General features: G+C 45.2%; 2 protein-coding genes and 1 pseudogene across 2 annotated transcripts; 2 read left to right on the top strand and 1 right to left on the bottom strand.

Annotated features, from left to right (window-relative positions):
* Positions 1–42,504: 42,504 nt before the first annotated feature.
* LOC109762908 (uncharacterized) lies at positions 42,505–43,698 on the top strand. Its single transcript, XM_020321795.1, has one exon. The coding sequence runs from the start codon at positions 42,505–42,507 to the stop codon at positions 43,696–43,698; it is 1,194 nt and encodes a 397-aa protein (XP_020177384.1).
* A 15,152-nt stretch (positions 43,699–58,850) lies between these two features.
* On the top strand, positions 58,851–60,062 carry LOC109762906 (uncharacterized; annotated as a pseudogene).
* Positions 60,063–64,200: 4,138 nt separating this feature from the next.
* LOC109762912 (uncharacterized) lies at positions 64,201–65,487 on the bottom strand. Its single transcript, XM_020321798.4, has 2 exons — positions 65,323–65,487; positions 64,201–65,233 (listed from the first exon to the last, which is right to left on the bottom strand). The coding sequence occupies exon 2, from the start codon at positions 65,209–65,211 to the stop codon at positions 64,774–64,776; it is 438 nt and encodes a 145-aa protein (XP_020177387.1). The 5' UTR covers positions 65,212–65,233; positions 65,323–65,487; the 3' UTR covers positions 64,201–64,773.
* Positions 65,488–72,089: the final 6,602 nt, after the last annotated feature.

Here is a 72,089-nt window from a genome sequence, read left to right as displayed (position 1 = left end):
TTATGCAGTTGGATCAATTGTTACCTTGGTTGCGATTATAATCGCATTTGTTGTTGCATTGAAATGTTTTACATAATTTCAATGTATGGTTTAATTAGATGCTCTGGAGAGCTATATGTTGTTCAATGAGAACTATGTGTGTACTTTGGTTTTAATGTGATGATGAACTTCTATTAATTTGGTCACTTATCTATTCATGAGAGCTATATGTTGCCTTCAATTTCACGGTCTTACAGCTCAAAATAATCAGTAATGCATGAAAAATAACAAATGAAGTCAGAAAGGGTTGAAAATTGATGATGTGGCTTTGAATGGTGCATTTTGAACACAGAAAAACTCTGGAGTTCAAATAAGTTCAAAAAATAAAATCCCTTTGTAACAGACGAGTTTCCGTATGAAACCCTGATACTTCGAAAGAGATTGTCCGTTTTGTACACGAAGTGCATCCAGTTTTTGCCGTAACCCACTCTACTTTCTTGCACATGCTATGTGGGTCAAATGATGATACCATGCCAACTTTCAACCTTTTCAGAGTTCATTTGAAATGCTTTTCAATTTCAGGGTCTTATAGCTCAAAATAATCAGTAAATGCATGAAAAATAACAAATCAAGTCAGCAAGGGTTGAAAATTGATGATGTGGCTTTGAATGGTGCATTTTGAACACAGAAAAACTCTGAAGTTCAAATAAGTTCAAAAAAATGAAATCCCTTTTCTAACAAACGAGTTTCCGTATGAAACCCTGATACTTCGAAAGAGATTTTCCGTTTTGTACATGAAGTGCATCCAGTTTTTGTCGTAACCCTCTCTACTTTCTTGCACATGCTATGTGGGTGAAATGATGATACCATGCCAACTTTCAACCTTTTCAGAGTTTATTTAAATGTTTTTTGTTACAAACTGAATTTTCATAAACAACTTTTTTGTTACAAACTTTAATAGAAAAAAGAATTATCATAAAATAAAATAAATAACTTTCATAAAATCATTAAAAGCAAAATGAATTTTCATAAACAACTTTTTTGTTACAAACTTTAATAGCAAAAAGAATTATCATAAAATAAAATAAATAAGTAATTAGAAATAAAATAATATAAACTACAATAAAATATATAAGTAGAAACAAAATAAAATAAAATATAATATAATAAAATGAACTTTAATAACATAAATGAAATTTCTGAAACTAAAATTATCAAAGTATTTTCTGTTCAAAACATTATAAGCAACCTCTACTAAAATTATATAAGATTGATGCAACTAAAATTATCAAAGTATTTTCTTTTCAAAACATTATAAGCAACCTCTACTAAAATTATATAAAATTGATGCAACTAAAATTATCAAAGTATTTCTGTTCAAAATCATTAAAAGCAAATAGAATTTTCATAAAGAACTTTTTTGTTAGAAACTTTAATAGCAACAAGAATTATCATAAAATAAAATAAATAAGTAATTAGAAAAAAAATAAAATAAAATGAAATAAATAATTATTTTGTTGTAAGTAGAAACAAAACAAAAAAAAGCAAAAAAGAAAACAAAAAAATTGGAAAAAATAAAAAAATTGTCACCTACTGGGCCACCACGGCGTGAATACGACTAGAAACCCATCAATGGGCCAGGATTCAGGCCCGCAGAAGGCCTAGTAGGCCCATCTGGCATAGCAGTCACAATTAGGCCCGTAAGCCTGCAATGGAGATGAGCTCGAGAGGGGTGTGGCAGTGGGGCTTATAAACCACTGCGCGCCCCTCTCAACTAGCGAGGTGGGACTAAACTCCCACCACCACGCCGCTGTGCGCGGCCTTTGGTTCCGGTTGGTGGCACCAACCGATACTAAAGGGGTGCATTGGTACTGGTTCGTGCCACAAACCGGAACCAATGCACCCCCTTTAGTACCGGTTGGTGCCACCAACCGGGACCAAAGGGCGCCACTTCCTGCCCTTTGGGCTGCTGAAAAGAGACCTTTGGTCCCGGTTGGTAGATTGCATTGGTACCGGTTGGTGCCACGAACCGGTACTAATGCCCTTGGTATATAAGAAAACACTTTGCGTTTTTCACACTCATCTCTGCAGTTGCCCCGCCCCGACGACGCCGCCAGGCTGCCCGAGCTCGCCCCGTCGACGCCGTCGCCGCCCTCTGCCCCGTCGACACCGCCGCCCTGCCTCGACCACGCCGCCGTCGGCCCGCCCGACCACGCCGCCGTCGCCCCGCCCCGACCACGCCGCCGTCGCACCTGCCCCGGCCCGACCACGCCGCGCGCCCTCGCCCTGCCCCGATCGACCACGCCGCCGTCGCCCCTGCCCCGACCACGCCGCCGTCGCCGTCCTCTACCACGCCGTGCCTCTGCCCCTGCCCCGACCACGCTGGTTAGGCCGGTGCCGCCCCCTTTCCTCCCTGTTTTTTCCCCACATTTATATGATGTTTTTTCCAGATTATATGTATATGTGTGAGTATATGTATGTGTGTATATATGATTATATGTCCTGTTTTTTTTAGATTTTTTGTTCATATATATGATGATTTGTTTTTTGCTTTTTTATAAAAATGTATATATGTATGTATGTTCTCTGTGTCTATATGTTCATATATGCAATAGTTAGATTTTTAGAAAAGTTTTATCTATATATGTTCTCTGATTTAGTACATTTTAGGTTAGTTTCATTTTTAGAAAAGTTTTATATATTTAGGAAGAAGGAAGAGGAGAAATAAATAAGAAGAGGAAAAAATAAGAAAAAGAAGAAGAAATAGAATATTTTCTATTTTTTCTTCTTCTCCTCTTTTTTTTCTTCTTTTTTTTCTTCGATCTTCTCCTCTATTCCTTTCTTCTTCTCCTCTTTTTATTTCTTCTTCGTTTTCTTATTTTTTATCGGGTATGTCGTTGTCGATATACCCCCTCCCGATAACTTCAACACGAGGGGGGGGGGTCGATATACACCCTCCCCGATAACATTATTTTCCCATGTATGTATGTCGTCGTTGTCGATATAACCCCTTCCCCGATAACATTATTTCCCCGTGTATGTATGTCGTCGTTGTCGATATAACCCCCTCCCGGATAACTTCGACATGAGGGCGGTCGATATATATACCCCCTCTCGACCATGATAACTTATACCACGGGAGCACCCCCCCCCCCCCGGCCCTCTCGCTCGACCAAAACTCTCGAGGACACCCAAACCCTAGAAAAAAACGATGTCGGTCTCCTACCACCTCCCGTCGCGCCCCTACCCGACAAACTCTCTCGAGGCCACCCCAAACCCTTGAATCGTTGTCGAGGCCACTAATATGATTCCTTATTGTGATTAGCTAGCTAGTTCTACGTTTGCCACTAATATATCCATCTATCATGTTTGAATAATAATTGCCATGCTGTAAATATTTGCAGAAACTATGGAGCACACCCGAGACGAAGCAACAGAAGCGATGTTGGGGGACATAGTCGCAAAAGGAAGTGATGCCGTCTTGTCGTTTCTCAACGACACCGATGGTCTGGAAAGACAGGGTGAAGAAGCAGGCTATGATTATGATGGCTCCAGTGACCCAATGCCGGTGCAAGAAGGAGACCGTGATGACGGCTCCGGTGACCCAATGCCGGTGCAAGAAGGAGACCGTGTTGACGGCTCCGGTGACCGAACCGAGTCCGGCCAGGTATATATATTAGTTAAGCCTGTGCTGACTAGCTAATTGATGCATTCATTGTTTTGGTATATGTACACATATTAATTAACTCTCGTCTTTCTTCTTTTTCTAGCCCTCCGGATCGAGCATAACTTCGGTAAAGAGACGAGGCCCGAAGAAAAAGTTGCGCTCAGATGAAAGGTTTGAGATCATAGAAATCGCGTGCGATGGCCAACCAACTGAATCCATCCGGACAAAGGAAGCATTTGTTGCTCAGTGCGGGGTTCTTGTTAGGGACAAGATCCCGATCAACATCCACCAATGGTTAAAGCCGGCTAAAGAAGACCCTGAGGTGTCTTATGTCTCCGATATGTAGAAAGATGATCTTTGGACCGCGCTGAAGGAAAATTTCACCCTACCGCCAGAGGAGGATCCGGAGAAGCCAGTTAAAGAGCAATTGATCAAGTCTCATGCTCTTAAGAAGATGGCAGAACTATTCAGGAGGTGGAAGAATGAGCTGAAAAAATTTGTCGACAAAGAAGAGACACCAGAATTCATCGGCCGGTATGAGAAGATCAGAGATCACTGGCCCGCATTTGTGGCCCACAAGACATCGGACAAGAGTAAGAAGATGTCAGTGACAAATAAGAAAAATGCTGCGAAGAAGAAGCTTCACCATCGCACGGGGTCAGGTGGCTACCTCAAAGCCCGACCGTTGTGGGCCAAGGTTGAGAATGACCTGATTGATAAAGGGGTCGAACAAGAGACATTGAACTGGCCAGACCGTTGCCGGACTTGGTTCTTCGGGGTTGGCGGAACCTTGGACCCTGTATCAGGGAAGTGCGTTTGGACGGACAAGCAAATGAGAATACCAGTCACGAGGCTTCAGGAGTATATCGATGCAGCCCAGCAGGGGACGTTCGTTCCAGACACAGAGAACGACGAGCTCACAATGGCCCTCGGGAATCCTGAGCACCCTGGACGGACACGAGGCACGTCAGGCTCCGTTCCGTGGAAGGCTGGGTTTCCGGACGCAGGCGGTTACAAATGCCAGGAGAGGAAGAAGAAAGTGGAGCATACCCAACTGCAGGAGCTGCATGCAAGGGTACAAGCGATAGAGGAACGAGAAGCAAATCGCAGCAAGCGACCTGCCAAAGCTTCCCCTGAAGCTACCCCGCCATCTCAGCGGAGAAGCAGCGTGGCTTCCACCGAGCAACTTCAGCTGGAGCCTGTCTTCACGGCTCCTGCTAGCTACCCCGTGGATGCTATCACGGAGTCTCAACATTGCCACCTTATGACGCAATGGATGAAATTCAAAGTCAAGGCGGCTGTTGGCTCTGTTTTACCTACTAAACCTGGCGCAACCTACCACTGCCGGCCGATTCCAGAAGGATATGCTAGGGTGATGGTGGATGAAATAACGGACGGATTTGAGGACCTCGAGCTTGACCACCCTACCGGTGAAGGGGAGACTCGGCTGGGTTCTTCTCTGAAGACTCCATGCCTATGGTGGAAGGAGCTCATCAACCTTCCGAACTAGACGCCTCCGCCTCCTCCTCCTCCTCCGGCTAGTTAGGGCACTCTGCCTCCTTCTCCGGCGCGTGGCGGCACTCCGCCTCCTTCTCCGCCTTCGCCGGCGCGCCCGAGCAGCCAGCAGCCTCCTCCTCCTCCGCCTCGCCAGCAAGGGCGGAAGAGACCCGCCGCCGCTCCGGCTGCTCCGGCGCGTCGTAGTCCTTCTCCTCCGCCTCGTAAGCAAGCACGAAAGAAGACAGCCGCAACCGCTCCGTCTGCTCCGGCGTCTAGCAGTACAGCCAGAGGCGGGAGGCAATACAGATTCGGTCCTTCTCTGAAGACTCCAGAGAAGTTACCATATGAGAGGACCGAGGAGGAAACCACGAAGATCATGCGAGCCGAAGTGACGAACTTCTTTGAAGGGGTGAAAGCAAAGAAACATCCACCTCCGGAGGAGAAGATAGATCCGGTGAAAGCGAAGCGCTTTGGATGCCCTGAAGAAACCACCAAAGTCTCCGCCGAAAGGCAACTATGAACGCATTATTGAAAAGTCATTTCTCGAAGCGGGGCGGTTGGGAAGTACTGTCAGTGATCAAAGGCGAGCTGGGAAAAAAATTGCCCAGCTCGGCGAACAAGCGAACCAATCGAGCCCCCCGCTCCAGGTGTCTAGCGATATCGTCGCTAATGATCCGAGGATGGTGCCCGGTTATAGCAATCTTGGAGATTACCTGCCCGACGATGTACATTATGATTTCTTGGAGGTGGACGAACACAGATACGAGTACGGGAAGCCTCTCGTCAAAGATGAAAGATCTCTAACAACGATGATGTGAAGATTCCATGATTGGTACATGAAAACCTGCAGAGAGTCTGGGGGGACGAATATTTTGACGCTGAGAGTTAAAGAGGAGCATGACCTCGTTGGAATTGATCTATTGCATGTTCCATTTGAGGAGTTCTTCCAGTTTTTAATCAAAAGGCCCTCGATAAATTAACGGTCACTTGCTACTGTCTGTAAGTAGTACTACTTCTGTCATTAAGTCTCTATATATAGGCCAGCTCTTTCATTGCATGTCTTTTTAATTATCCTCACTATATTATGCAGATTGAAGATCACCGAAATGAAGAAAAGACAAATCGGTGATATTGGGTTCATTAACACAAATCTCATAGATGCATATATGGTTGAATTTCAGGCCAGAGATACCGAGGCCAAGTTGCTACAATCGTTTGTATTAAATCAAAACAAAGCTATAATACTCTTTCCTTACAACTTCAAGTGAGTGTTACTGTCTTGTGCATATTCGGTTTCCCTTATTAGTCGAGGTTATAGTAATGTAATTGATGAGTTATGCATGCGTGCGCAGCTTTCACTATATTCTCCTAGAGATTAAGCTTGACCAGGGACTAGTAACCGTCTTAGACTCGAGACGAAAAGGTCCCAAGGAGTATGCGGACATGGCTGAAATTCTAGAGAAGTAAGTTAAATCGATCATCATCGCACTATATCGGCAACTTTGTTCATTTCCTGATATCAAGTAATTGTTTTCTTTGTCTGGCAGGGTTTGGAAAAAATTCACCTCAAAAACTTCGGTACTGCCGAAGAAGCTGCAATTTAAACACCCGAAAGTAAGTACTATAGTAGCATGTTCCGCGCATCTCCTAGTGATTCAAGCGCTAGTTTAATCAATACCATTTAGCATGCATGCTTGCTTATCAGTTTGATTGACCTCTATTTCTTGTAAAGTGGTTGTGGCAGGAATAAGGGAATTATTACTGTGGATACTACGTTTGCGAGTCCATCCGCCACACAACCTGTGAGCGGGGCTACTCTGACAAACAATATGAAGTGCGTAAGCAATAATATTCACAATTTTATTTTATTACCATCATTTGTGTTGAGTTTCATTTATTCATATATATATATATATATGTATTGAACCCCTTCTTCAAATTAGATCTTTCGGATGCGGGATGAACTCCTACCACCAGATCGTATGCGAGCAATTCAAGAGGAATTGGCGGCATTCTTTCTTGACCACGTCATCGATAAAGACAGAGAATACCATGTGGACCTTGAGTTCATATATAATTAGGAGATTATATTGTAAGAGATAATTATATTGTATATATGTAGCCAGTAGTGTCGGATAGATATACGAGAACTTGTTGTTCGACCAATCTCTCGGAGAAGGAGAGGTGGTCGATATCACTTCTCTCTGTATGCATATGTTCATGACGATCTTCTGTTTCCTTCATTTGCTTACTAGCTAGCGTGTCGAGTCCTCTCTATACGTATAGTACATAGCGTATGTCGACCAAGCATGGAGATAAGAGAGGACAGTTCTCTCTATTAATTAGCTAGATAACACAATATATGAAACACCTAAATTAACCCCCCAAAACCCCTAAACCACCCACTTTAAAAAAAACCTCAGCTCCTGTCAGCTGCTGACGCGTGGACGCCTATTAGTCCCGGTTGGTGCCACCAACCGGGACCAAAGGGCCTCCTGCCTGGGCTCGCCACACGGGCCACGTGGAGGCCCATCTGTCCCGGTTCATGTAAGAACCGGGACTAAAGGCCTAGGGCATTAGTAACGACACTTTAGTCCCCGTTTAATGACCGGGACAAATGGCTCTTTTTCTACTAGTGCCCATCTAGGAATAATGTTCTCCCCACTATTTCTCCGTTTCATTGGTGTGTTTATCACCGACGGAGTGCATGTGGAGTCGTGTCTCTAACGGTTCTTCTAGGATCCGGTTGATTTAGGCTCCTGGTGGATCCATCTGGATTCGGCAGACGTTCGTGGTCTTTGCAGTTTCTATAGGGTTCAATCGGCGCTTTATTCTCGGAGGTGGCGATTTGCTTTGGAGTTCACAGCCGCCCAACGTTTTCTAGTCTGCATTGACGACTTCCTGATCTTTACTTCTATGGGCTTTTGAGTTTAACAAAGTTTGCTCTGCTGAGGCAAAGGTCCAGAGGCAGCTTGGAGTTATGCTCACGGCGCACCACCAATTGAGACAGGAGGAAGAAAATTCCGACTCCCCACAAATTTGAATGTAATTTTATCTTTCTGTATGGTTTTGTTTGTAATGAATGTGTAATATTTAATATATGACCTTGATATTTTTCTCTTAAGACTTTTCAAACTTGGTGCATCAGTTGGGCGCACGACATTCATCAATTCGACGGGGCGGGGTGTGCTCTTGCTGATCGGCTTCTCCCCACGTCCCCCTCTCTCTCTCTCTCGTCCACCTTCATTGCCGCTCTGGTCGAGTTCCTCTCTAGGGCCCAGTTCTTTTGGCTCAATTCTGGACAATCATGGTGTGAAAAATCAAAAGCTCAAAAGAACTTGATCATTGTCCAAAATTATCTGAGATTCGTTAGAATCGGTAGTCCAATGTAAAATCATCTGGAACTTCGCTTCTGGCAATTATGGGTGCTCCCACAAAACAAGCCGTTTTGATTTAAGGGGTACTACGTCAGTCTTGGTTTATTGGTCTTTTTTGTAATTTGTCTTAAATTTTGACCAAAGGTTTAACTAACAAATTATTAATGCATGTCAAGAAAAATTATACCGTTGGATTCATATTTAAGCGTAGTTTTTAATGATATAATTTTTGGTGACATGAATAGCTTGTTATTTAAATTTATGGTCAAAATTTGACACAGAATATAACAGGGACACAAAATTTGACACTGCTATAAGTGTTATAGATTATAGTCCACATGAAGTGGTATAAACACTACTAGAAAAAGGCTTACTAGTGGCGCACCAGTTTTGCCTACTAATGGCGCACTACTGGTGCGCCACTAGCACCACGCCACTAGTATTTTTTACTAATGACGCATCACTGGTGCGCCATTAGTATCTGGTATACTAATGGCGCACCAGGCAGTGCGCCATTAGTATAGGCCACGGTGCGCCATTAGTATGCCTTTCAGGGGGCCATATTTACCCATGTGCTTTGCCATACTAATGGCGCACTGCGGGGTGATGCGCCATTAGTATCCTTTGGCATACTAATGGCGCACGTTGGGGTGATGCGCCATTAGTATCCTTTGGCATACTAATGGTGCACGTTTGTGTGATGCGCCATTAGTATCCTTTGACATACTAATGGCGCACGTTGGAGTGATGCGTCATTACTATGTATATTAGGGATTTTTTTTCTGATATTTGCACAGATTACAAAATATATTATTGGACAGAATATAAATAGCACCACACAGCAACAGCAGATTCATCGAATACAATAGAAGATTAGTCTCCGAATACAATTCATCATATTAGTCTCCGAATTCAAAAGACCGAACAAAGATAGAACATTACAAGTCTCGAGACCGCGAGTAGCGAGTTTGTCTTCACATTACAAGTCGATATCGATCATCTAAACTACCATCACATAGAAGAGAGCTGCGGTCATCACGATGAGCATCATCGCGATGAAACTGGTCTTCATTCGGTTCCTCCAACGCTCCCTCCTCTCTCCCGCTAGATAGTGCGCGTATCTAGATTCCGCCTCCGCCCTAGTGGTGTACCCTTTGTAACTGTTACCGCTGAAACGGTGAACCTGTCTCCGACACTCCTCCCAGTCGTCGTAGACTCCGGGAACCTTACCCTTGTACACGACATACGACGGCATCTCTATGCACTAGCCAAACAACAGACAATACATAAGCAATATATAAGTATGTAACAAAAGGATCGGAAGAGAAAAGCAAGACATTAATAGCATGATTCATGGTCCTACTAATAAATAGCATCGATTACATCTAAGTTGAACGACTATCCAAACCAAAGAGACATACAAGTTCATTAAAGTTTAATTACAACATGAGCTAATCAATGTTTCAGAACTACACATAGCATCACTACTTTCAACTCGACTTATGGGACCGGAGCGTGGATGAAGCCGCCGTCTGTCGTGATGGTCATGAAGTCGCGGGCGTTGTCGGCCTGCATTTGTAGCGTTGTGTCTATCTCACTGTTGGACGGTTGAAATTTGAGGTAGAACTGCCCCGAGGTACGAAGGACATCTTGATGGATGATTTCTGCAAACTCCGACTGGATGCGAAAGAATTCTTGTCGGATGTCCGCGTCCTGGATTGCCGCCAAGCTTGCGGCCCAATCTTTGAGATTATTTGGTAGCAGAAGGTGATTATGGTCCCGTACGATCGCCCGCATGTGATGGAGGGCGTAGTAGGCATCCTTCTGACCGCCAGGCGGCTGCTTGACGCAGGGGAACGTCGTATTGTGGGTGAACACGTGCCTGCCGTACCTACGAGCTGGCCTCTTAAAGGTGCCTCCAGATGCGGCGTAGCCGGGGAGAGCATCATCAAGAACTTTCTTGATATTTGTGTAGTCTATCTTGGAGTCACGGTCCGGGTCGAAATACGTGGCCATGGAATATTTCGGGCTTAAGAGGATGAGTGTGCAATGTGTGTCACTGCACAGAACACGGAATGTTAGAAAAAAAAAGAACGATCGAAATCTAAGAAATCATATGTTACGGGGCGGTTAGGGGATGACTTACTCGGGAAAGTAAGGCACGAGGAAGTTATCCTTATCTGGGTTTGCCAGAATGACGCCTTCGAGGTGTGAACTCGCGACTTGCCAGTCCCCAGCGCTGCCCAAGATCTTGGCACGCATGTAGAAGGGGTCGACTATCACAATGTCCGGGGTCTTGTCTCTAATGATCCGCATCTCCATACTCAGCGAAAACAGCCGAACGAAGGTGTAGTGCAGCGGATGAAGGTTAAGCATAGCAAAGATGTCATCAAACCGCAGGACGATCGTACCCCCGATGGCGCTATCCACAAAGCCCTTGCCCTCTGGCACCTTGGCCACGAAAACCGGGTATGCCACATCATTCTCTCTGAGACGCCGCTTCTCCAAAGAAAGAACACTGTCATGCAGACTCCGCATAGCACCGGTTGCAGCATTGAGCATATTTATCGGTAGCATCGCCCTACCCGCCACATGCACCCTCCTCGAGATATCCTTAGGTGAAGGTGGCCCGTCCTGAGCACGGATCGTACTCGGTGCCGGCTGGCTCGCACTGGCGCCCTTGTTAGTCTTTTGTTTTCCGTCCCTTCTTCCTGATCTGCTGTAATGGAATCGAGTTATGCTCACAGACCGCCTTCTTGAGCGTGTTGGGGCTGATAATATTTCGCACCTCAGCTATCTGAGGCTCGGTGAAGGCGGCAGCTGGAGGCGTCTCCTGAGAACTGAACGCCAGACGACGCCTGTTGCAATTGGGTTTCTCCGCCGTACCAGCTAGATCACGGTCGTCTTTTTCAGGGTTGGGTTCTTGAGAAGGAGGCCCGCAGAAATCGTCATCGTACCCATGTTCGGCAAAGTACTTATCGACGTTGGAAAATGTACCGCCGTCGTTGTCGTCGTCGTCCGGATCCTGTGCCATATGCATGTCTGGATCCTGTGCCATAGGGATGTCCGGCATGTCCGGTAGCGTTGCAGCGTTCTTGCCATGGCTTGGCGCTGGCACGACTGGCGGTCTTGTCTGTGGGGTGGTGTTCCCCGCCCCCAAACGAATCTGGCTCTTCGGCCAAAGCAGGGGCCAGCTTACGCAAGCGCTGAGGGTCATCACATCATCTTCGTCGGCCCCAGCGGGTCGAATCGGAGGTAACAACTCGTCGCAGCCTGGCAGCACCCGAACCAGTTCAACCCTATACAAGCTGGGTGGCATCGGATTACCGTGGAACACGCGGTTGCCCGGTTGAACGATTCTGCCCTTGGCGACATCGACCAACTCGCCGCCCACGAAGTGCAGGAGAGTGCAAGGAACGTCGGCGGCGCCCTGCGAAAACATGTAGGGCGTCAGGGATGCCCAGTCAAAGGCAAGGAGATGAAGTCATCGGCCGAGGGGCTTAGTTACCGTGATGCCGTCGAGCTCGGCTAATGTCGAGGCACTGCCAACGGCGGGCGTGCAACTGACGGAGGGGCCGCTTGCTGGCGAGGTGCCGGCCGGCGTACACCCGGGTGCATTAAGCTCCAATGCCCGTGCCGGCGCCGGAGACACGAATACCGCCTCCGCCGGGGACACCAATGGCGCCGCCTGCGCGTTGTGTGAGTTGCTGGCCGTGAAGCTGGGAACCGGGGAGGCCCCTGTTGGCTGCCCACAATCCACGTCGTCAGCCCCTGAATCAAGGTAGGCACTATGGCGGTGAGCGTCGTTCCCAGTTGTTGTTGCACTTGCTCTTGGACAATCTCCAGAATCCGCGCCACTTGTGCCTTGAGTTCTTGAACCTCGCGCGACTGGCTTTCCGAGCTGGTCTTTTTCTCCTTTCGCCCACCAGCGGTATAGTATGACGACCATTTTGTGGACAAGCCTTTGCCGGCCACACGACTAGCTGACGACGGCTTACTGAGCTTATCCTTGTTTTTCATTACGTTCAACTCCCTATTTAAAGGGGTGCCAAAAGGGGAGCTCTGAGATGACCCCGCGCTACTGCTTTCAGCCTCCTGCGGAAGGAATGTGAAGCATTTAGAAATTTGGCTTCATTAATTAGAAAGCAACCATATGGAGCTAATTACGCGGGGGTGTATTCCTTACCAGAACAAGCTCAAGCGCCCTGGTCTTCGGATCCGTGGTAAGCTCCTTTTTACCGGGTCCTCCTTGTACCGGGCCCTGACAAAGTCCCTGGTCTGCTTGTCACGTAATTTCTCGAAGCGGGGCGGTAGGCCTTGCTCGGCACGCTCCGCGTCCTCCTTGTCCCATATAGGCTCCGCCACTCTGTAACCGCCGGGACCGAGTTGGTGGACCCCTAAGTTCAACTCCCGCATTTCTTTCCCCCACTGACTTGATTCGGAGGTTGCGTTGCTCTCGCACTTGATCTTGAACTCCTTGTAGTCATCTTCGCTCATAAAAGGATATTTCGCCTTGATCTTCTCATAACTATCACCTTTTTCAATCATTGCCTTCACCGTGCTTCTCCATGTAGACAGGGCCGTGCTCATCCTCGTGAGGGCGGCACTGTTCACTTTATTCCCTGAGAGGCGTGTGTTTGCAAACTCAGCGGGGAACTTGTATCGTTCGTGCAGCTTCGTGAAGAGGAGGCTGCGCAAATTCCCTCGGTCCTTATGCCTTAGGTTCTCGGTGTTGATCGAGACGGTGCTCCGGAGAATGCACCCAAACTGAACCGAGTACCCCTTGACTACTTGTTTGGGCGTCGTTGGATGCCCGTCGAAGTTCACTTCAGTAAATTCCTCCTTGACGGTGCCGAGCACGTTCGGGCGCCGGTCCTTCCGTTGCCTCTTCGGTTGGCTGCCATCTATGCGTGTGCCGCCATCATCAGTGGTGGCATCCTCGGCGGCATCATCAGTGGTGTCATCCCCGACCCCACTAGGGGTTGTGTAGTCAGGATCGGTGTCTTCCGCGGCATCGTCCCGATAGCGGTGAGGTTCTTCCTCCAGCTCCTGGGACAGCTCCCAGAATTGCTTGCCACCCGAACCGCCGGCCTCATCGTTGTGGGCCATGTTTCGCTCCAAATAGGAAAAAAGTTTGGTCAAAAAGTTGGTTATTGTCAAGGAACAAGATCATGTTCTCATCATTTAGGGTTTGTCGACACCGAGAGGCATCCTAAAAGCTAAGCTTTTATCATTTAGGGTTTGTCGACGCCAAGGCACCCTAAAAGCCTAAGCTTTCATCATTTGGGCCTAATCACTTGGCTCTATTGCCACCTATGGTTTAATGCAGCAAGAATAAAGGGGCAATTGATCCTACTTAATTAAGTACTAAGATACCCCGGCCCATGCATTAGTCGCAAGTACCCCATATGTCCTATTTTTAGCAAAGTCATGCTAAAATTCACGGAAAATTTCAGCATGACCTTTGCTGAAAATAGGACATATGGAGTACCCGAATTTGCCGGAACGGAAGTTAATCGACATTCCGGCAAACTCAAGGGCCTCTCGGGGTACCTGCAAAATCATCACGACACGATGGTCGGAGACAAAACCCAGCAAACTAGCACCACAATCTGCCTCTACTTTCATATGGATGAAAAGGCCACAATGTGCCTCTACTAGCACCACAATCTTAGTTAACTTCTAGGGACATCAGAAAGTTAACATCCGCTTGATTATTATGAGGACTTCACTGCCACTGTTTACTCAAACTTAAGTTAGTAATTAAAAATATAAAATAGGATAACCCAGTGACAGGACTGTTGGTTGATGTCACAAAAAAGTTGCTAGTCTCAACATGTTCTACAGTTGTTAAAATTATCTTACTGTATTTAGAACAAACTAACACCACAGAGTCTACTAATTCAGGTAGAAGCCATCATTCATTACAAATTTGAATATATGATATTCCAGAAAATAATCTGGCTACAAAATGAGATACATCCCGTTTGAACTACCAAAACTGTAACCAACGTTATTACCTAATTATGAAAAAAGTGTAGTACATATAAATTATTTCATCACTGAGAGGATATAACCAAAAGTTTCCAAGCAATATGATTAAGAAAATGGGATTTAGGCATCCAAATGCCACAAAAGACCAAATCACATTTTTAAACCAAGTTACACAAAGAAAATGCACCTAAGCACCAAGAGGAACTGTTACAACTCCATAAGGTATATCCAAGTCATATGCAAGATTACTTAAAAATTGGAGAGCCATGTCGTTTCTACTGGACCTAAATAGAGCTAGCTGCTGGTGTTGAACAATAAACAGCCACACCACACACTAAGACAAGTAACTGAAATGACTCTCTTTGTATTGTAGTAGAAGAAGAAACAAGAGAAAGATGCAAGATAGTAGTATATATAGGTGAGTCAACCTATTATTCTAGGCAGCTGCCTTGCTGGTGATTCGGTGTCGTCGCAACTGGATCCCTCCCACTTGACCTGCGATCTTCTACAAGGAAAAAGTAGCAGCTCAGTCAACCACCATATAATTATACAAGGAAAAAATGTTACTTGGCACAAGTGTAAACGAGAAGCTTGAGGTAGCAGCAGATTGAAGTGATAAAGTTCAAAGGAGAAGCTTGAGCTAGTAAACAATTTCTGAATGTTATAAAGTGGGGAAAGTAAAATAAAATTCATGACTAGTCATGGCAGTAGAAAAGAGATGAGATTTCACAAAACCAGAGCCAAGCATAGTCCAGAATGTCAAATTTTCAGTTAGTTAATTATTACAGTCCTTTGCTAAAAGAGATGATCCGTCCAAGAAATTTAATACTAGATGCATGCAGTCTGTTGAGGATCTTTTAGTGAATGACTAACAACAAGTAGCCGAGCTTGCCCAAGAAAGATTAGATTCAGAAGTGCTGGCTGCTGCTAGTGAATGGAGCTGACAGTTATACAGTGTCAATTGACAGTAAGTAGAGTGAGATGATCAAACGTTTGTGCTGAATAGCAGTGGCAGTGTAATGTTAACTAAATACAGTTGGCAGTGTATAGAGTGTTAATTGACAGTGGCTTGTCCTGGATATAACTCATTTTCTAGGTTTACCTTGGGTAGATAGCCCATGAATGCGGAACAGATACTTACATTCATGCCGTTAGATAAACTTATTTTCAGGTATAAACCATGGACAATTACCCGATGATACAGTGCATTTTTCTTCAGTGTATGTCCAGTGCATTTTTCTTCTTCTTTCGTTGAGTAGCATAAATTAGACCTATCATTGTGTAAGATGCAAGAGTACTTCTAGTACTCTGTGGCATTGCCATACTTAGCATAGGTTTAGAAATGGGGACTAAAAAACAGTGATTTAATTCTCCAATTCAATTTTCATTTTCAAGTTTAAATTTGAATTTCAACAGTAGTGATTTTACACCCAGTTCAACAGTGATTTTACCTCGATTTCAACGGTAATTTCAGCAGCAGAGTCGGGGGCGGGGACTAAAAAAATCTTAACCCTAACAGCATAGTGGAGCGCGTGGAAGACGGGGTGGGGCGGCGGGTAGACGGGCACCTTGGCGTGCAGGCGCTCGAGGGCGACGAACTAGCGCTCGAGGGCAGCGGGTAGACGGGCACCTCCCCGGAGAGCACCTCCAGCCACGTCTCCTCCACGAGCAGCTCCGGACTCGGCGAGGCGGAGGTTGCGGCGCGCGCGGGCGAGGGCGAGGTTGGTGTTGGTGTTGGCCCTGCGGCGCTGCTCCGGCGAGAGTGGGGTGGGGTCGGAGGGGAGGAAGGGGAGGATGGGGAGAGGGAGGCGACGGGGGCGCGGATTGGGAGAGGACGGAGAGGAACTGGCGCGAGGGAGAGGGACGAAGGGGAACTGGCGAGGGAGAGGGAGGAATTAGCTATAGGGGGAAACTTACTAATGGCGCACCCAGAAGCGGTGCGCCATTAGAATGTTTTTTTATATAGCAATGGCGCACCCACGATCGGTGCGCCATTAGTAAACTTTTTTTATATAGCAATGGCGCACCAGCCAGAGGTGCGCCATTAGTAATCTTTTATTATTATTATTTTTTGTTGCATCTAATAATTTTTTAGAAAATGAATATGAATATGAAACAGTAATAATTTTTTATAAAAACAGTAATGATTTTTTAAAAAATATAATCAAATTTGTTATTTGAAAATATTTATGAATACGAAAAAAATCATCAAATTTATTATTTGAAAATATAATCAAATTTGTTTTTTTTTGCAATTTTAGTTGCATTCATTTGTGACGGTGGAGCGGGCCGGGGAGGGTGCGGGGGGTGCTCGGCGGCGAGGGGACCGGATCTGGCGAGGTGGGATAGCGATCGAGATCGAGTGTCCATGAAATTTAAAAATATTCATGAGTTCAAAAAGTGCCCATGAAATACAATCGAGAAATGAAGGCTACAATTTAAATACAATCGATCTTAGCTAGCTATCTCGAAACTGGTCGGGCACTTGTTCCCCTTGGGAAGACGTTCGTGCCAGAATGACATGTTCTCGTCGAAGCATGCGTCGGTCATTTTGTGTTTTACCTTCATCTCCAGAGCCATGAGCGTTACTTTCAGGCGGGTATTGTTGGGTAACGTAGTAATTTCAAAAAAAATCCTACGCACACGCAAGATCATGGTGATGCATAGCAACGAGAGGAGAGAGTGTTGTCCACGTACCCTCTAGACCGAAAGCGGAAGCGTTAACACAACGCAGTTGATGTAGTCGTACGTCTTCATGATCCGACCGATCAAGTACCGAACGCACGGCACCTCCGAGTTCAGCACACGTTCAGCTCGATGACGTCCCTCGAACTCCGATCCAGCCGAGTGTTGAGGGAGAGTTTCGTCAGCACGATGGCGTGGTGACGATGATAATGTTCTACCGACGCAGGGCTTCGCCTAAGCACCGCTGCGATATTATCGAGGTGTAATATGGTGGAGGGGGGCACCGCACACGGCTAAGAGATCAATAGATCAATTGTTGTGTCTATGGCGTGCCCCCCTGCCCCCGTATATAAAGGAGCAAGGGGGGAGGCGGCCGGCCAAGGGGAGAGGCGCGCCAAGGGGGGAGTCCTACTCCCACCGGGAGTAGGACTCCTCCTTTCCTTGTTGGAGTAGGAAAAGGGAAGGGAGAAGGAGAAAGAATGAAGGGGGCGCCCCCTCTCCCTAGTCCAATTCGGACTAGTCCATAGGGAGGGGTGCGGCCACCCTTTGGGGCCTTTCTCTCCTTTCTCGTATGGCCCATTAAGGCCCAATACGAATTCTCGTAACTCTCCGGTACTCCGAAAAATACCCGAATCACTCGGAACCTTTCCGAAGTCCGAATATAGTCGTCCAATCTATCGATCTTTACGTCTTGGCCATTTCGAGACTCCTCGTCATATCCCCGATCTCATCCGGGACTCCGAACTCCTTCGGTACATCAACATACATAAACTCATAATAAAACTGTCATCGTAACGTTAAGCGTGCGGACCCTACGGGTTCGAGAACTATGTAGACATGACCGAGACACCTCTCCGGTCAATAACCAATAGCGGAACCTGGATGCTCATATTGGTTCCCACATATTCTACGAAGATCTTTATCGGTCAGACCGCATAACAACATACGTTGTTCCCTTTGTCATCGGTATGTTACTTGCCTGAGATTCGATCGTCGGTATCTCGATACCTAGTTCAATCTCGTTACCGGCAAGTCTCATTACTCGTTCCGTAATACATCATCCCGCAACTAACTCATTAGTCACAATGCTTGCAAGGCTTATAGTGATGTGCATTACCGAGTGGGCCCAGAGATACCTCTCCGACAATCGGAGTGACAAATCCTAATCTCGAAATACGCCAACCCAACAAGTATCTTTGGAGACACCTGTAGAGCACCTTTATAATCACCCAGTTACGTTGTGACGTTTGGTAGCACACAAAGTGTTCCTCCGGTAAACGGGAGTTGCATAATCTCATAGTCATAGGAACATGTATAAGTCATGAAGAAAGCAATAGCAACATACTAAACGATCGAGTGCTAAGCTAACGGAATGGGTCAAGTCAATCACGTCATTCTCCTAATGAGGTGATCCCGTTAATCAAATGACAACTCATGTCTATGCTAGGAAACATAACCATCTTTGATTAACGAGCTAGTCAAGTAGAGGCATACTAGTGACACTCTGTTTGTCTATGTATTCACACATGTATTATGTTTCCGGTTAATACAATTCTAGCATGAATAATAAACATTTTATCATGATATAAGGAAATAAATAATACTTTATTATTGCCTCTAGGACATATTTCCCTCAGGTATCCTCGGGCCTGCATCCTTCATACAATGGAGTAACCGCGTCTATCTCCAGTTGATCCAGCTTGGCTTTCTCTCGGGCTGCAGCTCTTGCGTTATCCGTCTGCTTGAGAAGAAGCTCTTGAATAAGAGGGTCCTGCACCCAGCCCATCGATGGTCCATCGTCGTCTACTCCGTCGGCATCTTCGTCTTCATGATCATGCCCTTCGTCTGCTCCCGCATCTTCCTCATCATCATGTCCGGCATCTTCTACATGATGAATGTGTACAGCATCACCATCGTGATCACGTCCTGGAGATTCTTCGTCTTCTCGCCCGCCCGAGACACGGTGGTTGTCTTGCTGCCCTTCCTCATTTCTTGCCCGGCCCTCATGGACGACTTCATAGTCATCTCACCTTGCCACCGATAACCATCCATGAAACCACGCAAGAGCAGGTGGTCCCGCACCTGCCCGGAATCCGGGTCCGCAATAAGGCTCTTCAGCTTGCATCTTCGACACGGACATCTTATCTCCGTCTCGTTCTTTTCAAGTATCTCGGCCTTCGCGGAGCTCAAAAACCTATTCACGATGCCTTCAGTCATCGTGCGGACCATGGTCGCCTGCGGGGTAGAGCAAAACGATATTTTAGAACCAAGAAAAAATTTGGCATGACTTTCCCTAAAAATAGGACCAAAAAGAATGCATAGTGCCAAAATTCTCGCCGAAACGGAAATGAATCAACATTCCGGCAAAATATTGGCAACTATCGCATTTCAAATACCGGTACCTGCAAACACAAACATGTATGCAACACCACAAACATACATAGATCTAGCTAGGCCATAAAAAGTGCATGTGCACGTTGTTGGAGGGAGAACAACATAAAGATAGCTTCCCCTTACTTACCTATCAAAAAAAGGTAATTTAACCACTTAATTTGGATGAATTTATGGTGCAAATGAGGTGAGGAGGAGGAGGCAGCCGAGACAAGCTTGGAGGAGGAGGTGGAGAGAATGAAGTGGGGAAAGTGAGTGGGTAGGTGTGGCTGTCCAAAATATCTAGCTCGTCCCAGGTTACTAATGGCGCACCACCAACAAATGCGCCATTAGTAACCCTGGTTACTAATGGCGCACCTGCTGGTGCTGCGCCATTAGTAGTTTTGCAAAAAAAATTAACACTAATGGCGCACCAGGGCACAGTGCGCCAAAACTAGTAATGGCGCACTGTTCCCTGGTGCGCCATTAGTAGTTTTGCAAAAAAATAAAAAATAAAAAAATATAGTAGTGGCGCACTGTGAGGCTAGTGCGCCATTACTAGTTAGTACTAGTAATGGCGCACTGTGCCCTGGTGCGCCATTAGTATGTTTGGAAAAAAAAATTGTTACTAATGGCGCACCTTGTGTCTGGTGCGCCATTAGTGTCTTTCACACTAATGGCGCACCAGACCGTGGTGCGCCACTGCTATATAGTAGTGGCCCACCACATGTCTGGTGCGTCATTAGTGGCCATTCCATCTATAGCCCTTTTCCTAGTAGTGAAAGAAGGATCTTGGTGATGGATCAACCAAAGTTGTTACCCTGTGATCAAGAGTGTTTGAAAACTTAGCTAACCTATTTGCATCAATGTTTGATGCGTGACCTTCAAAAATAAACGTGCAAATAACTAAACTAGCTCGCTGCTTTATCTCGCTAATGATACAACCATAAGTACTACTAGTTCCTCTATCAATGTCATTCACCATCTAGTTTGAGTCGGAGGCCATTATAATGTTTTGAATCATCAAGTCTTCTGCAAGAGGCAATACTTCTCTAAATGCTATCGCCTCAAGTGTAGCTGCATAAATGATCCCGGGACAAAAGGAGAGGAGCTGCCCAAATATCGTACAACACCATCTCGGCACACCGCGGATTGTTAGAATAAATCCGAGGCGCTCCGTCGATCTACCGAGAACCAAGCAATCATACGAGGCGCGACACCAAGATTTGTTAACGAGGTTCACCATCATGGCTACATCCCCGGGGCCTGACTACGGGCACTCCTCCCCACGACACTGCTATAATACCGCACCTTGGCCGCCCGGGCGCCGGCACCTTGGCCGCCCGGGCACCGGCACAACTCTTACCCTGTCTACACACAGTCCAAAACCAAGTCCAACTGTAACCTACCTTGTACAATAATATTCGACACAACTCTAACACGGATGCTGCTCCTCTCATCCCGGACTTTGCCATACTTCCATCAACATGGATTTTTGCAAAACCCTGAGGTGGCGCCCTAGGCCTTGCCACTATTCTTCTAATCTCAGGTGGCGCCTTTTGTCTCCTTTTGTGTTGTCATCTCCGGTTCTACTATAAACCTTTTTATAATGAACTCATGTTTTTTTTCATAATGAACTCATGTGTAGTTGAGTAGGAGGTCACCCCTCCATTGTTGGTGTTGTTTGATCCTTAGCATTCATGGGCCTGGGCCTCTGGCTGGACCAGTGGCGGAGCTTGACAGAGATTGTTGATGGGGCAAAGCAGAGTTATGGGGGGCCAAAAGGACATATTCTGTTTAAACTATGATAAATTTTTAAATTTTAGCTTACCAATTAATGGTATTTCATATACTTGCTCTAGGGTATTTGATTTCATTTGTAGCTTATGCAAGAAATCCGAGTACGTTGGTCAATAAAAGTATGTGAACACCATCAGAAATATTAGAGTACATGAACATTAATCCATGCATCCACTTCAAACCGTAACTATACATACATTTCAAATTGCATGATCCCAGATAAACTTTTAAATAGCGGCTGCTACCTCTGCAAGCTTTTGCGGCCGCTCCACCCTGCAGCTATTATTCTGTGACTGTATATTGTTCAGTTATAGTCTGTACTTACATAAACCACCATTTCTTAAATTATACCCCCTTCAGCCCATAGTATGGGAGCGTTTTTGACACTAGTATGGGACGGGGGGAGTACGTCATATTTGTTGCCAATGGTCTAGAAATATATGCAACTTATTTTGGATCGGCGGGAGTATATAATATCTCAAATTTACGAGGGTTTTTCCAAATTCCTTATGCGGGCATAGCACTTGTAAAATCGCCCGTAATCCACATTTTGCAATGCCGACCCCAATCTGCAATCGCTCCGCAATCCGCTATTTAAAAGCTTGATCCCAGACAAAAATATCAAGTGTTACATAGCATGAGAGGATCATTTTTGGTACATCACAGGCAAGACTAAATATGATGGACTGGAATAATGACCGTTCAACAAACATTGCCACTAGAAAATGCATCTACTTTTGGTACTTGATGGTACACAACCGAAAAGCTATAGCCTTTTTTTTTTGGCCAAATAGAAAAGCTATAGGCTTTGCCTCTATTACTAGTGCTTATTGTTCATCGAGCTTCTTGTGCTGGGAGAGATCAGACCTAATAACAAATAAGATTCAGTTAGCACACGTCCATGCAAGTGTCATGCATTCATACTTACTCTTATCACTCATGATCTAATCGAATGAATATGCATCAACAGGGGAGGTCCGCCGGTGACGAGATGGTCAGGAGCTGGATCTGGATCTCCACTGGACGCAATCGCCCAGCTAGGCACTGGATCTGGCCCACCTCCACCGTCGGCAAGCTGGAGAAAGTCGAGAGTGGTCCAAGAGGCGGCTGCTACACGATGGGGAGATTTGGCTCGTTGTTGTGTTCCTAGGAAGCAGAAGGTGATTCTAAAAGCAAAATGACTAGAACCAAGGGAGCTTTGTGCAAAGAACCAAGCACCTGTGCGCTCAGATCCATCCGATGGAATCTGGACCATTCACCCCGGATCTGATTGGCCAACTAGATTTTTTTCTATTTTTGCACCCATGGCTCTTCTTCTATTGTAGTTGCTCCCCCTGTGTTTCAACTCCCTGAATTGAGTTGTTGCTGATATTCATTGCAACTCATACAAGGACCTTTATCCCTTTGATACTGAAAGTAGCATAGCCCCTTTCTGTTTTCTGAGAAAAGATAACGTCAGTATATGCTGAGCTCTTATGAAGCTGTAGTTTCGCAGGAAGCAATGCAGTATTTTTTTAGTATAGCAACAGTGAGATTCGCGTGATGGATCTGCATTGACCATCCCCAGCTTACCTTTTAGTGTAGGTTGAATCCTTGCAGAAGTTTGCATCCAGCTATTGAGATCATCAATTCATTCAGTAGCATGTTATTTGAAAAAAATCAGATTGTCTGCTTGGTAGATGTCAGTGGTCAAGTCTACAATTTTCAGCACAAACTCAAAGTTTGATTACAAGCATTGAGGCACATGCTAGTCTTACCTCTGAAACCCTCTTTTTTTGTCTCAGATGGATACATTTGAAACTCTGAATGAATGCTTCTTCTCGCTCTGAATGATTGCTTCTTCTGCAACTTCTACCTCGGATAGTTTGCGGTATGCACGGCAACAAACAGGGGGTTACAATATCTCAGCTAAGCATTCGCTGGTCTTATTATCTCTTGGAGATCATTGTTATATCAGTGAACCAGGGCCCTACGTCTGTACTTGGTTTCTGCATTGCACTGGTCAGCATGTGAGATCAACCACACCCTCCTACTAGTTCACAGGCTAACACCAAGAAGGGTTAATAATGCAGAATAACTGCACTGGATGTTCTCAATAACCTATCTCGAAACACACTGTGAAAACTCCCTGTAGGCTAGGGGCAGGGTCCCAAGGCGGCAAACACTTTGGACGGTCCGATGAAGAGTATGCTTGGGATTCATCCTAACGGCTCTTCCGGCATGGCGCGGTGGGGTGCAACCCTCCCTCCATGCTCCAGTGGTGGCGCCCTTCGGCAGTGGCCGGAGCGTCAGGATACACAACAGTGGCAGTGCGGTTGTGGATGATCGCCAGATCTGGGCGGCCAGCTCCGAGGCTTTGAAGGTGGTCTTGCAGATGCACATATTGTCGGTTGGATATTTTTGGGATGGATCCGGATGAAAACTTGGTCTTCGGTCGGTGGCCGGGGCCGGTGATGGTGACGCTCTTGGCGGCGTTTCCTTGGATCGGTGAAAGACGGTGGCGATGACCTCTGAGAGTGCGTCAGACCGGTGTGTGCCACAGACCCGGCAAGAGGCTTGGTTTAGGCATCCAGTTTTACATGTTAGGCTTTGGTGCGAGGTCTGTTTAGTATTCGGCTTGGACAGTCGGTGCCCCTTCATCAAGTGACTAGGAATAGCGATACAAGTTGCCAAAATGATGGCTTCAGTCTTTTTTTGCGAGAAAACTTTCAATCTATTCATCTTTAATCATGGCAATACAACGAACATCAAAAATAATAAAAATATATCTTGATCCATAGACCACCTAGCGACGACTACAAGCACTGAAGTGAGCTGAAGGCGCGTCGCCATCATCACCCCTGCCTCGCCGGAGTCGGGCACAACTTGTTGTAGTAGACAGTCGAGAAGTCATCGTGCTAAGGCCCCATAAGACCAGCGCACCAAAATAGCAACCGCCAGCGATGAAGAATAACATAGATCGAAAGGATCCACCCTGAAGACACACGAACATAGACGAACAATAACCAGATCCGGGCAAATCCACCGAGAATAGATCCGTCAGAGACACACCTCCACACGCCCACCAACAATGCTAGACGCATCATCGGAACGGGGGCTAGGCAGGGAGACCTTTATTTAAACTTCATGGAGCCGCCGCCGTCTCGCCCTCCTGAGCAGAACACAAACCCTAACAGAAATCAAAAGAACGACACAACGGAGCCATCCTGCCGGCCCTAGCCAAGATCCACCACACCCCCATGGCCCTAGGGCCACCGGAGGCGAGGCAGACATATGGCGGCACCGGCGAGAGGCACGAGCCCTAGCTTTTTTTTAGGAGGAGGAGGCGGCGGCGGCGTTATGTGAAGGGCTTCTAGGGTTTTTATAAATAATTACTAAAATGGCTACATGCATGACCTAGATGCAGAGGCCAAGGTCATCCTCCTTTTAAAAAAATAGACAGGCATGTTCTTTTGTCTAGTAAGTAGTAGCTTTGTCATATGTTCAGACTTTAGAACCGTCTGAACTTCTCTCTATGTCTTACAATATAAGATGTTTTTGCTTGTAAAAGCGTCTTATATTATGTGCTAGAGGAAGTATTAATTATGACGATCATAGTCCTTTCAGTCTTGCACCCGGCAAGCTTGCGGATTTCGAACTCATATATAGGCGCAAGAGGAGATAAATACACTCATGGTCACTGTACTTGCGATGAAAGCACGATACGGTCACTGAACTTTGAAATACGCTCGTTACGGTCACTGAATACGATGGGATGTGAAAATATAGTCACTGTAGCGTGTATGGGGTGCGTATAGGCACTTTGACCACATGTTGACCGCTCACGGCTGTGGAAATATGCAAAGAGCCTCTCGGGCATCACGGAATCCCCATTCATCCCTCCTCCAGTCACGTCGCCTCTTCGTCTTCGGCCAGAGAAAGGGGAGTCGCTGCGTAGGCCACGCCGCCCCGGCGATCATCGGTGGTATAGTCGTGGCGAGGGGCTAATTTCATGCGTGGTTGATGAGGCGCCGCCGCCACGCGCGTTCTTCCCGTTGGAGGCGGCGGCGATGGCCCCTGTTCGTCATTCAGAAGGGGCGGCGGCCCCCGATTTTTTTTGGGCATGGAAGGAACCGTGCTTATATTAATGCTCGTGCCATTTGGTATGATCATGTGGAGAAAGTCACTTGGTCACCAATTCTCATTGAAAGCCTAGTTGAGGAAATTGGTTATGAGATGACAGTGAGCTCAAGGTATTCTACTGTGTACCCATCCTTCCACCCAGTACTAATGGTCTTAGGAAAATTAGTGATGATGAGCAGACAGATAGAATGATGGTCTTTGTTGATATTGGCAACCACTTCTTTAGTATCTACCTGGATCATGATCAAAGCTTCCAGGCAAATCCAAATGAAGATGATGTTGTGCACTATCCAAGAGAACATTTGCCTGCAGTCTTGAGCCCTGCAAAGAGAATTCCCAGCAGTAGTGTACACAATGAAGAATTTCAGCCAGAAACAGAGCAAGCAGAGGCAGGGGCAGAAACAGAGCAAGCAGAGGCAGGGGCAGATGCAGAGGCAGAGACAGGGGTACCAATTCCTCTGTAGGTTATATTCCCTGATGTTGATGCAGATGATGATGTGAATCAGTTTGAGTTTGTTAGGAGGCCATCAACACAGCAGCATGTGGGGTAATGATATGGAAGAGGAAGAGCCAGTTGTAGTGCAACAACCCAGTCATCACATTGATACTGAAATGCAAGCACATGATGTTGGAGGAAGCACATCAATGAAGAGGAGTGCTAGGCAGACCAAATGCACTTATGCAATGGAAGAAGAGGATGCAGGTAGTGACACAGATGATGAGGATTATGACCCTGGTCTACTTGTGGACAGTGACAATGGGATAGGCAATGATGATGATGACTTGTATGCAGATAATGTAGATGAGGATGAACCAGAACAGAAATAGCACAACAAATCTAATGAGAGAGCAAAGCAGAAAGGTAATCAAGTGCAACCTATAGCTCAAGACAAGGCAAAAAGAAGTATGATTCGGATGAAGATTTATCTGAAGGTGAAGATTTGTGGGCACCTCATTCAGATGATGAAGAGCTGCACTTGAAGTTCAAAACTTTCAGACCAGAGGATTTACATAGGACAACATTCCATGTAGGCTAGGTTTTTGAGAGTGTAGAACTACTGGGGACAACAATTAAAGAGTACTCATGTTAAAACAGAGTTGATAGCAAGCTACCTGTCAATGATAGGAAAAGAGTGAAAGCCAAGTGTGATGATGAATGCACATGGTACTTGTGGGCATCATATGATAACAGAACTAAGGCTTTCATGGTGAAGAGATGTGTCCATGAGCACACATGCATCAAGAAGTGGAAGATTAGGGCTTTCACATCTAAGTTCCTGAAGGAAATATGCCCTAGAGACAATAATAAAGTTATTATTTATTTCCTTATATCATGATAAATGTTTATTATTCATGCTAGAATTGTATTAACCGGAAACATAATACTTGTGTGAATTCATAGACAAACAGAGTGTCACTAGTATGCCTCTACTTGACTAGCTCGTTGATCAAAGGTTATCTTATGTTTCCTAGCCATTGACATGAGTTGTCATTTGATTAACGGGATCACATCATTAGGAGAATGATGTGATTGACTTGACCCATTCCGTTAGCTTAGCACACGATCGTTTAGTATTCTGCTATTGCTTTCTTCATGACTTATACATGTTCCATGACTATGAGATTATGCAACTCCCGTTTACCACAGGAACACTTTGTGTGCTACCAAACGTCACAACGTAACTGGGTGATTGTAAAGATGCTCTACAGGTGTCTCCAAAGGTACTTGTTGGGTTGGCGTATTTCGAGATTAGGATTTGTCACTCCGATTGTCGGAGAGGTATCTCTGGGCCCACTCGGTAATGCACATCACTATAAGCCTTGCAAGCATTGTAACTAATGAGTGAGTTGCGGGATGATGTATTACGGAACGAGTAAAGAGACTTGCCGGTAACGAGATTGAACTAGGTATTGAGATACCGACGATCGAATCTCGGGCAAGTAACATACCGAAGACAAAGGGAACAACGTATGTTGTTATGCGGTTTGACCGATAAAGATCTTTGTAGAATATGTGGGAGCCAATATGAGCATCCAGGTTCCGCTCTTGGTTATTGACCGGAGACGTGTCTCGGTCATGTCCACATAGTTCTCGAACCCGTAGGGTCCGCACGCTTAAAGTTTGATGACGGTTATATTATGAGTTTATGTGTTTTGATGTACCGAAGATAGTTCGGAGTCCCGGATGTGATCACGGACATGACGAGGAGTCTCGAAATGGTCGAGACATAAAGATTGATATACTGGAAGCTTATATTTGGATATCGGAAGTGTTCCGGGTGAAATCAGGATTTTACCGGAGTACCGGGGGTTACCGGAACCCCCCGGGGGTTTAATGGGCCAACATGGGCCTTAGTGGAGAAGAGGAGGGGCGGCTGGGGCAGGCCGCGCGCCCCCTCCCCCTCTAGTACGAATTGGATAAGGAGGGGGGCGGCGGCGCCCCCCTTTCCTTCCTCTCTCCCTCCTCCTTCCCCCTTCTCCTACTCCAACTAGGAAAGGAGGGAGTCCTACTCCCGGTGGGAGTAGGACTCCTCCTGGCGCGCCTCCTCCTGGCCGGCCGCCTCTCCCCCCTTGCTCCTTTATATACGGGGGCAGGGGGGCACCTCTAGACACAACAATTGATCTCTTGGATCTCTTAGCCGTGTGCGGTGCCCCCCTCCACCATAATCCACCTCGATAATATCGTAGCAGTGCTTAGGCGAAGCCCTGCGTCGGTACAACATCATCATCATCACCACGCCATCGTGCTGAAGGAACTCTCCCTCAAAGCTCGGCTGGATCGGAGTTCGAGGGACGTCATCGAGCTGAACGTGTGCTGAACTCGGAGGTGACGTACGTTCGGTACTTGATCGGTCGGATCGTGAAGACGTACGACTACATCAACCGCGTTGTGCTAACGCTTCTGCTTTCGGTCTACGAGGGTACGTGGACAGCACTCTCCCCTCTTGTTGCTATGCATCACCATGATCCTGTGTGTGCGTAGGAATTTTTTTGAAATTACTACGTTCCCCAACAGTGGCATCCGAGCCTGGTTTTATGCGTAGATGTTATATGCACGAGTAGAACACAAGTGAGTTGTGGGCGATATAAGTCATACTGCTTACCAGCATGTCATACTTTGGTTCAGCGGTATTGTTGGATGAAGCGGCCCGGACCGACATTACGCGTACGCTTACACGAGACTGGTTCTACCGACGTGCTTTGCACACAGGTGGCTGGCGGGTGTCAGTTTCTCCAACTTTAGTTGAACCAAGTGTGGCTACGCCCGGTCCTTGAGAAGGTTAAAACAACACTAACTTGACAAACTATCGTTGTGGTTTTGATGCGTAGGTAAGAACGGTTCTTGCTCAGCCCGTAGCAGCCACGTAAAACTTGCAACAACAAAGTAGAAGACGTCTAACTTGTTTTTGCAGGGCATGTTGTGATGTGATATGGTCAAGGCATGATGCTATATTTTATTGTATGAGATGATCATGTTCTGTAACCGAGTTATCGGCAACTGGCAGGAGCCATATGGTTGTCGCTTTATTGTATGCAATGCAATCGCCCTGTAATGCTTTACTTTATCAGTAAGCAGTAGCGATAGTCGTAGAAGCATAAGTTGGCGAGACGACAACGATGCTACGATGGAGATCAAGGTGTCGCGCCGGTGACGATGGTGATCATGACGGTGCTTCGAAGATGGAGATCACAAGCACAAGATGATGATGGCCATATCATATCACTTATATTGATTGCATGTGATGTTTATCTTTTATGCATCTTATCTTGCTTTGATTGACGGTAGCATTATAAGATGATCTCTCACTAAATTATCAAGGTATAAGTGTTCTCCCTGAGTATGCACCGTTGCGAAAGTTCTTCGTGCTGAGACACCACATGATGATCGGTTGTGATAGGCTCTACGTTCAAATACAACGGGTGCAAAACAGTTGCACACGCGGAATACTCAGGTTAAACTTGACGAGCCTAGCATATGCAGATATGGCCTCGGAACACTGAGACCGAAAGGTCGAGCGTGAATCATATAGTAGATATGATCAACATAGTGATGTTCACCATTGAAACTACTCCATCTCACGTGATGATCGGACATGGTTTAGTTGATTTGGCTCACGTGATCACTTAGAGGATTAGAGGGATGTCTGTCTAAGTGAGAGTTCTTAAGTAATATGATTAATTGAACTTAAATTTATCATGAACTTAGTACCTGATAGTATTTTGCTTGTCTATGTTGATTTTAGATAGATGGCCCATGCTGTTGTTCCGTTGAATTTTAATGCGTTCCTTGAGAAAGCAAAGTTGAAAGATGATGGTAGCAATTACACGGACTGGGTCTGTAACTTGAGGATTATCCTCATTGCTGCACAGAAGAATTACGTCCTGAAAGCACCGCTAGGTGCCAGACCTACTGCAGGAGCAACACCAGATGTTATGAACGTCTGGCAGAGCAAAGCTGATGACTACTCGATAGTTCAGTGTGCCATGCTTTACGGCTTAGAACCGGGACTTCAACGACGTTTTGAACGTCATGGAGCATATGAGATGTTCCAGGAGTTGAAGTTAATATTTCAAGCAAATGCCCGGATTGAGAGATATGAAGTCTCCAATAAGTTCTACAGCTGTAAGATGGAGGAGAATAGTTCTGTCAATGAGCATATACTCAGAATGTCTGGGTATAACAATCACTTTATTCAACTGGGAGTTAATCTTCCGGATGATAGCGTCATTGACATAATTCTTCAATCACTGCCACCAAGCTACAAGAGCTTCGTGATGAACTATAACATGCAAGGGATGGATAAGACGATTCCCGAGATCTTCACAATGCTAAAGGCTGCGGAGGTAGAAATCAAGAAGGAGCATCAAGTGTTGATGGTCAACAAGACCACCAGTTTCAAGAAAAAGGGCAAAGGGAAGAAGAAGGGGAACTTCAAGAAGAACAACAAACAAGTTGCTGCTCAGGAGAAGAAACCCAAGTCTGGACCTAAGCCTGAGACTGAGTGCTTCTACTACAAACAGACTGGTCATTGGAAGCGGAACTGCCCCAAGTATTTGGCGGATAAGAAGTATGGCAAGGTGAACAAAGGTATATGTGATATACATGTTATTGATGTGTACCTTACTAATGCTCGCAGTAGCACCTGGGTATTTGATACTGGTTCTGTTGCTAATATTTGCAACTAGAAACATGGACTACGGATTAAGCCAAGATTGGCTAAGGACAAGGTGACGATGCGCGTGGGAAATGGTTCCAAAGTCGATGTGATCGCGGTCGGCACGCTACCTCTACATCTACCTTCGGGATTAGTTTTAGACCTGAATAATTGTTATTTGGTGCCAGCGTTGAGCATGAACATTATATCTGGATCTTGTTTGATGCGAGACGGTTATTCATTTAAATCAGAGAATAATGGTTGTTCTATTTATATGAGTAATATCTTTTATGGTCATGCACCCTTGAAGAGTGGTCTATTTTTGTTGAATCTCGATAGTAGTGATACACATATTCATAATATTGAAGCCAAAAGATGCAGAGTTGATAATGATAGTGCAACTTATTTGTGGCACTGCCGTTTAGGTCATATTGGTGTAAAGCGCATGAAGAAACTCCATACTGATGGACTCTTGGAACCACTTGATTATGAATCACTTGGTACTTGCGAACCATGCCTCATGGGCAAGATGACTAAAACGTCGTTCTCTGGAACTATGGAGCGAGCAACAGATTTGTTGAAAATCATACATACAGATGTATGTGGTCCGATGAATATTGAGGCTCGCGGCGGGTATCGTTATTTTCTCACCATCACAGATGATTTAAGCAGATATGGGTATATCTACTTAATGAAACATAAGTCTGAAACATTTGAAAAGTTCAAAGAATTTCAGAGTGAAGTTGAAAATCATCGTAACAAGAAAATAAAGTTTCTACGATCTGATCGTGGAGGAGAATATTTGAGTTACGAGTTTGGTCTTCATTTGAAACAATGCGGAATAGTTTCGCAACTCACGCCACCCGGAACACCACAGCGTAATGGTGTGTCCGAACGTCGTAATCGTACTTTACTAGATACGGTGTGATCTATGATGTCTCTTACTGATTGACCGCTATCATTTTGGGGTTATGCTTTAGAGACGGCTGCATTCACGTTAAATAGGGCACCATCGAAATCCGTTGAGATGACGCCTTATGAACTGTGGTTTGGCAAGAAACCAAAGTTGTCGTTTCTTCAAGTTTGGGGCTGCGATGCTTATGTGAAAAAGCTTCAACCTGATAAGCTCGAACCCAAATCGGAGAAATGTGTCTTCATAGGATACCCAAAGGAAACTATTGGGTACACCTTCTATCACAGATCTGAAGGCAAGACTTTTGTTGCTAAATTTGGATCCTTTCTAGAGAAGGAGTTTCTCTTGAAAGAAGTGAGTGGGAGGAAAGTAGAACTTGATGAGGTAACTGTACCTGCTCCCTTATTGGAAAGTAGTTCATCACAGAAACCGGTTCCTGTGACACCTACACCAATTAGTGAGGAAGTTAATGATGATGATCATGAAACTTCAGATCAAGTTGTTACTGAACCTCATAGATCAACCAGAGTAAGATCCGCACCAGAGTGGTACGGTAATCATGTTCTGGAGGTTATGTTACTAGACCATGACGAACCTACGAACTATGAAGAAGCGATGGTGAGCCCAGATTCCGCAAAATGGCTTGAGGCCATGAAATCTGAGATGGGATCCATGTATGAGAACAAAGTGTGGACTTTGGTTGACTTGCCCGATGATCGGCAAGCCATTGAGAATAAATGGATCTTCAAGAAGAAGACTGACGTTGACGGTAATGTTACTGTCTATAAAGCTCGACTTGTTGCAAAAGGTTTTCGACAAGTTCAAGGGATTGACTATGATGAGACTTTCTCACCCGCAGCGATGCTTAAGTCTGTCCGAATCATGTTAGCAATTGCCGCATTTTATGATTATGAAATTTGGCAAATGGATGTAAAAACTGCATTCCTGAATGGATTTCTGGAAGAAGAGTTGTATATGATGCAACCGGAAGGTTTTGTCGATCCAAAGGGAGCTAAAAAAGTGTGCAAGCTCCAGCGATCCATTTATGGACTGGTGCAAGCCTCTCGGAGTTGGAATAAACGCTTTGATAGTGTGATCAAAGCATTTGGTTTTATACAGACTTTTGGAGAAGCCTGTATTTACAAGAAAGTGAGTGGGAGCTCTGTAGCATTTCTGGTATTATGTGTGGATGACATATTACTGATTGGAAATGATATAGAATTTCTAGATAGCATAAAGGGATACTTGAATAAGAGTTTTTCAATGAAGGACCTCGGTGAAGCTGCTTACATATTGGGCATCACGATCTATAGAGATAGATCAAGACGCTTAATTGGACTTTCACAAAGCACATACCTTGACAAAGTTTTGAAGAAGTTCAAAATGGATCAAGCAAAGAAAGGGTTCTTGCCTGTGTTACAAGGTGTGAAGTTAAGTAAGACTCAATGCCCGACCACTGCAGAAGATAGAGAGAAGATGAAAGATGTTCCCTATGCTTCAGCCATAGGCTCTATCATGTATGCAATGTTGTGTACCAGACCTGATGTGTGCCTTGCTATAAGTTTAGCAGGGTGGTACCAAAGTAATCCAGGAGTGGATCACTGGACAGTGGTCAAGAACATCCTGAAATACCTGAAAAGGACTAAGGATATGTTTCTCGTTTATGGAGGTGACAAAGAGCTAGTCGTAAATGGTTACGTCGATGCGAGCTTTGACACTGATCCGGACGATTCTAAATCGCAAACCGGATACGTGTTTACATTGAACGGTGGAGCTGTTTGTTGGTGCAGTTCTAAACAAAGCGTTGTGGCGGGATCTACGTGTGAAGCGGAGTACATAGCTGCTTCGGAAGCAGCAAATGAAGGAGTCTGGATGAAGGACTTCATATCCGATCTAGGTGTCATACCTAGTGCATCGGGTCCAATGAAAATCTTTTGTGACAATACTGGTGCAATTGCCTTGGCAAAGGAATCCAGATTTCACAAGAGAACCAAGCACATCAAGAGACGCTTCAACTCCATCCGGGATCTAGTCCAGGTGGGAGACATAGAAATTTGCAAGATACATACGGATCTGAATGTTGCAGACCCGTTGAATAAGCCTCTTCCACGAGCAAAACATGATCAGCACCAAGGCTCCATGGGTGTTAGAATCATTACTTTGTAATCTAGATTATTGACTCTAGTGCAAGTAGGAGACTGAAGGAAATATGCCCTAGAGGCAATAATAAAGTTATTATTTATTTCCTTATATCATGATAAATGTTTATTATTCATGCTAGAATTGTATTAACCGGAAACATAATACTTGTGTGAATACATAGACAAACAGAGTGTCACTAGTATGCCTCTACTTGACTAACTCGTTGATCAAAGATGGTTATGTTTCCTAGCCATTGACATGAGTTGTCATTTGATTAACGGGATCACATCATTAGGAGAATGACGTGATTGACTTGACCCATTCCGTTAGCTTAGCACACGATCGTTTAGTATTCTGCTATTGCTTTCTTCATGACTTATACATGTTCCTATGACTATGAGATTATGCAACTCCCGTTTACCGGAGGAACACTTTGTGTGCTACCAAACATCACAACGTAACTGGGTGATTATAAAGGTGCTCTACAGGTGTCTCCAAAGGTACTTGTTGGGTTGGCGTATTTCGAGATTAGGATTTGTCACTCCGATTGTCGGAGAGGTATCTCTGGGCCCACTCGGTAATACACATCACTATAAGCCTTACAAGCATTGTAACTAATGAGTGAGTTGCCGGATGATGTATTACGGAACGAGTAAAGAGACTTGCCGGTAACGAGATTGAACTAGGTATTGCGGACGATCGAATCTCGGGCAAGTAACATACCGATGACAAAGGGAACAACGTATGTTGTTATGCGGTTTGACTGATAAAGATCTTCGTAGAATATGTGGGAGCCAATATGAGCATCCAGGTTCCGCTATTGGTTATTGAATGGAGACGTGTCTCGGTCATGTCTACATAGTTCTCGAACCCGTAGGGTCCGCACGCTTAAAGTTTGATGACGGTTATATTATGAGTTTATGTGTTTTGATGTACCGAAGATAGTTCGGAGTCCCGGATGTGATCATGGACATGACGAGGAGTCTTGAAATGGTCGAGACATAAAGATTGAGATATTGGAAGCTTATATTTGGATATCAGAAGTGTTTCGGGTGAAATCGGGATTTTACCGGAGTACCAGGGGTTACCGGAACCCCCCGGGGGTTTAATGGGCCAACATGGGCCTTAGTGGAGAAGAGGAGGGGCGGCCAGGGCAGGCCGCGCCCCCTCCCCCTCTAGTCCGAATTGGATAAGGAGGGGGTGGCGCCCCCCTTTCCTTCCCCTCTCCCTCCTCCTTCCCCCTTCTCCTACTCCAACTAGGAAAGGAGGGAGTCCTACTCCCGGTGGGAGTAGGACTCCTCCTGGCGCGCCTCCTCCTGGCCGGCCGCCTCTCCCCCCTTGCTCCTTTATATACGGGGGCAGGGGGGCACCTCTAGACACAACAATTGATCTCTTGGATCTCTTAGCCGTGTGCGGTGCCCCCCTCCACCATAATCCACCTCGATAATATCGTAGCAGTGCTTAGGCGAAGCCCTGCGTCGGTAGAACATCATCATCGTCACCACGCCGTCGTGCTGAAGGAACTCTCCCTCAAAGCTCGGCTGGATCGGAGTTCGAGGGACGTCATCGAGCTGAACGTGTGCTGAACTCGGAGGTGACGTACGTTCGGTACTTGATCGGTCGGATCGTGAAGACGTACGACTACATCAACCGCGTTGTGCTAACGCTTCTGCTTTCGGTCTACGAGGGTACGTGGACAGCACTCTCCCCTCTCGTTGCTATGCATCACCATGATCCTGTGTGTGCGTAGGAATTTTTTTGAAATTACTACGTTCCCCAACAGTTCCTAGCAATGAAGTACTTAGAGAGCTTTAGAGCTGATCAAGATATGAACCTAATGAATTTCTCAAGGATCGTTCGGAAAGAATGGCACATGACACTTGGTAGGATGAAAATTCAGAGGGCAGGGAGAATGGCTATGAAAATAATTTATGGTGATGAAGAAGGGCAGTACAAGCTTCTCTGAAATTATGCACATGAGGTTAGAAGAAGAAACTCTGGCTCATCTTTCTATGTATCACTTGATGATAATGCAAGGTTCAGCAAGTTGTACATGTGCCTAGATGCCTGTAAGAGAGGATTTCTGCAAGGTTGTAGACATGTCGTCTTTCTTGATGGTTGTCACATTAAGACTAGATACAGAGGTCAACTGCTTGCAGCCGTTGGAGTAGATCTAAACAACTGCATTTTCCCAATAGCAATAGTTGTGGTTGAAGTTGAGGACACCCCTAACTGGGCATGGTTTCTTGACACACTGAAAAGAGATCTAGGCATCACAAACATTGAACCTTGGACTATAATGTCAGACAAACAAAAGGTAATTCTAGTTATATGTGAATGTTTCTGTTTCATTAGTTTGTGAATGCCTTGTATAGCTTTTAACTGTTTGTGTTCTTCTTGTATGCAATGTTAAGGGGCTCATCAATACAGTTGTAGAATTGTCCCCTCATTCAGAACACAGATTTTGTGTTAGGCACATGTGGCAGAACTTTCAACAATCTTTCAAGGGTGATATATTGAAGAATCAACTGTGGAAGATATCAAGGAGCAACACAGTTCAACTGTATGAAGAAGGCATGCAGGAAATGAAGCTACTCAATGTTGATGTCCACAAGTGGCTGCATGAGCTAGAGCCTGAAACTTGGGTTAAAGCTTTTCAAAGTGACTTGCCAAAATGTGATATTCTGCTAAACAACATATGTGAAGTTTTCAACAGGTCAGAGCATATGCTAGTGATGTACATTTACATAACTACATCTACTAGTGGTTGCTGCATCCTAATCTGATCAACATGTTAGTTGCAGGTACATTCTGGAGGCTAGGGAGCTGCCAATACTTAGCATGGTTGATAGGATTTATAGGCAGCTGATGACAAGGCATTACAACAAGCAGATGGAGTCAGATAAATGGCCTGGTGATATATTCCCAAAGATTAGGAAGAAGGTTGAGAAGGCAACAGAATTTGCAAACACATGCTATGTGGAGGTATCAGGAGATGACCTTTTTCTAGTTAGTGATAGAGGGATTGATTACATAGTAGACACGCACAACAAAACATGCACCCGCAGAAGGATACAGAAAGCAGGGGTTCCATGCTCTCATGTCACAGCATGCTGCAGGAATGACAGAATTGATCCTCTTATGATGGTTGACCCTTGCTACTCAAAGGAGATGTTCAAAAGGGCATATGGTAACATTATATATCCTTGCAAAGATAGGAGAGAGTGGGACGATCTACATGGCCCCAATTAAGCCACCATTGTACCAGAAGCATGTGGGTATAGGCCATGTATCACAAGAATACAAGCACCTGGAGAGGTTGATCATAGAAGGGGCGGGAAGAAAATAACAAGGCATGGTGTCATCATGCACTGTTCTTACTGTGGTGAGGCAGACCACAACAGGAAGGGTTGCAAGCACTTGAAGGCTGGACTGCCACCACTAAGTGCTGGCAATGTGCCAAATCCAGAAGCAGGTGCTAGCAATGTGCCAAATCCAGAAGCAGGTGCTGGCAATGTGCCATCTGCAGAACAAGGTGCTGCTGGTGCAGAACAAGGAGTTGTTGGTGCTACATCCACTGAAGCTGATCCAATTTTAACAGATGTAACACTTTTATGATAGCTAGGTAGGCACTTCCATGCTCTCATGTTTGGCATTTATCTAACACAAACTATTGCATATGAGCAGGACCATCAAGAACCTTCAGCAAAATATGATGATCTCATGGTGGACAACATGATTACCCTGGTAACATAACTACTCCATACCCAATAACACAACTACTATTGTTGTATTAATTATATTGATCTCACAGTGGACACTTGTGAATATTTTTTATAGATGAACACCTAGAGTTGTGGAACAAAGGCCACTACTAGCTTCTAGTTTCCTCAGTGCTGCCCAAGTGTTGCTCAACCAGTCTCATGGGAGCCAAGGCAGCCAAGCAAGTTCAAGTACCATCAGGCCTCGTGAGTTGGCACAGAAATTGGAAGCCATGAAGATACAGAGAGATAGGGACCTAGAGGAGAGGAAGCAGGCCATCCTAGCATCTAGAAGAGAAGAGGAATTGAGGAGAGCCGAAGAGGTAGCAAGAAATAAACATGAGGTTGCATAGAAGAAAGATGAACTAGCAGAGAGAAGAAGATTGGCTGCTGCACAGGCAGCTGCCAAAAAGAAAGAAGCAACAGAAATCAACAAGAAAGCTCAAGCTGAGACCAGACAGATTATTCAAGACACAATGAAAACAATAGCTACTGAGAAGAAGGCAAGGCAAGAAGCAGAGAGGAGAGCTGCTACTGAGAAGAAGGATGAAGAAAAGAGAGTATAGAGGGAAACAACTGTTGCAAAAAGAGAAGAAGAGAAGAGAATTGCTGCCGCAAAAAGAGAAGAAGAGAAGAAGCTAGCTGCTGCAAAGAGAGAAGAAGAGAAGAAGCTAGCCACTGCAAGAAAAAAAAGAGGAGAAGATGGTTGCTGCTGCAAAAAGAGAAGCTGACAAGAGGATTGCTGCAACACAGAAGAAGATGAAGGCTGCTGCACAAAAAGCAAGGGAACAAAGCATGGCTGCTGCAAAAAGGAAAGCAAGCTGGGTTGACAATCAAGCTGGCTATCCAAAGAAGGCTCCAAGATCTTCAATGTTTGATGTCTTTAGGTAGGTTGTAAGACATGCAGTGTTTGGTACCTTCCTGATCATTTAACCTGTGTTGGCATGATAATGTATGGTACCAATTTGCTAATTTTGCTTATGCTGATGCATATTGATTGCAACAATCTCCTGCAAGAAACAAGGCTATTTTGTTTTGTATGTGGATGATGGGCAAGACTTATTTGGTTATCACTACAAGTTATCTCGTCTCTAGTTTTCACAAATATTTGTCAAGTTTTAATGCAAGATATTTGGTTAGTTTGGCATGTCCGTCAAGCTTGGCATGATATTTGTCAAGTTTTGATGCAAGAAATTTGGTCAGCTTGGCATGTCTCTCAAGTTTGGCATGATATTTGTCAAGTTTTGATGCAATTCTAATGTTGGATGCAAATTTGGTTAGTTTGGCCTTTTATTGCTGAATACAATTTTGGCCGACTATTTTGTAGACAAACAAGAGACAAGTAGATTCAAAAGGGAAGATATAAGGACTGCATATTGATCAAACATAACACAGGGTTGAACATAGCATTGCCACTTCAACTTTCAAACCATTACATCAGACTAAACCAAACTAAACAGGGTTCAACATAGCATTTCCAGATCAACATTGACACCATTACATGACTCTGAACCAAAATAAACTAGGACTGCCCCCACATGAACTAGGACAGTACTAACATCACTTGTTCAACATCTTCACTTCTTCACCATGAATACCACCAATGCAGCAACACCTAACATCAACACAACAGCAAGCAGCATCTTCATGAGCATCACCAATTCCCTCCCAAGCTTCATCAATGCAGCAGCTTGCTGCCTGGTGATGACATTGTCACTCTCACTCTTCACAAACTTCGTAGACCAGCTGGTTGATCCATTCATGTAGGTAAGCTCTTGTGCTTTCAGCGGCATCACCGACCAGATAGTGCTTGTCAACGAGGTACTCGACGTACTCCAATTCCCAACACCAGAAATCACAACTCACCTATCCCAAAAAGACATGCCAAGGTCAAAAACTTCAATCTTTGGATCCAAAACGTAAGAGAATCCATGCAAAGGAGATAAATCGAACAACTAACCCCATGATTATGGCACTTGTAGAAGACCCACCCGTCGTGCTTCTCAGTGGTGGAGACAAACATACGCCATTGGAAGCTTGAGGAGGGGAGTCGTATACGTGTGCTCCTGGACCGTCGCCCGCCTCGTCCCCGCGCGCGTGTCATGTTTTCTAAATGAGCCGGGCTGAGCCCAGATCTATGCTTGTGTAACGAGTCACTAATAGATGTTCCATTGTCCGAGACATTAGACTGTGGGCCGTTTACCGACTTGGTTGTCGGCCTAACCCAGGCCCATGACGCTACATCCCCTACATACTCTTTTACGCGCTAGTCGTATATGCTATCTTCATAGATGTTTCGATTCTGTGTTGTACATGCTCACATGTTTTAGACACCTTTCAATTCAAGGCATTGGCATTGGCAGACTAAGACCACCTTGTGCCTCACAATAATGAACGTGTTCTGGGTCGGTGGTATTACTCCCGTGGGAGCGATTGCTTTTGATTAGGAGAAGATGTTCAGGGAGGCAACCACCATCTTTGTTCGAACCATTCTGAGTGTGATTAGAGACAAGTTGGTTGACGCATATCTCTATATGCAGGTTACAAAACAACTTGTGGGATGCGCTCGAAGCTAAGTTCAGCGCAACCGATGCTGGAAGCGAGTTGTATGCTATGGAGTAGTACCATGATTACAGGATGGTTGATGACTGTTATGTATTGGACCAGGTTCATAAGATACAGTGCATCGCTAAGGAGCTGGAGCTCCTAAAGTGTGAGTTACCGGACAAGTTTGTTGTGGGATGCATTATTGCTAAACTCCCTCCTTCTTGGAGAAACTTTGTTACGTCTCTCAAGCACTTAGACGTGAATTCTCTGTTGAGGATGTCATCGGTCATCTAAGTTTTGAGAAAAACTCGAGAGCAAAAGACTCACACGTGAAAGGGGCAGAAGGATCTTCTAGCGTCAATGTGGTTCGGAGAAATTTCCACAAGTTCAAGGGAAAGGAAACTATCCAGCAGATTAGTACCTTCAAGAAGAAGAATAAGCAGAAAGACAAGAAGAAATATGGATGCTTTACTTGTGGTTTAGAGAAACATTGAGCAAACAAGTGCCCGAACAAGTACAAGAAGTCAGGACATGACTCAAGTCTTCCAATGTGACTATGAGGAACAATGATAATGGGGCATCTGGGTATGGTAGATTGTTTACTGTACTTTCAGTTTTTCAATCCACCGATTGACGGGTTGATACAAGTGTTAATATTCATGTGTGTCATCACATGTCTTTATTCTCTTCTTACCTGGTTGCATGGTTGTTCCGTCCTAATGGGGAATGGCTCGCATGCTTCTGTTCATGGTGTTGGCATGACAGATCTGAAGTTTATTTCAACAAGGATCATGCAACTTCGAGAAAGTTCATGAGCCAAGTCGAGCTCTGTCAACCTATGCTTGCGCTTTGCCTATCAGGAACGGTTAATTGACCTTGGATTAATTAACGAAGAGGCGTTGTCCAGTGCAGCTAACACACTCACTCCCACCTCGCGTAACCATATCCGTCATCAACTGTTCCTCTCGCTATGTTGCCTCCGGCGATCCCATCCCGTCGACCGCATGCATGACCATTGGGAGAGCAGGCCTTCGAAACCCCGTACTTCGAGATCCTGCATAGGGAGAAGGGTGCTAAGGTTTTTGGCAGGCGTCTCGGCGTGACTGCACCTAGTTCTTCATCATCTCCATCCTCTGCTTTGACTACTTCCCCAGCACCGACCGCATGGCTGAAGAGGACACCACCAAAAAGAAGGCCGCGAAGGAAGCTAAAGCAGTTGTCACCGCTGTGGCCCTAGCCTGGCCTACCGAAGAGTATGATTTATTCATCCCCTACATACTCGTTCATGTGCTAGCCGTATATGCTCTGGTAATAGATGTTTCAATTCTATGCTTTGTATGTTCTCACATTATTAGTTATTGGCATGAGTTACATACTGTGGATGCCATGTTTATGATTTACTCGTGGATTGGATTGATAAAAATGTGTTAATTTTGTCTTGGAGGGAGGACATGGATAAAAAATAACCATGTGTGTCACGTGATTAATTTGATTGCGGATGGAGTGGGGAAAGTATCTGATTTCCATTGATTAATCAATCGTGAAAATTGATTACCTAACTCGTGAAGATTGGTTACCCATTATGATTTTATTGGGTTACCAAAATATTGATTGCCAAGATATTCGGAAAGAAAGTAGAGATTGATTCGTGAAGATTGATTACCGATCGTGATTTTAATGGGCTCCCAAATATTGATTGGTGAGATATTCAGAAAGAAAGGAGAGATTGATTTGTAAAGATTGATTATCGATCATGATTTTAATGGGCTCCCAAAAATTGATTGCAGAGAATGAGGGTTGCCAGATATTGGGCCATCAGATGAAAACCTTGTTAAATAGAAAACGAGAGAGTGAAAGAAAACCAGAGCAGGACGAACGAAGAGTTGGGACGACGTCAGTCAGACCAAGGGTTTGATGTAAGAGGGAACAATACTTTATTTTTAAGTAAGAATAAGAAGAGATAGATATTTTCGCTTCAGCTTTTTCAAACCGGACCAATAATTGGTGGACTGGTTTGTACTAGTACTACTATACTAGTTTGGGCGCACAGTTTGGTTGACTTCCACAAAAGCTGTCTGACTCAGGCACCATTCTCAGGCATTGGATTTTGTGGCATGAGGTCAAGATTGCTGCCTGACTGAGGAGCTGCTTGTCAAGACTTCATCCACACAACCCCTGAATTTAACTGAACTGGCCGTGCTGTAGCTTCTCGTCTTCCAGAAGGCAGGCAGGCACCATAGCTTCTCGGCTTCTCCCTCCTCCCCCTATCCATTCGGTTGCTATCCTCCTCCGTTTGTATCTCATCTACTGTATGTAGATTTGGTAACTTAATCCTGGTCTGGTTCTTCCTTTATTGTGCGATTCTGTGATAATTTTCAGTTTTATTTACAAATTTGCGCCTTTTGTTCACAGGGAGGATTAGAGGCAGGCATTGGGGTTTTGTAACTAGACTAGAAGAGGCACATTAATGTCGCACGAACTGGTGCCCGCGGCAATGGCGGCCGCGCCCGGTGACATTCTGCCGCCATTGGGCAACCCTGCTCTTCTTCCGCCGGCCAAAAAGGTGAATGAAGACCCGAGTTTCCCCCAAGCCACGCCGGTGGTTCCGTCCATGATAGCGGAAGACTGGTCCAAATGGTCCACGCTTCCGCCTGACCTTGTTCGCCGCGTCGCCGACTCCCTACTGTCCACCAATGACCTCGACTGCTATATTCACTTCCGTGCCGTGAGCCCCAGCTGGCGCGCCGCCACCGATGACCCCATGAGCAACACCTCCGACCCTCGCTTCCGCCCGCGCCGGTGGATCATCCTCGACGAGCACTTCCAGAGCGAAGGGAAGTTTCTCCTTCTGAACACTCACAGCGGACGCTTCCTCCATAGGAATATCCCGCTGCTTAGCGACCACTATGTCGTAGCTACCACTCGCAATGGCTACTTGGTTCTGGCGGACAAAAGCCCTCCTCACGCGGCCAGCATCCTCAACCCTCTCACGGGTGTCGTCATCCGTTTCGTGGCGCCTGTGCCCCCCGAGGTGGGATCCGCTGCTGTCGTCGCCCTTGCCTGCTCTGCGCTGGGGCTCACCTTTTTCAGTGACTCATCTCACAAGACGTACACTGCTTACCCCGACAGTGAGAGTTTCGTAGTCCACGAGGTTCCGCAAGTAGCTTATGGCAGCCTCCGTAAGGCGGTCGTAGGCGGTGTCTACTCAGACACTATAGGTCACGCCATGATTGCTCGGTTATGCTGTTCGCTCATGTCTCCACATCCAAACGATCTTTGTTTTCCAGTGGGTTTGGCTACCGAAACGCTGCTCGTCGGGAGTGTAGAGGGATTTATCTTGGTTTTTAAAACAGACATCGAGTTAGGTAAGCTTGTGGCTTTGGACAACATCAACAACTATGCCATCTTCATGGGTCATCAGAGGTGCCTGGCTGTCGATGCTGATAAGTTCCCAGGCATTGAGGCAAACTGCATCTACTTCACTGAACAATTGGGTTCGTCCGCTCATATCTTCAAGTGCAACAACAAGGACAGGAAAGTAGAGAGGATCTCTGAAGCTGCCGATTTCGTGAAGCAGGACAAGAAATTTGTCCTCGTTGCTGACCGTCCTTTGACGATCATCCACCTACTCTCCAGCTACACCATCAACATCCCGGACTCTCAGCTGGCCTTGCAACAGATCCCATAAGGCGCCATCAGATCTTCGTTCAACTCTGGGGATGTCGATGACCGACCAACAAGGTTATGCTTTCGCTAAGTAATTGCTTCTAATTACACTCTAGTCATCTGCTTTGTCATATTGGATATGCCTTGCCTTGTAATAGTTAAGAAACAGCTTGTTCCTAGGTTAGATCACCTTCAGTCGAACTACCGCTTGCTGTCTTACTACTTAGCCATGCAATCTGGTCCTTAATTTCAAGTGGTGCTAAATGTTGGCCCAATTTTTGCAAAATTTTGAATCCAGCTCCGGCAATTAGACCATTGAACTTACTACTGCCCATTGTTGTCTCTTTAAGCTTTAGTTAATTTGCATTGTCATGCACTGGGCAGAAAAATGGTTTTCGATTTGCTTAATGACGGCAAGTCGAGCTTGGTTCTTCTTAGTATCTTGAACTGGGTCCAGGGTCAGAACAGGGTATGAAAGTGAGCTCCCTGGGTTCTATTCTTGAAGCCCTTGAGCTAACTGCATTTCTAATTTGTTCCTTGTATTTCTTGGGATTACTGCGGAAACACATTCTGCAGCTCCATCACTCGCCAATCCTCAGGTTACTTTTAGTGTAGGTTGAATCCTTAGCTAAGTGATGGAAAACTTGAGATCATCAAATGATTTCCAACTAATCTGCATCATGTGTCCGTTCTATTGGGCTGAGGAATTGGACTTTGCTTTATTTTATTCATCTCTTGGTTCTTTTTTTTTTTAGAAAAGGAGGAGGACCCCCGGCCTCTGCATCTGGGCAATGCATGCGGCCACTTTATTAATTATTCTCACAAGACCTTACAAAGTCATACAATAGTAAGACTAAAGCCACCGTCTAAGTAACAACTGTCGCTACACCTATCCAAATGATGAAGGGGCGCTGATAGCCTGGGCCTAATACCAAACAGACATCGCGGCCAGACCTAACATCTAAGACCTGAGGTCCCAATCAGGACGTCTGCCGGGTATGGGCACCCACCAGTCCGGCGTGCTCCTCAACCAGGACGCATGCCGGGTATGAGGCCGCCGCAGCCACTTGCCGCCAATCCATCTTCAGAGCTGTACTGCTGTATCAACCTTGCCCGGTTTAGCTGCCGCCGACGCCACCACGACGCCAGACAGCGTCGACCTCCTGCGCGTGTCCATCACCACACATCTGACTCTAAGCCTCAGCTGCTCCATGCCGCCAAGAGCCGCCGCCATGAATATGTAGAGAGAAACACCGCTCCACCGAAGAAGCCATCCGTTGGTCCCTCGAGCCCGAGTGCATCTCCAAGAATGCCGCCCCCAAGGGGGTAACGACACATGAATGCCGCCGTCATCCGATCAACTGATCTAGGGTTTCCCTCGGAGGTATTGGGTGGGTTTGGGATTTGTATCTCGATGATGCCTTCATGAAGGAAACGATGATAAGGGCATCGTCATCACCGGCTCCGTCCAACGGCCGAAGACCAAGTTTTCACTCAGATCCGTCCCAAGAAATCCACCCGACAACCTGTGCACTGTCTCGACCGCCTTCAAAGCTCCAGATCTAGCCGCCTAGATCCGGCGACCAACCGCAACAGCAGTGCCACCGTAGGAGCCCTGGCACACCGGCCACTGCCTGAATGTGCCACCACTGGAGCCTGGGAGGAGGACTCCCACCCCACCTCGCCAAACCGCGAGAGCCGCCGAGATGGATCCTGCACGCTTATCACCGTCTTTGATCGGAACCAATCCGTGACAAAACCACGAGATCGCCGATGCAGATCCGCTTTGAATCTCTTGATTCTTCTTAGTGCTCAATTTATATGCCTCATGTCCCTCTGTGGCTCTATTTTAACTGACAATCAATTCATGATGCAAGATGCAACAGACAGTACTTACGCGTGATTTAATAATAATTGATATAATGCGGCGAGTCATGCATCACCTGCGTCTGCGGCCGGCGGGTGTATCGAGTACGTTCGCGTGATGGGGAAGCCACTCAAGACACAACTCCTAGTTGGACTCAGGTGACGTACGTGGCCTGACCGGAGTCGGGTACGCGCTGGCCTCCGATACATAGGAGTGGCGCTAGAATTCTATTCCCTCCGTTCCCTACTACTCCCTTTGTCCTATAATATAAGAGCGTTTTTTACACTAGTGTAGTGTCAAAAACGCTCTTATATTATGGGACAGAGGGAGTATAATATAAGAGTGTTTTAGTTATGTGACGGAGGTAGTAGTAGATAACTACTCCCTCCGTTCAAAAAAACTTGTCCCTTAAATAGATGTATCTATCACTAACTTTGGTGTTAGATATATCCATTTGAGGGACAAACTTGGGACAAGCTTTTTCGAACGGAGAGAGTACGTCTTATATACATGGCCGGCTTGCTCGTTCGCTCGCTCGCATAACCACCGATTCATTACCACGCAAGAAGACTAAGAAGACGCCATGGGAGCAGTCTTGTCCTCCGCCGACGCCGACGCCGTCGTCGGCGCCCTAGTAAGCTTGTTGGCCATCAAGAACCACGCGCCCCAACGACATCGGTTATCGATCGCTCCACCGGATGCACCGGCGACGGCGAGGACCATTGGTCTGGCCTGCCAAGGACCTCCTGCGGTCTGCACGTCCTGGCGCGACGCCTACGCTAGCTTCAGCTCCGCGCCGTGCTAGAGCAGGCGCCCAACGACTACGCCCTGCTGCCCCTTCGTCGGCGGCACCTTCCGCTTTCCCTTCTCCGGCCCTCCGCACTATAAGCGGGGCTTCACACCTTCTCCTGCCACGGCGGGTGGGTGTTCACCAACGACGCGGCTGGCAACCCGTACCTCCTCAACCCCATCACCGGCGCCCAGGCCACGCTACCACCGGTCAAGACGACCTACCAGAGCTATACCTTTTTTTTGCGGGGTAAACTCCAACTTTATTCATGAAAGTCCATATGGAGTGGGATACATCTGACATCATGGGGAGCACCAAACCAAATATGGCGTCCCGGACCTCTAGAAAAAGAAAACTTGGCTAACCGATGTGCTTTGACATTGACAGCACGACTCTCAAAAACAAAAGTACAATGAAAAGAAGATGATCTGAGATTAATCTCACTAACAATTGCTTCATAAATTCCCCTAGCATTTTTGTTGATGTTAAAGACCACCTGTTGGCAATCCGAAGCCACCACTAGGTTTTGGATTCCAAGATCCTCTGCAAGGGCCAAGGCCTCCCGACAAGCCATCGCTTCAAGAGAGGCTGGGTCTGTGACCCTCTCAACAACAAGAGCTGAACTACCCAGATAATTTTCTTCTTCATCTCTGCAAACAGCCGCAGCAGCGGAGCCTCCTCTTCTACCCAGCACTCCCACGTCCACGTGTATCTTGAAGTGTCCTGTTGGTGGCTTCCTTGGCCGTGTATGCACCTGATCGTGTGGAGCGACTCTCCCAGCCCCCCTCTGGCTATTCTCCTTAACAATACCGAGGTCAGCTATAAACCTCGTAATGAAACCATGAGTCGTATGAGGGCTCTGGAATATGGCTTCATGGATAGCCTTGCTCCTTGCATGCCATATGGCCCATAAAGTTACCGCCACCAGCATAAATTCTTGATGAGATAGCAATACCAGAGCGATACCTTCTATGATGATGACGGAAGAAGCGTCAAAAAGCCTCGTAAAAAACGTGACATTTCTTGGGTCAGCTGGGCTCGGGTGGCCATGTCCACCGCGGCTGACGTGAGGGCGTGCACCATCGTTATCGTGCACATGCCAATGTTCAAGGTTTCTTTTGCCAGGCCAGGAGACAAGCGCTGGACATTGCTCTCAGAACTTGAAAATCATGTTTACGACATTCTTTATAATAACAAGGATGGTTTATTCTTTTTTTTAGAAATGGACCCCCGGCCTCTGCATCTGGACAATGCATGCAGCCACTTTATTAATTATTCACATAAGACCTTACAAAGTCATACACCAATAAGACTAAAGCCACCGTCTAGGCAACAACTATCGCTACTCCTATCCAGTTGATGAAGGGATGCTGATAGTCTGGGTCTAATACCAAACAGACCTCGCAGCTAAACCTAACATCTAAGATCTGAGATCCAACCAGGACGCCTGCCGGGTATAGGGCTCCCACCAGTCCGGCGCACTCCTCAACCAGGACACCTGTCGGGTATGAGGCCGCCGCAGCCACCTGCCACCAATCCATCTTCAGTACTGTACTGTTGCATCTACCTTGCCCGGTCTAGCTGCCGTCGATGCCACCACGGCGCCAGACAACACCATCATCCTACACGTATCCATCCACACGCGCCCGTCGCTGAAACTCCGCAGCGCCATGCCGCCGGGATCCGTCGTCGGCCTTACGGTAGATGAAACACCGCTCCTCCTTGTCCCCTCCAGCCAGCTCCTGCTCCAAAACGATGCCCTCAGGAGGGAGCACGACACCGGAGGCGCCGTCATCGTCCGATCCGGTAGACCCAGATCTAGGATTTCCCCCGGAACATCCCGATCATGTTGACGTGGTTTGCAACGACGATGCCTCAACAGGGAGCGTCGGAGATGCCGTCATCGTCCGCCATGACCGAAGTCGGCGCAATTTTCACCGAAAGTAGCACCACCACGTCTCGCCGCTGACTGGATCCGAGCACACCCACGCCATGTAGACGTATGGTGTCGTCGGAAAGCCGGTTGAGGACCACCGGCCGCCCACCCCGGCCCCATCACGCGCCGCCGGCCGGCCATAGCCGAACCACAACGGATCTGTCCGGGACGCCAGATCCACGGCCACCGCCGCCGCCCATTGCATCCCACCGGAGGGCCTCACCATCCCTGGGTTCGCCGTCTGCCGCCGCACAGCCAGGACGCCGCTGTGGCTGCCGCATGAAGACACCCCGCACGAGACGCCCCAGCCGCCTGATGGGAGATCCGTCGCTTCCCCTCCTGCCCTAGCCCTTTAGGCGTCGGGCGCCACCACCACCGCGGCTAGTGCCGGCGGCGGCGGCGGCAGAGACCTGCCTCGCGGGAGGGCTGGCACCGCGAGGAGTTGGTTCCCCTGGCGTCGCCCTGGGTGGCGGTGCGAGGGGTTCGGGAGGGAGGGAGGGGGTTGGAGGGAGGAAGGGATATCAGACGGTAGACAAGTAGACTCTTTAAAATTGGGGGAGAATTTCACTTCCCCGGCCTCTGCACCAACTAGGGATGCATGCGACCATTTTAGTATGAGCACCGATTTATTCTACCTTCTATATTTCGATGGTTCCGTATGTACTTTGGATCTTAGTGGGCCTTCACCAATGGTGACCACGATCATGCGCGGCGTGACAGATCGTTGGGAAGTTGTACCTAACATGCACCTCGTCCTCATGCCATCGGGTGAACTACTGCAGGTCTGGAGGAACTGGGAACACATGGATACTCCACTCAAGTATCACAAGACTTACCAAAAAATTGTGAACCATATATGCCATGATGGAGCAGATTTGGTTGGCGAAGATGACGACGACAAGCTAATTGATGAGCTAGAGACAAACGATGAAGAGGACGAGCTCCCTGAAGTTGGCACCGATGACCAAGATGAGCCCGCTGAGGCCGAAAATGATGAAAACGAAGATCTTTCTGAAGCCGACCGCAAAGACCACGACATTGCATGCACTATTGCAGCTGCTCCGCGAAGGTGTTGACATGCCTCATCGGCTTGTTGACGAGGTCAGCACGAATGAGGTCATGGTCTTCAAGGTTGACGTTGAGAGGCAGAAGTTGGTGGAGCTAAGGGACATTGGAGACCACGTGCTCTTCCTCGGTCTCAACGCTGCCGTATGTGTTCCGACAAATGAATTTCCAGTGTTCAAACCAAATTGCGCCTACCTCACAAACGAGGCTTCCTTGTACAACCCGATGTTACAGAAAGATCTTGGTATCTGGAACATCAAGAAGAGGAGTATGCAGAACCTTGTTGAAGCCTGGCCAAATCCGTCTTCTTGGCTACATTTACCGACTCCAATTTGGATCACTCCAAGGTTTTAGCTACTGGTTTAGTTGTTCAAAAGCTACTGCTTTTGGGTTTTTTTGGGGGGGGGGGGGGGGGGGGGGGGGGGTTGTCTTATACGTCAAGAACATTCTTGTAATACACGTTTAACATTTGTTAATACATGGTCAACATTTTCTCTTTACACATTTCGCACATTTTTATTTTAATGTTTGATTAACATTTTAAAATACTTGTTGAACATTTTTTTTCAAATGCTTGATTAACATTTGTTAAATAGATGGCACATTGTATATTTTTGGTAGACATGTGAACATTGCCATTACACACATTAACAAATGTTTGATTAACATTATATAAAAAATTTAAAAAATCTTGATTAACATTTTTAAATAAAATATTAATGCATATAAACATTTTTCTTACACATTCTAATATTTTCAAATGCTTGATTACAATTTTTCAAGTACAACTTTGATAATTTTTAATACTCCGTCAACATTTTTATATACATATTTTAACATTATTCATATTCTTGATTAAAAAATTAGAATGTTTTTTTAATTCTTGATTAACATTTTTTTAAATACATGATCAATTTGATTCGCACATATTGTATATTCTTTATATAAATTTTTGGTAATACATGAGAAACATTTTTAATACAATTTAACATATTTCAAACCCTTGATTAACTTTTTAAAATATTTTATTTTAAGTGTTTTTTCTAATCTATATTTGGAAGTATAAACGAAAGTAATAGAAAATGAGAACAAACAACATGAAAAAATAGCCCATGACTTCCCGTGCACCTGGGCCGGCCCATTTAGGGAGGTCAAGGACGTGACGGCATGGTAAGTCGGGAGCAACTAATCACCGGTCACTTTGGTGGGCTAAGAGCACGCCACTTGGTACACTCTCAACCCTTGCCACATGTCGTATGACAGGCGCTACCTCTGGTTTTGTATTTTTTGTACACATTTTCGGGTTTTAGCTTTTTGGGTTTTACTAGATTTTGGAGGGAAAAAAATTCCCCGTCAAAAAACATTTTTTTCTTCCAAGGAAGGAACAGATTTGTCCGCGAGAGGCACAACTGTGCCTCTCCAAAAAGGAAAAAAAATATGTTTTATGTTTTCTTGCTTCCACAGGAAGCACAGATTTGCCTCTCGTGGGTGCATAGATTTGCTTCTGCATTGTGCCTCTCGACAAAGGAAAAAATTGTGTTTTCCTTTTAACTTTTCCCGCGTGGAAATGGAAAGATGTGTTTTTTTTCTGTGCCACGAGAGGCATATATTTGCTTCTCGTGAAGGCACAAAAAAATGCATATTATTTTTTTTCTTTCGTGAGAAGTACAAATTTGCTTCTCGTGGAGACACATATTTCCTTCCATGAGAGGCACAAGGGACCAAAAAAATGGTGCTTCCGGCTTGTGTTTTTTTTTTTTCTTCCATTTTTTTTGGAAAAAAGGTTCGTCGAAACCTATTAACCTGGGCCTAGTTTCAAATAACTCGACACGAGTAATCTAATAGTGAAACGGTTCGGGATTTAGATGCACAGTTTATATAAGAGATAAAACGTTCTGAATAAATGAACTAAAAAAAACTCCTAGATTTAGATGAGAAGTTGAAAAGGAAACTCTCAGATTGATAGGGTGGGCGGCTCCTATTTGGCGCATAGAGCGCTGTCTAACACACTAGTGCGTAGCCCCACGTCAAATCATTCGAGTGGGCCGGCCTTGTTTCTCCAGCATTTTCAGGTGCATTCTCGCCCGTTTTTGGGAAGGTTCTACAACTTCCCTAAACTAGGATTTATATTTTCCTAGTGTTTTTGTTTCTGACTCTTGTTTTTCTTATTTTGTTTCTTTTCTGTTTTTCTTTTTGCTTTTTTCTTTATTCTCTTTTCTCCTTAAGTTTTTCACCTTGTTTGCTAATTTATATATTTTAAAATTCGCGAACACTATTGTATTCATCAGATTCAAAAAAGTTCAACAATGTAGAAAAAATTCATCGAATTTAAATTTTGTTCATCGAAATAAAAAATGTTCATCAAATTCAAAAAAGTTCGTCTTTTTTACACTAAATTTTCACCTAACTAAAAATGTATCATTTATTTTTCACAAAATTAACATTTAATTCCAAATTTATTCAGGCATTTTTCAAAAAAACGATGTTCTTCCATATAATTTTTGTTCATCAAATTGAATTAGCGACCATTTTTTAAAACTTATGAACATTCTTTGAATTCATGAAAAAAATTGATACACGAACATTTTTACAAAATAAGGACAATTGTTTTAAAACTACGACCACTTTATGATTTCTGGAACAACTTCCCAAAATTCATTTTTTGTTCATTAAATTTTGATTTTTTTTTCAATCTTCCGAATTTTTTAAGAAGAAAAAAACAGGAAAAAAGTACACAAAATATGGAATAAAAAAACTGGGACACCGAACCCCACTGATGGTCCGGCTCATGTGGGGCTCGCGGGAGGGCAGTGCGTGGGAAAACCCTGTTCACAGCTCGGTGCGTTGAACTGCTGATGCAACTCACAGGCGAAACACAGCATCGCTAGCAACGCATAGGTTTTCTTGGATTTTTTTCGTTTTCCATTTTTTCTCATTTTTTCTGTTTTTCTATTTCTTTGTTGGTCTTCTGTTTCTTTTTCAATTTCCCCCTTTTTTAATAGTTCATCTTTCAAAAATTTCAAATAATGTTCGGGTTTTTAATAAACGTTCACAATTTTTTTCAAAGTTCGTGTTTTAGAAAGTTGTTCATAAATACAAGAAATGTTCACATTTTCGAAAATTGTTCAGAAATTACAAAAAAGTTGTTCTCTAAAAATTGTTTGCAGTGTTTTTGTTCAAAATTCCCAAAAAATGTCCCCGTTTCCAAACGTTGTTCACGTTTTCATTTTTTCTGGAGTTTCAAAAAATGTTCTAGTTTCATAAATTGTTCAGAAGTTTCAAAAATGATCATGTTTTCAAATTTTGTTAATTATTTTCAAAATATGCTCGCATTTCCAAATTTTGTTTTGGAACGTGGAAAAATGTTCCCGCTAAATAAAAAAACTTCATGATTTACTATTTCGAAGATGTTACGCTTTTCTAAATTTTGATCTCAAATTTGGAAAGTGTTCCTTTTTCATAGAACATTCCATTTTTTGAAAAAAATTTGCTTTTTATATTCATAAAATAAGTTGGATCTGCGCAGTGTGTTGGTTCTTTAGGTGTGACGCTACTATGTTTTCAGATACTGCTAGGTGAGTAGGTAGTAGCACGTAGTGGAAAGCATTCGATCCTATGTTCGAATTCCTGTGACAGCGATTTTTTTTGCACTACAATGCGCGTTCGATGTCGGTCTACATCTTCATGGGCCGGCCCAGTCAACGAGTCGCCTGTGCCAAACGGCGACAATTTGCCACAGAGAGCGGCATATAGGAGGTCCCCAGTGGGTGTGCGCTTGCATTTTCGCCAGCGCCCCACTCGCGAAATAGGAGCTCCTGAGTGAGAGCGAGACATAGCGCTACCTCTCTGACCGTCACGTGGGACCCCCTATTGATTACCTCATTCGTGATTTTATTCGTGAAGATTGATCACCTGATTCATGAAGATTGATTGCCCATTGTGATTTTATTGGGTTCCTAAAATATTGATTGCCGAGATATTCAGAAAGAAAGTAGGGATTGATTCGTGAAGATGGATTACCGATCATGATTTTCATGGGCTTCGAAATTTTGATTGTTTAGATATTCAGAAAGAAAGTAGAGATTGATTCGTGAAGATTGATTATCGATCGTGATTTCAATGGGCTCCGAAATTTTGATTTATGAGATATTCAGAAATAAAGTAGAGATTGATTCGTTAAGATTGATTACCGATCATGATTTTAATGGGCTCCCAAATATTTATTGCCGACAATGAGTGTTACCAAATATTGGGCCATAGGATGAAAACTTTGTTAAATAGAAAACGAGAGGGTGAAACAAAAAAAAGAGGGTGTAAAATCATTGGAAGGGGTGGGGAAGGATGGAGAGGTCCTAGTCGGCGTCTTAAGCACCCCCGAAGCTAACCTTAGTGGGCCGGCATATGAACACGTATGCCATCAAGCTGCTAGTGATTGACTACGGCGCGCACATTTCAAGAACTATTCTAGCCGCCCTATTTGAAATAAAACCAATTCACTAATTTGAGGAAAAAAGTTTACTAATTGACCGGTCTGATCAGTTGACTGTTGACTGTTCAAAAAATATGTGTATGTTTTCTGAAAAATCAGGAATTAAAAGAATCATTCACAAAAAAAGTTCACGGGTTAAAAAAAAGGTTGAGGAATCTAAAAGAAAAACTCACAAAAATGGGAAAAGTTCATCGATCTTCAAAAATAGTTCATCGGTTTTGGAAAAAGTACATTCGGTTTGAAAAAAAAGTTCATTTATTTTGGAAAAAATTCATTCAATTTGAAAAAAGTTCATCCATTTTGGAAACAAGTTAATCGATTTTGGAAAAAAGTTCATCGGTTTTGAAAAAAGATAATCGATTTTGAAAAAAAAAATCATCGAATTTGAAAATAAATCATTGAATTTGAAAAAAGTTCATCAAATTTGGGAAAAAAAAGTTCATCAATTAAGAAAAAAGGTTCATGAATTTTATTAAAAAACTCGCATTATAATGAAACAAAAAAGATGAGAAAAGGAAAAGAAAAAATAAACCAACCCAAAGAAAGAAATAAAAGAGATAAAACGAAGTATTTATGCACCAGCGTCGTGATGGTTTGGTGGTAGAGCTGTGCTCTAGCGACAAAGAAGTCGCAGGTTCGAATCATTGTGCTTAGTTCGGACTGCTTCAGGCGCCCGTTTGCAAAATGCATTGTAGGATTCGCCGGAAGGATGGACGAATGAAGATTTTGGACAACATAAGTCAAACGAAGGTTTTGACGTAAGAGGGGACAATACTTTCTTTTTAAGTAAAACAAGTAGAGATAGAGATTTTTGCTTTAGCATTTTGAAATCAGACCAATAATTGATTGACTGGTACGTACAAGTGCTAGTTTGGGCGCATAGTTTGGTTGACTTCCACATAAGTTGTTTGACTCGGACACCACTCTCATATTTTGAGGTCTGAGGCCAGGATTGCTGCCTGGCCGTGGAGCTACTTGTCAAGACTTCATCCAACAAGCCCTGAATTCAACTGAACTGGGCGTGCTACAACTTCTCGACTTGGATAGTCGAGACAACTAGAAGGCAGGCACCCCCCACCTTCTCTCCATCAGTGGCGGAGCTGGTACCCGGCGACCCGGGGCAGCTGCCCGGGCTCCTCGCCCAGCAGCACTTGATAGTGACTAATAAACCACGTCCTAATTAGCAGAGTTTGGCGTTATTTGCCCGGGCAAAAAGTTTCTATGTTTTCCTAGGTGGCTGAGCCTTGCACCGTAGTCTAAATGTAGAGGCCTAGGTCCATTTAATTAATACATTTACGGAGTACGTTGTACCTAGCCTAGCCCAATGCTCGTGGCTCTACGCCTGCACGTCTGCGCGTAAAGGCTTAGAAAAATCGTCGGGGGCTAGTGAAACCCTTGACGCCTTCTCGCCTCCTGCTCCTCCCGCCGCGATCGACCGCGATGGTTCAGTTTGTTCGACAGCAGCGGCAGATCGCCGGGCAATCCACGACGCCTCCTCCTAGCAGTTTGTGGCTTTTCTTCCAAATTCTAATTAGGAGAGGAATTGAGGTGAATTTAGGGCTTAGTCTTGTGCAGCTGTAGGCACACGCATGAGTAATTTGGGGATTCTAATTTCGGCCTATAATTTGCAGTGACATGTGTAATTAAAGATTCTATCACCCCGAGCAGGTTGATTGAAGGAATATCGATCTCCACTTGGCATAGGTATTGTCACTTTTGTTGTCGACACATCTAACCTGACCATTGTTAGTTAGTTCATTCAATCATTCCGAATCATCCAACTTTAATCTTATGTTATTAATTTCAGATATGAGGGGTTTTTTGGTTCCTAGAGCAAGTATTGAGAATGCAAGTGCTGTGCAGCCGGAATCAGAACAAGACCCTCCTATTCATGTTGCTAACAATAGTGAGTTTAATCCGGACGAAATTCAATCTGATCCCGCACTGAGAAAACAAATTGCTGAATATGCACCACAAATTCAAGACCAAGTTAGGAGGGCATACATATTAAAGGGTCGAAGTAAACCAGTATTAGAATTTCGCCGGACGGATTCAAGAGCATTTTCTAAGTCATGGTATGAAAAGTATAACTGGATAGAATATAGCGAGTCCGAGGATGCAGCTTTTTGTTTCTATTGTTTCTTGTTCAAGCAACCTGGAAGGGCTGAACACTTTGGGTTTGAAGTCTTCACCAAAACAGGTTTTAGGGACTGGAAACATGCATGTAGAGCCTTACCTGAGCATGTAGGTGGTCTGAATAGTGGTCACAACAATTGTGTTAGGCATTATGATGATTTCAAAAATCAAAGACAAAGTGTGTCAACCAAGTTCGCTTGTGCAACTGAGGAATCTCACAGATTATATAAGATCCGCTTGACTTCTTCTCTAGAGTGTGTAAGGTATCTCATAGCACAAGGTTTGTCATTCGGTGGCCATGATGAATTTACTACTTCATTGAACAAGGGAAACTTTCTAGAGATGATAGATTGGTTAAAGGATAGCAATGAAGAAGTAAGAGATGCTTTTGATCATGGTGGAGAAAACTGCAAGATGACTTCCGGTGAAATACAAAAGGACCTTGCAAGGTGTTGTGCAGAAGAAGTCACCGAAGTGATTATGCGGGAGCTTGGTGATAAGAAGTTCTCTGTTCTTATTGATGAGTCACGCGATATATCGGTGAAAGAACAAATGGCAGTAATGTTGAGGTTAGTAACTATCTTTTATTTTTGGGGTTCTTTATTTACTTCAATTCTTCGTTCATCCATGATTTATCTTTTCATTCTAATTTTTTGTAGGTATGTGAATGAAGGGAAGGTTGTGGAACGATTTCTATGTCTGCACCACATCAAAGATACTACATCCGAGTCACTGAAGTTAGCTCTTGTAAAGCTTCTTGATCATTACAAATTACAATTTCAAGGCTACGAGGGCAAGGGTATGACGGTGCTTCAAACATGAGAGGTGAATTTAACGGTTTGCAAAGAAAAATTCTCGACGAAAACCCTCATGCTTTCTACGTCCATTGCTTTGCCCATAGATTACAGTTGGTTGTGGCCGCCGTTGCTAGTTCTTCTTGCTCATATATTCATGATTTTTTAGTACATATCATTGATTGTGACCACAACAACTTCATCTTGCAAGAAGATGGAAGTGTTGGTGGAAGAATCTCACAATGATATTTTGGAAAGGCTTGAGAGGGGTGAGATATCTACAGGAAGAGGCTTGAATCAACAGACTAGTCTTACTAGACCTGGAGATACTAGATGGGGTTCACATCATAAAACTTTGCTTCGCTTGGACCAAATGTGGGCCTATGTTGCGGGTTGACGCAAATGGGCGTAATCCGAGCCATGTTGCGGGTTGCATAGAAAAAATGGAGTGCTTAAAATTTGCTCTCGTTTTGAAGTTTATGATAAAGTTGTTTGGTATAACAAATGAGCTCTCACAACTTTTGCAAACAAGGGATACAAATATTGTGCTTGCCTTGGAATTAATTCATGATGTTAAACTCCGGTTGGCTACCATGAGATATAGTGGTTGGGAGAGTATTGTTGATGAGGTCCAACAATTCTGCAATTCCAAAGGTATTCCAGTGCCAAATATGGATGATGAAATACTAGTTCGAGGTCGCTCGAGGCTAGGGGGAAGGACTATCACTAATCTTCATTATTATCGGGCTGAGATTTTCTATGTCGTTATTGACAAAATATGTGTTGAGATGAATCATCGCTTCAGTGACTCAAACCAAGAAGTAATTGCATGTTTCTCGTGTCTTGATCCCAAGAATTCTTTCTCCAAGTTTGATGTACAGAAGCTTTCTCGGCTTGCCGAAATATATAGTGCCGATTTCTCAAATAGTGATCGTAGAATATTGAGGGACCAACTTGAGACTTTTGTTCTTCATTTGAGAAATCATGCTGCATTTTCTGCTTGCAAAGATGTTGAAAGTTTAGCTACAAAAATGGTTGAAACAGAGAAACATTTGGTCTTTCCATTGGTTTACAGGCTCATTGAGTTAGCTTTGCTACTGCCGGTGTCCACGGCATCTGTTGAGAGAGCTTTCTTGGCAATGAAAATTATCAAGTCTAAACAGCACAGCACGATCAATGATGATTGGTTTAATCACTTGATGATATGCTACACTGAACATGAAATATTTAAATCACTCGATGATGAAGTTATCACTCGAAGGTTTCAGGCCATGAAGGCTCGAAAAGGGATTTTACCGAGGCATCATTAGTTGGTATGTTTCATTTCCCATGTGAATACGTTTTTACAACTCCACTATAGACTACTAATTCTTACATTTTCCAATTGCAGGGTCTCTTTTTGGGTGCTTGATCAGACATTTGGATATCAAGTATTTTTTCGCGAGTACTATCATTTATTGAGATATTAGTTGTCGTATTTAATTTTAGTTTTTATTCAAATTATGTGTATGAACAATACAATATCGATTGTTTGACTTTCAAACTATTCCGAATTTATCAGTATCCAGTTTAGTGCCTTATAGTTGTATAATTTGTATCCAATTATTCGGTTGCACTTAGTTGGTTCTTTTAGACAGTTTGCAGTCCGCCCCGGCTGCTAATTTTTCCTGGCTCCGCCATTGCTCTCCATTCCATCACAGTGCGGAGAGATGCTAGACTCATGGGCCCTTTACGGAGGGTTAACAGGGTGGTTAGTGCCTGGTTGGCTGGAATTGAATTAAGTGAGGCGGGCCCCTGGTGAAAATGGGGGGGGGGGGGGGGGGGGGGGGTATTAGATGAGGGCATACACGAGGGGTCGGTAGAGTCCGTTGTTTCTTATCCGTGAGTGTAGTATTATCGATTCTCCTCCGTTTATATCTCATCTGCTCTTTTGCTTCTCTGGTCCGTAGATCTGGTAACTTAATCCTGCTCTGGTTCTTCCTCTATTCTGCGATTGGGTGCTAATTTTTAGTTTTATTTGCAAATTTGTGCCTTTTGTTCACATGAAGTATTAGTCAGAAATTGGGGTTTTGTAACTAGACTAGAAGAGGCACGTCAATGTCGCAAGAACTGGTGCTTGCGGCAATGGCGGCCACGCCCGGTGACATTCTACCTCCCTTGGCCACCCCTGCTCTTCTTCCACCAGCCAAAAGGGTGAATGAAAGACCCGAGTTTTCCCTAAGCCCCACCGGTGGTTCCGGCCATGACGGCGGAAGACTGGTCCAAATGGTCCACGCTTCCGCCGGACCTCATCCGCCGCATCGCCGAATCCCTGCTATCCACCAACGACCTCGACTGCTACATTCACTTCCGCACCGTGAGCCCTAGCTGGCGCGCCGCCACGGATGACCCCATGAGCTATACCTCCGACCCTCTCTTCCGCTCGCGCCGGTTGATCGTCCATGACGAGGACTTCCAGAGCAAAGGGAAGTTGCTCCTTTTAAACACTCACAGCGGCCGCTTCCTTCATAGGAATATTCCGCTGCTCAGCCACCACTCGCAATGTCTACTTGGTTCTAGAGAACAAAATGCCTCCTCACGCGGCCAACATCCTCAACCCTCTCACGGGCGTCGTCATCCGTTTCGTGGCACCTGTGCCCCCAGAGGAGGGATGCGCTGCTGTCGTCTCCCTTGCCAGCTCTGCGCTCGGGCTCACCTTGTTCAACGACTCATCTCACAAGATTTACACGGCCTACGCCCGACAGTGAGAGTTTCCTCATCCACGAGGTTCAGCAAGTAGCTTATGATAGCCTCCGTATGGCGGTCGTAGGCGGTGTCTACTCAGACACTATAGGTCACGCCATGATTGCTCGGTTATGCTGTTCGCTCATGTCTCCAGATGCAAACGACCTTTGTTTTCCAGTGGCTTTGGCTACCGAAATGCTGCTCGTCGGGAGTGCAGGGGGGTCGATCTTTTCTTTTAAAACAGACATCGAGTTAGGTATGCTCGTGGATTTGTACACCATCAACAACTATGCCATCTTCATGGGTCATCAGAGGTGCGTGGTTGTGGCTGTCGATGATGACAAGTTCCCAGGCATCGAGGTAAACTACGTCTACTTCACTAAACAATTGGGTTCGTCCGCTCATATCTTCAAGTGCAACATCAAAGATAGGAAAGTAGAGAGGATCTCCGAAGCTGCCGATTTCGTGAAGCATGACAAGAAGTTTGTCCTTGTTGCTGGCCGTTCTTTAAGGATCATCCACCTTCTCTCCAACTACACCATCAACATCCCGGACTCTCAGTTGGCCTTGCAACAGATTCCATAAGGCGTGGGAAGATCTTCGTTCAACTCTGGGGATCTCGATGACCTACCAACAAGGCTATGCGTTCGCTAAGTAATTGCTCCTAACTACTCTCTAGTCATCTACTTTGTCATATTGGATATGCGGATATGCCTTGCCTTGTAATTGATAAGAAACAACTTGATCCTAGGTTAGATCACCTTTTAGTCGAACTACCGTTTGTTGTCTTCCTACTTAGCAATGCAATATGGTGCTTAATTTCCAGCGGTGCAAAATGTTGGCCCAATTTTTTGCAAAATTTTAAATTCAGCTCCTGCAATTGGACCGTTGAACTTACTACTACCCATTGTTGTCTCTGTAATGAGATCTAAATTTTGTTTCCTAAAACCACATGTTAACTTCTTCTCCATCCATGTTGTTTCAACTGCCTGAATGATCTATTGTTGATACTTATTACAACTCGTATAATTCCATTCCTTTGATATTGATTATAATTGATAGTGTGGTGAACGGTCGTATTGCGATTGTCTCAATAGCGTGGGTCAATATAGCGCGCTACTAGTAAGCGGTTGTCTATAAGCTTTTCCGTAATAGTGTCTGTGGCGCCAACCGTGGCTGGATTTGTCCTTCAGGGTTCTCTGTTAGAGTCGGAGTTGTCCTGTCTTGCCACGGGTGGCTGAGATTAGGGGCAGATCTTCCTGCAGCTTCAAGCGTCCGCTACAGTGTGCGTTGAGTCGACGATCGCGTAAGGTGAAGTCGGAGCCGTTTGCTCAGAGTGTAGGGATGGGGATGACGCCTCTAGGGAAAGAGTGATGACGATGACACATGTGTGTTGTATAGCTGAGGCCCTCTTTGAAGTGGTGTGCCACTCAATGGTTGTGATGGTTTTTATCCGGTTTTCCATAATTAATTGGGCAATCTAGTTTTCGCTTGGTTTTCCCAAATTAACTGAGCAACTTGTTTGTCACTTTTGTGTGAGGGAGAGAGAGAAAAAATATTTCTCACTTTTTTTGGAATAAAACTTGCATAGTCCTCCGCTTTCTATGATTGGACGACCTAGGAATATATTGGGATGGCCCAACTGCAACTTAGGCCTATCCATTGCCGAGTCAGCTTTTACATTGTACAGAACATTCACTTTGTTTTTTCTACGCGAGAGCTATTTCTCACCCGTACCACACGTAACTCGTTCGCCCCTCTGGCGCTGGATGCACACTTGCCTTAATGCGCCGGCCCACCTAAGCGGTTTCAGAAAGGTTCTACAGACCGGTCTGGTCTGATTTTAGAAACTTCCATGCCGGTTATTTTTCTTTTCTATTTTCTGTGTTTCTTTCTCAGGTTTTTATTTTTTTCATACGTGTTTCTCTTATTGGTTTTCACTGTTCTCATCATTTTTCTTTTTCTTTTTTAGTTGTTTTTTCTTTCTTCAAGTTTTTTCAAACGCATGGCTACTTGTTTCAGTTCACATTGTAAATTTTATTATACATGGGTATCAATTCTTTTGATACATGTTGAACATTTTTAAAATAAATTTCTAACATTTTTCAAATAGACATTTAACACCTTTTTAATGGGAAGAAACTTTTTAATGTCACCAACATTTTTTTAAAACGCATGAACATTTTTTTGAATGTCAAATACATTTTTATGAATGGTACAAAATAATTTCTGTAATTACGAATTTTTTACATATTTTCAATATGTTATTAGTTTTTTTTGAATGGTACAACCTTTTTTTAGAAAACAGACTAAAAACGGAAGTAGAAAAAAAAAACAGCTCGCAGGCAAAGTATTGGTACATTTACCTTGGTTTCAGCAAAGATGTCTCACCCCGAAACGTTTTTCTAGGGTTTCGAGTAGCTAGTGGCGGCGCACGGGCGATCTTGCATCTCCGAGGCGTCTAGGCTGAGTTTCGACCCGCAAACTCTCCTTCGATAGCCTTGGAGCTGCTCTCAGGGCAATCAAGGGAGACCCTTTGCGGTCTCGCCTGCCCTTGGAGCGCTCGAGGGAGGGGGTGTTAGGGATTTGAGGAATATCCAAAATAGTTTTTTGCATTACACAATTTTTTTACATTATATAAACATTTTCCCAAATTTCATGAACATATTTTGAATGTTACAAAACCTTTTTTAGTTACACAAACATTTTTTTTACATTGTATAAACATATTTTTACATTGTGTAAATTTTCGCTGGCGTTTGCACCTCTTCCTCTCATTGAATTTTTCATTGCCTATAGCTTCGGGGAAATCAATGGGGGCTATCTCTTGGACTCTATGTTGTTCAGACGGGTCTGAAGTCTGATCATATAACGAGGTTACTACTTTACTTACTAGTTTCGCCTGCCTGTATTAAAACTGTCCAATGTGTTTGCTGCCCAGCCCTTACATTGAGTTTTCACAAATCACATGTGTTTCGAGATTAGTAGGTTTTTGAGAACATACATTGCAGTTTCCTGCATTATCAACCATGGTTGGTGTCAGCTTGCCAACACTAGGCACAGGCGTACAACGTAGGTACCCGTGATAACTGCATTCAGTCACTGATATAACAATGATCTCCAAGAGATAATAAGACCAGCGGCAGTAAAAAAATAGAGGCAGAAGCTGCAGAAGAAGCATTCATTCAGAGTTTCAAATGTATCCTCTGAAACAAAAGAGGGTTTCACAGGTACAAAACTCAACTTCACCAATCAGTGCTGAGAAGTTTACACTGGACCCCTAGACCATCAATCGTCCACCAAGTAAACAAACTGATGTGCCTTTTTTTATCAGGAAAAGCAATTGGTATGGGAATCGAATGAATAAAGAAATCATCGTCACAGAACTAGCTGGTCGTTAACACAAAGCAAAGGAAAATTCATGTGGAAATCTGACACGAATTGAGCGTATAACAGGCGTTCACAAAACATCAATTAATCAGTATGAAAGGAATGAAACTCGTTCTACGAGTTGCAATGAATGTCAGCAATAGCTCCATTCGGGCAGTTGAAACAATAGGGAGGGATAAGAAGTTTACCTGTGGTTCTAGGAAGCAAAACTTACACATAACAACAAACGACATACCCACTGGACTCAGAAAAAGGTTAGTGAGTACTGCTCCAACGAACACCCTAAATACTAAGATCACTAGATAAGAAGGTAAAGTCAATTCTTTAGTTCAAAGAAGAGAGACGCTAGCCACATAAATTGCAAACAGTTGAGTTCTAAGAGGAACCAAGAGATTTTTTTCCCGATAAAGGAGGCTAATATTATCTAAAAATGTAGGATCAAGCGGATACATAACATTATGAGTAATGCCCAGCCTCTGCATAACTAGGATGCAAATAGCCAAACACCAAAAGTCTGACAATTGAAAAAATAACAAAACCGACAAAATGACAACAGTAGAGTTCTATATAGATCGACACTATGCCTATGTCGAAAGTGATGGTTGATCAATCCAGAGGTTATGCTGCCACCGATGTTGAGAAAAGCCTCGTAGCCGTATGCTCCAACCGCGTACTAAGAGGAACCAAGAGATAAATAAATAAAATAGAGCAAAGTCAACTCCTCAGCCCAATAAGATGGACACATGATGCGGAATAGTTGGCAAACATTAGATGATCTCAAGTTTTCCTTGAGTTAGCTAACGATTCAACCTACACTAAAAGTAATCTGAGGATTGGCTAAGGATCCATCCAACCGCGCTCACTGCTGCTACACTAGGGACAAAAAAGCTAATGCATTGCTGACCGGTAAACTATAGCTTCAAAAGGGCTCAACATCCAATGGCATTATCTTTTCTCAGAGAACAAGAGGAGACTATGTTACTTTCAACCACTGTTCGCTGCATATTTTCAACTTGTTTTGTAGTATGATCCAATAAACAAGATAATATCTATGTAAAAATGTACAACATCCGCCTTGAAAAAATATGTAAAGAACATACATAAGCCATTTAGAGACAGCAGCAGCAAGCTGTGTCAGAAATATGTATATGCAGAGAACTTGTTTTTATTTTATTTTTGAACAAAACAGAGAACTTATCTGTGCACCTCTGTTCTTAACAGCAATGGTGCTGCAGATTGTGTCTCTGTAGTAATTCCCAAAAGTATAATAAACAAATAAAAATGTAATCCCCTTCAAATATTTTTTAGAATGCAATTAGTTCAAGGGGTTGAAGAATAGATTCATACACTGACCTTTTTTTTAGAAAAGGAGGATGACCCCCGGCCTCCGCATCTGGGCGATGCATACGGCCACTTTATTAATTATTCTCACAAGACCTTACAAAGTCATACAACAGTAAGACTAAAGCCGCCGTCTAAACAACAAACTGTCGCTACACCTATCCAGTTGATGAAGGGGCGCAGATAGCCTGGGCCTAATACCAAACAGATATCGCAGCCAAGCCTAACATCTAAGACCTGAGACCTCAATCTAGCCACTTGCCGGGTCTAGGGCACACACTGGTCCGGCGTGCTCTCAGAGGCCGCCGCCGCCAACTGCCACCGCTCCATCTTCAGAACTGTACTGATGCATCAACCTTGCTCGGTCCAGCTACCGTCGACGCCACCACGGCGCCCAACGGCACCTCCTCCCTGCGCGCAAACAGCTGAACACGTCGCGGTCGCCACTGATACACCTCAGCGCCATGCTGCCAAGTACCACCAGCCGACACAGCTTGAAGCCCTTGGAGGATCTGTCGTGCGTAGCACCTGCCGACCAGGCATGACCAAGCGTAGCACCTGTCGGTCAGGCATGACTTGACATCTTCACCGAACCTCCGTGCAAGACGAAGCCGCTCCACCTCCTGCCTCTGACTTCCAGCGCTGCTCCAGAACCATCCGCGTGTCGTCGCTCTGGAAGTCGTCGTCCAGGACCATCCAATGTAGCGGCTGGAAGCAACAGAAGCAGGGCTCCAGAGTCCAGAGCGTCTCTCTTGGGGTCGCCGGTGACGGCGCGCCAGCTGGGGCAGACGGCGCGGAAGCACATGTAGTAGTCGACGTCGTTGGTGTAGAGGAAGCACTTGGCGATGCGGCGGACGAGATCGTCCGGGAGCGTGGACCATTTGGACCAGTTTGCGGTCGCCGTGGCCGGGACCGCCGGTATGCTCTCCGGACACCTCGGATCTTGCTTCTCCACTTTGGCCGGGGTGTCCATGTCCAAGGGCGTCGGAAGTTCGCCCGCCATTGCTGCACGCTCCAATGCCTCTCTGCAGAAAACAAAGGGAGATGCAGCGTGAAGTGAAATGAAAAGCAAGAATCGCACAAAGAGATGAACCAGGTAGGATTCGGTGGCTACCAGATCAGATCTAGGGAAGAAGAACAAGAGCGGAGGAGGAGAATGGCCCACGCCCACCCAAATGCAAATGCAGAGAGTAATGAAGCCGAGAGCGAAGTGGGTGGGGAGGGGGGCAGCTGGTCTTGAAGAACTGACGCACGCCACCACCACCAGCTGCAGCTGCAGCACGGCACGCTCCGCTCCGTCCCGTCCCGTCCAATTCAATGCCTCGCCCAAACGGTGGGACGATGCACCGGGCCTCAAAAGGTGAAGCAAAAATATCAAGAACCAGTCAAGAGAACCGTTCGGGCTAAATCGCGTAAATAGACGCTTGCTTTCAAATATGGAAATATGATAATTTAAATGCTTCAGAGAACAGATATTAGAGCAACCCCAACACTGTTCATCAAATCGTCCAAATGATCGGACCGCGCTCTCCAAACACTTTCACCATTTTCACCCCGAAACATGATTTGTTCTAAAGTAACTTGTGTGCATTTTAATGAGAAGAAAAGCCAGACACTTTCACCATTTTCACCATGAAACATGATTTGTTCTAAAGCAACTATTATACCTTTTAAATGAGAATTGAAGATATTAAAGTTTGTTATTCATAATATTGTGGTAAAATTATCAAGATTTACATGGACGTCTTTCCAAAATGCATGAACTCAATATACAAAGTATAAGAAAATTTACAAGCTTTTTTCCAATGAGAATACTTTTTACCAAGGGTAGTGGCCTTCCCCCCACCACGAACAAGAAGAGACGATCTAGTAGAGCTAAACCCCGCGTGGTCCCGTGCAGGTCGAGCCTCCGTATCAAAAACCTGTCTTTCAAATGAGAGCTATTTTTTGGAATGTCCGTGTTTTGGTGCTACGTGGCGCCGGGACCAGATCCACGACTTGGTTCGTGATACTAATGCTGACTTGGTCTGTTTAATTGAAACTTTTAAAGCTGCCTTTTCTACCCCTGAGCTTTCCTCGATTACTGGTGCTGACCGCTTCGTCTGGCGCTGCCTACGGGCTTCTGGTCATTCGGGTGGCATTCATATTGGGGCTAGGGTTGATGTTTTTGATTTTGTTGCTTTTGATCATGGGATTTTTTGGGCTAGCATGGTGGTTTACCACAAGAGCCTCAATGTTCTTTGGGAAATTATGGTGGTGCATGGACCGGCTGATCAAACGCTTTCCTTACTTTTCTTGAATGAAATTGCTGTTGAGATTAGTCCTAGCCATGGGTAGCCCGGCCCGAATGGCCCGACCCGACCCGACGCTACACCCGGGCAGGGCCCGGGCCTAGATTTTGAGCCCGAAGGCCGGGCCGGGCCTAGGCCCGGGCCCACCATTTTCGCGATTTACTGAAGGGGCCCGACCCGAGGCCCGACGGGCTTTATCACTTTCGGGCCGGGCTTGGGCCCAAAAACCAGGCCTGACAGCCGGGACGGGCTCGGGCCTAGGTTTTCTGCCTCGGGCTTTGGTCGGCCCGGCCCGGCAGATGGCCAGGTATAGTTGAAATTGATTCTTGTAACATTTCTTTGGTCATTGGTGGTGACTTTAATCTTCTTAGGTTCCGTACTAAGAAGAGTAACTCGAACTTCTCGTGGCCTTTGGCTGATGCGTTTAATGGTTTCATCGCGGATTGTGCTCTTTGCGAATTACCTAGAACTAGCTCACGTTTCACCTGGCCTAATCATCAAGCCAAACCGATTCGCTCGGTGCTCGATCGTGTGCTGGTGACCTCACCTTGGGGCCTGATGTTTCCCCGTGCGTCCCTAGCTGTGATGTCTTACGTCAGCTCAGATCACTCTCCTCTCATATTGGATTTGGGAATAAGTCCTACGGCTTCCGTCTATAGGTTCCAATTCGATGCCTCTTGGTTTTTGGTTGACGTTTTTTTGACATGGTTTCTGCTAAAATAACCTCTCTTCTTAATTCCCGAGTCCGTTCTTTTGGTCCTATGGATAACTGGCATTTCTGCTCTAATGAACTTCGGAGATTCCTTAAGGGCTGGGGCGCAATCGCGCAACCGGGGCCCTAAAATGTAAGCGCGACCTGTTGGGGCAGGTCTTGGCGCTTGATGCCGAGGCAGACCTGGTTGGGCCGTCGGCTGGCAAAACCGTTATGATCTTGAAGCTCTCCTTATGTAATTGCACCAACAGAATGAGGTTTACTGGAGACGGTGCCACACGATTAACTGGACCTTGAAGGGCGATTCTCTATCTGCATATTTCTTTGCAATTGCCAATGGTAGTCGCCGTAGATGTTTGATTGACAGTCTGGTTATTGATGGTGTTAGGGTGGTTAACCCTCACATCATCATGGAGCATGTGTTTAATTTCTTTTCTGGCTTGTTGGCTGCTAGGCCGGCTTCTGGTTTTATTATCTCTCCCAACTTCTGGCACCATGATAGGAGGGTTTTGGATGAGGAGAATGTGGCCCCCTTGATTCATCTCTCTGTGGAAGAGATTGAGATGGCCATTAACTCTGCCAACAAGAACTCGACTTCTGGTCCGGATGGATTTTCTATCCCCTTCTTCAGACGGTTTTGGCCTATCTTGCGCCCTTTAGTATGCGCTATTATCCAAGGTTTTTGCTTAGGCAATGTGGACATCTCTCGCCTTAACTATGCCATTTTGTCCCTCATTCCCAAGGTCAAGGGTGCTGATTATGTCTCTAACTTTCTCCTCATCGCCCTGATTAACAAGGCTGCCAACAAGGTTTGACACCTGTCGCTCACCATACCATCAGTCATACTCAGTCAGCCTTCATTAAAGGGAGACATATTCTGGAGGGTGTCCTCCGCTTGCACGAAATTGTTCATGATCTGAGAATGTGTGGCACTCGCGCTATTATTCTAAAACTGGATTTTGAAAAGGCTTACGACTCGGTGAGTTTGGGATTTTCTTCGGCAAGTGTTGCATGCTAAGGGGTTTGAGTTTGGCTTCGTGCATAGAATGATGTTGCTGGTGTCTGGGGGCACACGGCAGTGGTAGTTAATGGTTCGATCGGAAAATACTTTGTCAATGGCAGGGGCCTACGGCAAGGCGATCCCATATCCCCTATTCTTTTCAACTTTGTGGATGATGTGTTGTCCTGTCTGTTGGACCGGGCGGCCTCGGCTGGGCATATCACTCCTGTCATTTTCCATCTACTTCCTCACGGCATCACTCACCTCCAATATGTTGATGATACGATCATATTAGTGGAGCTTAATGATTCTTGCCTTACCAATCATAAGTTCATTCTCCTATGCTTTGAAGCCTTGTCGGGGCTAAAAATCAACTTTTCTAAAAGTGAGGTCATTGTCACTAGGGTCAAGGACAATGAGGCTCTAAGGGTGTCCCAGCTTCTTAACTGTTCTCTTGGGTCCTTTCCTTTCAAGTACCTGGGGCTCCCTATCTCCCTATTCCACCTATGTGCTAAGGAATTTAAACCTCTGGTTTCTAAGGTGGGTAATAGAGTTATGCCCTGGCATGGTAGATACAACACCTCAGCTGGGAAGTTTGTCTTACTAATGCTTGCCTCTCTTCTCTTCCTATGTTCATCATGGGCTTTTATAGACTGTCTAAGGGCACTCATGAGGGTTCTGATAAGCATAGAGGTGCTTTTTATTGAACTCTACGGATAACAAGTGTAAGTATAGATTTGTCAAGTGGGATATTATTTGCAGACCTAAAAGCCTTGGGGGCTTGGGATTCTGTATACTTCCATCATGAACACTTGTCTCATTACTAAATGGTGGTGGAAGATTATGACCGTTAAACCCAGCACCCTTTGGTTTGATCTCCTTAAAGCTAAGTACTTCCCTAATGGCAGTCCCATGTTTGCTTCGGCGAATCATGGCTCACAGCTTTGGAAGGACCTTGTTAGGGTGAGGGATGTTTCTCGGGAGCAAGTCAAGTTTGTGGTCAATAATGGTGTCTCCACCCGTTTTGGTTGGATTGGTGGACTGGTGACTCCACTCTTGCTGCTGCTTTTCCTACATTGTTTTCTTATTGCTCTTTTCCTGAGATCTCAATCTCTGAGCTCTCCCAGAATAACTGGGACTTGGGCTTCCTGTTGGCGAACGTAGCAGAAATTTAAAATTTTCTACGCATCACCAAGATCAATCTATGGAGTAATCTAGCAACGAGGGGAAGGGGAGTGCATCTACATACCATTGTAGATCGCGATGCGGAAGCGTTGCAAGAACGCGGATGAGGGAGTCGTACTCGTAGCAATTCAGATCGCAGTTGATTCCGATCCAAGCACCGAAGAACGGTGCCTCCGCGTTCAACACACGTGCAGCCCGGTGACGTCTCCCACGCCTTAATCAAGCAAGGAGAGAGGGAGAGGTTGGGGAAGACTCCGTCCAGCAGCAGCACGACGGCGTGGTGGTGATGAAGGAGCGTGGCAATCCCGCAGGGCTTCGCCAAACACCACGGGAGAGGAGGACGAGGGAGAGGGGTAGGACTGCGCCGAAAGGGAGACGTTCTCATGTCTTGGGCAGCCCCAAACCTCAACTATATATAGGGGGGGAGGGGGCTGCGCCCCCTCTAGGGTTTCCACCCCAAGGGCTGGCGGCCAGCCCTAGATCCCATCTAGGGGGGCGGCCAAGGGGAGGAGAGGGGGGGGCGCCGCTAGGGTGGGCCTTAAGGCCCATCTGGACCTAGGGTTTGCCCCCTCCCACTCTCCCATGCGCCTTGGGCCTTGGTGGGGGGGCGTACCAGCCCACCTGGGGCTGGTCCCCTCCCACACTTGGCCCACGCAGCCTCCTGGGGCTGGTGGCCCCACTTGGTGGACCCCCGGGACCCTCCCGGTGGTCCCGGTACATTACCGATATCACCCGAAACTTTTCCGGTGACCAAAACAGGACTTCCCATATATAAATCTTTACCTCCGGACCATTCCGGAACTCCTCGTGACGTCCGGGATCTCATCCGGGACTCCGAACAACATTCGGTAACCACGTACATACTTTCCCTATAACCCTAGCATCATCGAACCTTAAGTGTGTAGACCCTACGGGTTCGGGAACCATGCAGACATGACCGAGACGTTCTCCGGTCAATAACCAACAGCGGGATCTGGATACCCATGTTGTCTCCCACATGTTCCACGATGATCTCATCGGATGAACCACGATGTCGGGGATTCAATCAATCCCGTATTCAATTCCCTTTGTCTATCGGTATGTTACTTGCCCGAGATTCGATCGTCGGTATCCCTATACCTTGTTCAATCTCGTTACCGGCAAGTCTCTTTACTCGTTCCGTAACTCACATCATCCCGTGATCAACTCCTTGGTCACACTGTGCACATTATGATGATGTCCTACCAAGTGGGCCCAGAGATACCTCTCCGTTTACACGGAGTGACAAATCCCAGTCTCGATTCGTGCCAACCCAACAGACACTTTCGGAGATACCTGTAGTGCACCTTTATAGCCACCCATTTACGTTGTGACGTTTGGTACACCCAAAGCATTCCTACGGTATCCGGGAGTTGCACAATCTCATGGTCTAAGGAAATGATACTTGACATTAGAAAAGCTCTGAGCAAACGAACTACACAATCTTGTGCTAGGCTTAGGATTGGGTCTTGTCCATCACATCATTCTCCTAATGATGTGATCCCGTTATCAATGACATCCAATGTCCATGGTCAGAAAACCGTAACCATCTATTGATCAACGAGCTAGTCAACTAGAGGCTTACTAGGGACATGGTGTTGTCTATGTATCCACACATGTATCTGAGTTTCCTTTCAATACAATTCTAGCATGGATAATAAACGATTATCATGAACAAGGAAATATAATAATAACCTATTTATTATTGCCTCTAGGGCATATTTCCAACAGTCTCCCACTTGCACTAGAGTCAATAATCTAGTCCACATCACCATGTGATTAACACTCATAGGTCACATCACCATGTGACCAACATCAAAGAGTTCACTAGAGTCAACAATCTAGTTCACATCACTATGTGATTAACACTCAATGTGTTCTGGTTTGATCATGTTATGCTTGTGAGAGAGGTTATTAGTCAACGGGTCTGAACCTTTCAGATCCGTGTGTGCTTCACGAATATCTATGTCATGTTGTGGATGCTACCACGCGCTATTTGGAGCCATTTCAAATAATTGCTCTACTATACGAATCCGGTTTACTACTCAGAGTCATCCGGATTAGTGTCAAGGTTCGCATCGACGTAACCCTTTACGACGAACTCCTTTTCACCTCCATAATCGAGAAAATTCCTTAGTCCACTAGATACTAAGGATAAGTTCGACCGCTGTCATGTGATCCATTCCCGGATCACTATTGTACCCCTTGACCAACTCATGGCAAGGCACACTTCATGTGCGGTACACAGCATAGCATACTGTAGAGCCTACGTCTAAAGCATAGGGGACGACCTTCTTCCTTTCTCTCTCTTCTGCTGTGGTCAGGTCTTGAGTCTTACTCAATACTCACACCTTGTAACACAGCCAAGAACTCCTTCTTTGCTGATCTATTTTGAACTCTTTCAAAATCATGTCAAGGTGTGTGTTCTTTGAAAGTATCATCAGGCGTCTTGATCTATCTCTATAGATCTTGATGCCCAATATGTAAGCATCTTTATCCAGGTCTTCCTTTGAAAAACTCCTTTCAAACAACCCTTTATGCTTTCCAGAAATTTTACATCATTTCGGATCGACAATATGTCATTCACATATACTTATCAGGAATGTTGTAGCGCTCCCACTCACTTTATTGTAAATACAAGTTTCTAAAAAACTTTGTATAAACCCAAAAACTTT

The sequence above is a fragment of the Aegilops tauschii genome, chromosome 3, assembly GCF_002575655.3.
Source record: "Aegilops tauschii subsp. strangulata cultivar AL8/78 chromosome 3, Aet v6.0, whole genome shotgun sequence".
NCBI classification, from domain to species: Eukaryota; Viridiplantae; Streptophyta; class Magnoliopsida; order Poales; family Poaceae; genus Aegilops; species Aegilops tauschii.
Note: the sequence above shows the minus strand (reverse complement) of the source record. Positions and strands in the feature narration are given on the sequence as shown.

Coding starts and splice junctions, on each gene's coding strand:
- LOC109762908 (XM_020321795.1), top strand. CDS start 42,505: ATGGCGGCCGCGCCCGGTGACATTCTGCCGCCATTGGGCAACCCTGCT.
- LOC109762912 (XM_020321798.4), bottom strand. CDS start 65,211: ATGGCGGGCGAACTTCCGACGCCCTTGGACATGGACACCCCGGCCAAA.